This window comes from Fistularia commersonii, chromosome 27, assembly GCF_037954325.1.
Source record: "Fistularia commersonii isolate RoL2024-O1a breed Wild chromosome 27, RoL_Fcom_v1.0, whole genome shotgun sequence".
Classification (NCBI taxonomy): Eukaryota; Metazoa; Chordata; class Actinopteri; order Syngnathiformes; family Fistulariidae; genus Fistularia; species Fistularia commersonii.
Window position 1 is genome coordinate 6,752,936 of NC_141310.1, and position 69,677 is coordinate 6,822,612.

At 39.1% G+C, this 69,677-nt stretch overlaps 7 protein-coding genes across 11 annotated transcripts in view; 5 read left to right on the forward strand and 2 right to left on the reverse strand.

Moving 5' to 3' along the window:
- The window catches only part of itsn2b (intersectin 2b), a 36,008-nt gene extending 34,580 nt beyond the window's left edge, over window positions 1–1,428 (forward strand). For 2 of the 3 annotated variants that reach the window (XM_086175060.1, XM_086175061.1), the window contains exon 40: window positions 1–1,428. This exon is cut by the window's left edge and continues 664 nt beyond it. The gene's annotated coding sequence lies outside the window, so the exon portion shown is untranslated. The other variant, XM_086175062.1, reaches the window with a different exon arrangement.
- A 6,269-nt stretch (window positions 1,429–7,697) lies between these two features.
- Window positions 7,698–20,542, forward strand: eva1ab (eva-1 homolog A, regulator of programmed cell death b). Its single transcript, XM_086174968.1, has 4 exons — window positions 7,698–8,373; window positions 16,504–16,688; window positions 17,548–17,901; window positions 18,532–20,542. The coding sequence occupies exons 2-4, from the start codon at window positions 16,586–16,588 to the stop codon at window positions 18,642–18,644; spliced, it is 570 nt and encodes a 189-aa protein (XP_086031094.1). The 5' UTR covers window positions 7,698–8,373; window positions 16,504–16,585; the 3' UTR covers window positions 18,645–20,542.
- A 993-nt stretch (window positions 20,543–21,535) lies between these two features.
- xkr5b (XK related 5b) lies at window positions 21,536–31,551 on the forward strand. Its single transcript, XM_086175037.1, has 13 exons — window positions 21,536–21,786; window positions 23,483–23,572; window positions 23,807–23,912; window positions 24,015–24,181; window positions 25,838–25,971; window positions 26,156–26,234; window positions 26,333–26,502; window positions 26,670–26,781; window positions 27,165–27,332; window positions 27,410–27,600; window positions 27,714–27,866; window positions 28,159–28,342; window positions 28,459–31,551. The coding sequence occupies exons 1-13, from the start codon at window positions 21,678–21,680 to the stop codon at window positions 29,103–29,105; spliced, it is 2,310 nt and encodes a 769-aa protein (XP_086031163.1). The 5' UTR covers window positions 21,536–21,677; the 3' UTR covers window positions 29,106–31,551.
- Window positions 31,552–33,744: 2,193 nt separating this feature from the next.
- ctsba (cathepsin Ba) lies at window positions 33,745–40,695 on the forward strand. Of its 2 annotated transcripts, none has more exons than XR_015108867.1 (11): window positions 33,745–33,882; window positions 36,153–36,280; window positions 36,389–36,474; window positions 36,887–37,001; window positions 37,208–37,323; window positions 37,632–37,717; window positions 37,930–38,076; window positions 39,252–39,368; window positions 39,574–39,702; window positions 39,840–39,972; window positions 40,145–40,695. XR_015108867.1 is itself a non-coding variant. In XM_086174728.1 (11 exons), exons 2-10 carry the CDS (start codon window positions 36,158–36,160, stop codon window positions 39,911–39,913), a joined length of 993 nt encoding a protein of 330 aa, XP_086030854.1. In that variant the 5' UTR covers window positions 33,745–33,882; window positions 36,153–36,157; the 3' UTR covers window positions 39,914–39,921; window positions 40,145–40,695. The 2 variants fall into 2 exon arrangements, 1 of the variants encoding a protein (XP_086030854.1); XM_086174728.1 differs by having other exon boundaries at window positions 39,840–39,921.
- A 67-nt stretch (window positions 40,696–40,762) lies between these two features.
- Window positions 40,763–48,451, forward strand: adpgk2 (ADP-dependent glucokinase 2). 2 transcript variants are annotated; one of them, XR_015108866.1, is made up of 9 exons: window positions 40,763–41,660; window positions 42,568–42,727; window positions 43,935–44,125; window positions 44,677–44,773; window positions 44,919–45,055; window positions 45,210–45,346; window positions 45,880–46,444; window positions 47,659–47,741; window positions 47,838–48,451. XR_015108866.1 is itself a non-coding variant. In XM_086174727.1 (8 exons), exons 1-7 carry the CDS (start codon window positions 41,465–41,467, stop codon window positions 46,441–46,443), a joined length of 1,482 nt encoding a protein of 493 aa, XP_086030853.1. In that variant the 5' UTR covers window positions 40,763–41,464; the 3' UTR covers window position 46,444; window positions 47,659–48,451. The 2 variants fall into 2 exon arrangements, 1 of the variants encoding a protein (XP_086030853.1); XM_086174727.1 differs by having other exon boundaries at window positions 47,659–48,451.
- Window positions 48,452–49,126: 675 nt separating this feature from the next.
- drc8 (dynein regulatory complex subunit 8) lies at window positions 49,127–51,471 on the reverse strand. Its single transcript, XM_086174729.1, has 7 exons — window positions 51,395–51,471; window positions 51,123–51,207; window positions 50,408–50,480; window positions 49,976–50,052; window positions 49,666–49,708; window positions 49,438–49,504; window positions 49,127–49,357 (listed from the first exon to the last, which is right to left on the reverse strand). The coding sequence occupies exons 1-7, from the start codon at window positions 51,420–51,422 to the stop codon at window positions 49,215–49,217; spliced, it is 516 nt and encodes a 171-aa protein (XP_086030855.1). The 5' UTR covers window positions 51,423–51,471; the 3' UTR covers window positions 49,127–49,214.
- A 1,182-nt stretch (window positions 51,472–52,653) lies between these two features.
- cgref1 (cell growth regulator with EF-hand domain 1) lies at window positions 52,654–57,481 on the reverse strand. Its single transcript, XM_086175044.1, has 7 exons — window positions 57,079–57,481; window positions 56,167–56,272; window positions 55,902–55,964; window positions 54,837–54,910; window positions 54,512–54,636; window positions 54,317–54,418; window positions 52,654–53,403 (listed from the first exon to the last, which is right to left on the reverse strand). Exons 1-7 carry the CDS (start codon window positions 57,464–57,466, stop codon window positions 53,113–53,115), a joined length of 1,149 nt encoding a protein of 382 aa, XP_086031170.1. The 5' UTR covers window positions 57,467–57,481; the 3' UTR covers window positions 52,654–53,112.
- Between the last annotated feature and the right edge of the window lie 12,196 nt (window positions 57,482–69,677).

Consider the following 69,677-nt stretch of genomic DNA (forward strand, 5'->3'; position numbering starts at 1 on the left):
TCAGCCAAGGCCTTTTAACAAGCTGATTGGAGGCCAAACACATTTTTCTAAAACTGCCAGAAAAAACTTGTGTGTGTGTGTGTGTGTGTGTGTGTGTGTGTGTGTGTGTGTGTGCGCGCGCACGTGTGCATTTCTGACTGTAACAGGCCTTGCTTGCCTTGTCAGCTATCCTGCCTTGCCAGGGGCTTTGTCAAACTGTAGATCCAGATGTTGTGCAGCAACACGGACGGTCAGTGGCGCTGGTCTGGAGTCGGTTTAAGGCTGTAGAGAGAGGATCCCTTGTTGAGTCTGTTTCACTGTAATTGTACTGAGAGATTTATCTAGTGAGTGTAAGGGTGTAAATTTTGGATCGGTTCTTGGCCTGGTTGTAAATTTTGTTAGAAAACGTTTAAAATTTGTTTTGAAAGCTTTTTAATTTTCCTGCAATTAAAAAAAAAAACAAGGTTTATTTTCGGTGATTAATTTTTTTTCCGAATATCTCTCTCTGGTTGAAGCAGCCCAAATGATTTTTTTTTAGATGAAATGCTCTGCACGAAGTCAAAAATTAACATGTCTGGCATAGCATTATAGGTTTTGGAGGCGTTCGCGGCTGCTTATTCTGTAATTCTGTCTGCAATTTTCTTACATGGATTACATTTTTTCTTCTGCCGAGACAGTTCCTCTCTGGTCCTTACTTCACCAGAAGCTAGATGTGTCTTTATTATTAACATTTTCTAAATGCTGTAGGTTGATTTTTTTTTTTTTTTTTTTTTGTGTGTTTCCTCTGCCTCATTATTGCCTGAAAGTCTCGCCACAAGCATCTGCCCATGCTCTGCATATCATGGAAAATTCCTATTTATTATTTTTTTTATTTATGTATGCGTGTGTGTGCTCACCAAAGGTCTGAAACCAGGTATCCAACTCATCCCTAATGATAATTTGGTATTTTTTGGATAATATTGTTTTTGTTTAACAGTTGAGGACAAAATTGAAATGATGCCCTCTAACGAATGTTCATGGTGTTGTGAAAGGGCGCCTCCTGCACCGTTCTCTGGTTGTAACTGAGCTTTACTGTAATTAGGTTTTGCCATTTTTCTTAGACCTGCTGTTTCCGCTCCATTTTCTTCAATCATCAAATTTGTTTTTAATTCTTTTTAACTTTAACATTTGTTGTTCTTTTTTTATTCTATATGTGGAATATCTGCAAAGACAGAAGAGTACTTTCCTCTGAATAAGGATGTATTTTTTTTTGTGCCACCTTTTTTATTTTTTGCAGACATCTGTATTGACTCCTGCTGTGTTTCAGGTGCAATTTATCGGTCCTGTAACCGACTGCTTCTTGTTGTCCAATCAACCCGAGCCTGTTTACCTGCTGTTTGTACTCACCTGGGCCTTTGCGCAGCACTCCATCAGGGTTAAGTCATTAAAAACATGAAAAGTACATAAAAACTCTCTCTTATTAACCTGGATTTGAAGGTGGCAAACTAAACAAGGAAAACAGTGACTGATGGAAAGTTTACTTTTGAGCACAAACCACCACAAAGCAAAAATATTTCCTTCGATTCATGTTAATGCCAATAGACAACATCACCCTCTGCCTAATTGTTAAGTTGAAGAGCATGAGGCATGGCAATATAGGTTATCAGTCAAAGTAATAACATGATCAAACTTAACACGTGGTTAAAATAGGGTGACTTGAATGCCAGACAGGTTTTCACAGGGCATCTATCCGGCTGATTGGATGACCTTTGGAGTTTGTGTGGAGATGCCGTCTGCTTATTTTCTACTGACTGAGTCAGGAATGTGGAGACATCTTGAAATTCAATGTCAAAAATCTGCAACTTGTGTTTTACATTGTGGCTGCTTAATGGAGTGATGTCTATTCAATTGTAGTGTTAAATAGTACACAAATTTAGAAAAAAAAAATGAACATTTTCTACCTGGTCTACTATCAGAGGCTTGTAAAGTTGTTGGTTCCTCACTGAAAGAGTTTGTGAATTTTCTTTTTAAATGTCCAGTGAGGAAAAGTGTGACCCCTTCTTAATATCGCTGCAGCAGAACATTTTTGCCCGATTTTTTTTTTTTTTTTTTTTTTTAAATAATTAAATTGAGATCAATTCCATGCATGTTTCACGAGGGAAAAATAGGCATTTTTTGTCGGCATGCATTATAAATCCAAACAGAACAGGATATTCCTGTGTTTTCTGTTAGTTTGTAGGGTGTCGTGGCTGAGCGGCAGGGAAGTTCAGTGCCGAGTGTCAGTACGCATGAATAGACCTCATTAAGTCCTTCTTCACCCTCCGCTGGCTTCGGGTCTACAGGAGCAATAGCCATTACATAACGGTACTGACACTGGCTCTGAGAGGGGCTGACAGCGGCGTGCACGCAGCTGCACAGCTGCGCAACGTCGACAGGATCAGCCTAGCTCAACCCTCCGCTGCAGAGCAGCAGATTCTGAGTTAATGTAGCGGGAAGAACAAATTCTTCACTCAGGTCACATTTGTAGGTGAACCTTGTATTTGCAGAGGGAAGAATCACCTCAACCTTTTTAAGATGAGACAACTTGTAGTTATAAATTGGTTGCATTTAGTAAAGTGAACTATGGGAAGTTTCCAAATTAATAATCCTGTCATTACAGTGTATTACACTATCAGTTTCTTACCTGAGGCAGAAATGGCAGAAATGATGATGAACTTCTTCAGATTCTATGAACCCTGTCTGGGTTCATGCTGCAGCTTATCAGCATTCTTTCGTCTTAAGGGTAAAAGATACATACGTATATAGTATCTGCACCAAAAAATGCAGGAGCTATAATGATGTCTATTTGCAAAAATGTTTTCGTCCGAAATTTTTCCTTATGACTCAAAGTTCAGTGAAAATTCAACAGTGTAATAGATTCGACCCAATTCCTTGCTGTGGTGTGTCCCCGATCAGGTTAGGCTGATGGAATCAAGAAGAAAAACCTGTGTTGGATTAAAGAAAACACATAAAACATCTTAAAGGGTAAATATTTCATTTTTAATAAACTGACTGCTGAGTAGACGCATATTTTTGATTGCATTTTAGGATGGTTTTGCTCTAGAATTAATTTTTTATAGCTAGCCAATGAAATATATAAAAGTAACTGAATAGTTTACCAACAATGATACACACACACACACACACACACCTGGACACTCATTTTTACCAGGACACTGCTTTTGAGTTCCCCACTGGATGGAAAGCCTGACACTGACCATAACCAGTTCATATCTTACCCTAATCCAAATCAGGACCTTAGAAACGAAATTTTCGCTAAAAGAATATTTCCAGTGTTTAATTCGGAAATGAAACAAATGCAGTTTTCCTGATTAGACTTTTTGATGCCTGCCTCTGACTGTCTGCCTATCTTCCCAGTGATGTCACAGTTTCGCCGAAGGCCCTGGTGTATTTCTCTTCTTACGTATTCTCACAATTTTGCGTCACACACAATGGTTTGCGTTCCTCTCTGTGTGTTTGTTTCCACATGCAGCTTTCATATATGAATAAATCATATCTCCCATAGGATCGTCCTATATCAAGTCATAGTAAGCTGGAAAAGCGGAAGACCGAAATAGCAGGAGAAAATGGAAAGAGTGCACGTGGAACAGGTAGGGCATGTGAAATTAGGTATTAAATAAATTCCCACTAAGGCAGAGGAGGAAGTAGTTTTGGGGCAGATGGGAAAAATAGACTGAGGGGAATAAACACATATGGAGGGAGAAAGAATGGGGAGACAGAGTGACATGTGCACAGAGGATGAGTCTGAGAGGCCTGAGTCCCACTTGACTCAGTCATGGGAATGATTTGATTATTACCACATGAACAGCTGTCTTACGTAACACACGCTCACACACACATATACACACGCACACCTAAATAATAACGAGGGGTCTGTATTCTGGCCCAAAATCTACTCAGAGCAAAGCTGGCCTGCGGCAGGAGAGAGACAGCAAGCAAACCCCTGGGAAAACTCAAACAGGTTCTGCTGGGAATCCTCCTTTTTTTTTGTTTTTGTTTGTTGTTTAAACCCTATTATAACACATTCATTTAACAGCACAGAGAAATTGTATTTTGTTCAGCCGCCGAAGTCTGAGTGCAGGTCAAGGCCTCGCAGGATGGCTCTCCCTGCGTGACTCAGATATCCGATAGCCATTTAGCCAGGCAGACTAAGTGGCAGAGTGTTCTTTGGTGCTTTTGGGTTCTTGCTGAGATCTTGTTTGTTGTAGACCTGAGACTATTCTCTTTTTCAGCTGATATGCCAGTTGGCACTGAAAGGTTTCACTGTTGCCTGGGCAAGTCATCTCTGTTTCCTCGCTTTGTGCTGAGATTAACTTTGTTTCAATGAGCATACGCATCTATCTATCTATCTATCTATCTATCTATCTATCTATCTATCTATCTATCTATCTATCTATCTATCTATCTATCTATCTATCTATCTATCTATCTATCTATCTATCTATCTATCTATCTATCTATCTATCTATCTATCTATCTATCTATCTATCTATCTATCTATCTATCTATCTATCTATCTATCTATCTATCTATCTATCTATCTATCTATCTATCTATCTATCTATCTATCTATCTATCTATCAAGCTGTATATAATTCGGCCTTTTCCAAATTTATGGCAAATTTTGTACTTGAACAATTTCTTTGCCCTTCAGAAATGTTGATGAAAAGTACCAATCAAACAGTTATTTGATTAAATTACCTAAATAACCAATTTCCCACTCTCTTAATTATGTATGAATCTGAGAACATCTTTTTTTTTTATATGCGTAGAGGTGGATGAACACAGGAGGTAGGGAGAAAAACAATCAAGCAATAATTAACGGAGGACTTATTAATATTTGAAATACAAACAAACTGATAAGGGACAAGCTAAATTAATTTGCAGTCTTGAATACAAAACAATATACATGCAACATGGGAGAGGTGACCAATACAAAGGCACAATTCATTATCAAAATGAACAGGAGACCAAACAGAGACAGGAAATCACAAAACACCAGATAACGGTCCGTAAAAACAAAGGACTCAAATGCATAACATAACCTAGCATGGAGGAACAGATGCATAATAAAATGGATTAAATAAATGTATTAGAATAAATATAAAGTGAATAAGAAATGAAAAGTACACTATCAGAGTTAAAGTCCACTTCTAAGAAGCCCTGCTTCGACTTTGACTGCTTCTACCATGACAAAGCTGGCAGTAGTTCATCTTCCGCCGATGAACTTGACGTGAAGCCAGGCTGCCCTCAATGACCTAAAGGTGACCTCTGACATAAATAATGAAAGTAAATATCAGAGAGAACAAAGATGGCTCTGCGGTGCAGACGCAGATTGTATCTGAAATGTACGTCTCCTTCCCCTTGATGATTCAGAAAAGGCTTGTAAAATGTGAGGATCTTGAGTTGAGGAGCGAAGGATATGGTTCATTTTTCCTTCTAGAAATAATCATGATGAAATTTTTGCACCTTCATCGTTTGCTCTCGCGGGGTGAAAGAGGGACACTTTCTTTTGTTGTTGCTCCTTGAATCCAACACAGTGCATTTTTTGAATTTATATTTATTTTTGCAAGAAGCATGACTTTATGGTCGTTCTGCACATCCTGGGAGAATTTCTCGTGTGTAAACGTGTTTTGAGCTTCAAAAACCTGATGCAGCCACAAGCCGCAACCCTTTTGCCTCAAACTATTTTCATTATTTTCAAAAATTTCAACGCTTCAAATGTAACAAATGTTCATCTCTCAGTGTTTCTCTTGTACTTTATTTGGAAGAAAGGAACAAATTCCCATCAGGTAGAGCAAGGGTCTGCTGTGTTTGCTCCAAACCCCTCCTCAATCTATCTGGTTTGGTTGAATTTGCCAGGACAACAAATCCCCCACCCCCTCCGACTAAGCATTCGGGGTCAGTTGAGTATGCGAGCCTCTCCATCACGAGCAGGTATGCAGCCCAGGAGAGCATATTTGAGACATATTTCAGCTTTATTAGTTCCAGCTCTGCAGTCAGATACAGCTGAATGCAATGTCCCTTTGTAGGACTCGTGTCCCGAATTGTGTTTCTGTTCTGCTTCTCCCTCAAAATGATGTAGGTGACGTACCTCTGAGTCAATGTTTGAAGAAAAAAAAAAGATACGGTAATGTCTTTAACATATCAAGACACCATACTTTTTTTCTCCCACTTTTTTTTTTTCAGGTCAGATGATCAGAAGAGAATTATTATTCCAGCCCAGTCCTCCATCAGGGGCCCAGAGAACAATCAGGGACGGATGCTCTGTGATTTTCTTGGTCCAATAAAGATCAGCTCAGTGAAAAAAAAAAAAAAAGACTCAAATGTGCTGAGATCTCATATTGACTGAAGCAAATTCCGTAGTCCAATTCCTTTGAGTAAAATCAAAGGCTGTAAAAACACTAAATCTCTATTACACCCGAAAAGACACCTGCTCCCATTTGTTGAGTCAGTTATTGACAGGGGTTAATGGATATAAAGGGGGCAGCGCAGACCCACAGCCATTAGTAAAGTAATAGACAAGGATGGAAAATATTTGTTTCTGTACGTAATAAATAAACCTCTCCAGTAGTTTGACTTTTGCCCAATACAATTCTTCTGCTTTCATCCCGACCAATCATTGGAGGCAAAAACTGCTTGGTGGTCCGATGGGTTGCCGGAGTGCAGATATGAACCATTAAAACACACACACACACACACACACACACACACACAATGCATTACAAACTGCATCAGAGAATGAAAATTTGATATCCAAAGCATTTTTCTCCCCAAATATCTTGATTGACTCATAAAATACATTGATTTATGTCTTTCTTTTGCCTCAGGTTCATTTCAAACCGTATGAAAATTACTTGCTCTCTTTGTTGTTTAGAATGTTTGGAATGTTTAGAATATTATTTTGACTTCTCAGCCAAATATTTTATCTACAACAGGCCATTATGGTATGAAACATTGTGCTGACAATAATACCCCCTCCCAAATTCTCAAGTCTTGATCTTCCGGTTCTTTGCTTTTTTTTTCACAGGTCAGGAGCTGCGGCTCTGGAAAACTCTTTCAGCTCCTGAAATGCAGCTTTTCTGTCAGCACAGAAATAACCTGCCAACATGACAGGTTGCTGATAAAATTTTCATAAAGCTTATCTGATATTAACTTATTTTTAGATGGTGGTTGATTTAGGTCTAAAACAGCTCGCCTGCATCCATGCAAAAAAGACTGCACAAGCAACTCCTAATTTTTTCTTTTTTTTTTTTTCTTTTCTTTTTTTTAAACAGAACATCACCTGCAGCATCTGGTAATCGCCCGTCTGTGTGTGAACATGCAGGAAGGTGAATTCCCCCGCTGAACAAATTCTCCATTATCCCCATAATGCTTTGAGCCACTGCCACCATTCGCTGCTTTTGTCCTCTTCCTAACAAAAAGATTTATTGCACGTGGATTCCATTTCACATGATAAATTGTAAAATACAATCCAAAGGTTGTGTATTTGCACCGGCGTGGGAGGCTTGGACATGCAACCGCCTACTTTCCGTGTAAGAAATGCAAGTTTTCACATGTGCATCGTAAATATTCATCATATTTGCTTGTCTATCAGTGCATCTCCTACCTCAATCTGCTTCGGAAGACAACGGTGTGAATGCACTGAGTCTGTGTTTATCGTGCCCTTGTTAAAGTGTGTGTGAGGGAGAGCCACTGAGAGAAAGTGATTCAGACATTTGGCAGAGAGAGGAGGCAGATTTGGTCGACCTGTCTGGCTTTCTCATGTCACATTTGTGGCCCGTGGGCCCGACCTCTGCCTCCGCCTCAAAAACAACCTGGAGTATCTGTAATGGAAGATAAAAATACTGCTCTCCAGATATCAGTGGGACTGGCACGCGTCCTGTCGCTGCTACACTTGAGGAAACAGAAATGTTTATTTTTTCATGCATGTTTCTTCAAACTGCTGGGGGGACAGTGGGGAGGTGCGGTAGAACTGGACAATTTGATGGCCACAAGAGAACATCCAAGATTTACACTGATAATTACACTGTAAGAGTTATTTGTTTTATTTTTTCCCCTCTTGGAGGGAACGGCAAAGAGCAGAAAGAAGATAATAGGAGGGAGGGGAGGGGGAGGAGAGTATGGAGCACGAGAGGAGAGGAGAGGAGAGGAGAGGAGAGGAGAGGAGAGGAGAGGAGAGGAGAGGAGAGGACTACCGCGGAGCGATGTGGAGAGAGGAGAACCTGAGCAGAGCGGAGAGATGATGAGGGAGAGAAATTGGGGATGCGAGATTTGAGAGGAAAGAAGGTTTGAGGAAATATAAAGAACAAAAAAGAAGAAGAGAGGAGACGTCAAATGGGAATCAACAAAAATGTAAGTATCCCAGGGGGTTTGGAGTAAAGATGCTACTGTCGGTGGTTTGGTTTTTATCTTGATTCTGATGGAAAGTTTAACAGATTATGCCCCCCCCACCGACCCCCCCTTCTCCATCTCTCAGCCATATTGGCATGTCCTTGCTCTAATTCTCTCCATCCCTCAGGTTTCTAATTTTGTGTCTGTCTCTGCAGGTCATGTTAAATAGCAGAACAGATGAGGGAAAAGCCGCTGTCACATCATGTTAGCAGAGGCAGAGATATGCTCACTGTGTGATGTGCATGTGGAGGATTTGTGAAATGAGTGCCGGTGAACCAAAACACTAACAGACATCTCTTACTGTTACTGTGAGCATGTGTCATTTGATTTAAAAGAGAGGATGGGGAGTTGGATTTTTGCCAAAAAGGCACGTGGGCTGAGATTGCTGCCTACTCAACTTTTTTCCTTGTCTGGAATTGTTTTTTTACACTGTCGGCTCCTTTTAGTATTAACACGTGTTTAATATTCTGGGAAATATTCAGAGTGTCTCAGGAAACACTCACCTCTTGTGTTTGTACAGTGAAAATGAAGCTAAAGAAAGTACTGAGCACCAAACTGGAAACAAGATAAAAAGCTCTCCTGTCATTTTTCCAAAAAAAAAAAAAAAAACATTGACCAGCACATGGAAACATTAAAATAATAGTAATTTTTTTCTTTTAGTTTAAAAGTAAAAAAAAAATTGCATGTAGAGTTTCTAGGGTTTAGACCTTTGATTGTCTGAGATGGTAGACGGTTACAAATGTTTTGCACCTCAGCATCAAATGAGACCTAACCTGTTACCGGGCGAGCATATGGGAGCTGATTGGCTGATTTTCTTTCAAGCGGCTCCCTCTCTCTCTTCTTGTTGCGAGGCTAACCAGTTGTGGTCTGTCTAAAGCAAGAGTCCAGATTTCCTCCCTTTCACTGCAAAGACGTGTCTCAAACAGCAAACCTCCATGTGATGCTTTGGTCCCATTGGATGTTGGAAGGTAGCGATAGATCAGTGGAAGATGGGTAAGACCTGTAGTACATTCCAGTTGTGCTGGAAATGACAGGTTCCCAGTTGATAAAATGAAAGTTCCCCTTGATTTGGAATTCCAAGTCAGAGTCAAAATGATCCCATCAGGCCGGTGTGTCACAAACATCAATATTAAGTTATGGCTAGTGGTTTCCAGCACTTCTTTTTTATAGTTCTTTAAGAAACAAGTTTTCTATTTGATACTGCCCAACTGCTGTCTTTGAGCATGTTGGTTAATGGTATGTGTACGACTGTGTAATACATCCAGGATCCGTGATGTTTGACTTGTGAAACTGGAATACGCTTCGGTGCAATGGCACTCTCAGCTACAGCTACCGGGACACTGAAGTTTGGGATTTATAGAACTCTGTTGAATTGTGGCTTAATCAGTGAGCGCACATAAACATAAGAATGTTTATGCGTTCTTTTTACATCAGATTTATAAAGCTCCCCTGTCTGTTTATATCGGGCTTAATAAATCTCAATCGTTGTTTATCCTTTCATTGTTTCAGTGGAAAATGATTGACAGGGTAGTAGGAGTTAGCTGAGGTGACAACCTCTGTGGGGCGGGGTTGAGAAAGTGTCCGAGGGATGTGACAGGAAGACTCAATGTGGTTGGATCGCCAGATTGGATGCAAAAGAGTTAAAAAGAAAATCCTAAATTATCCTTGTAGACTGACAATGAAGAAGCACCAACTTTAGAATGTCAGATAACATTAACCTATAATGAAGAAAAGGGGACTCCCAACCCTTCTCCTGCAGTGCTTTCTGAGACGCGATCATGAGCTCTGTTTTATTACTGTTGGTTCTGGATGATGTCCGAGATTTTAAATGAAGCAGGAAGTTGATGAGGGACTGACTGGGGGGGGGGTTGGTTGGACTGTTGTTGGGATCAAGTTGTGTTTTCATTGATGGAAGATTTAACTAGATTGTTGCAGGCACTGACCAAAGGAGTTGGGTTCACAGAGATGTGAAGGGAAGGACCCTTTCCTGTTGAAAATCAACGATAGCGACAATGAAATAGCTGCACACGCAATGGTCAGAGAGGCAGTGAATGTCAGAGCACCCGGCCCAAACCCCCCTCGTTTTCTCTCACTAAATAAGCTGAATTTAAAATAAATAAACGGTCAAAGTGTTAACACGTCTGCCCCCTGATTTAAGTAATAAATTGAATCCCTCTGGGTGGAACTAATGCTGTACAAACAATTCTATAAATGTAATTTCAAAAGAGAAATACATTGTCTGTTAACCAGACGGATGGAGAAAAGGCCTGCATCAATGTCTCTCTTCCCTTTTTCTACTTACCGATTTCAAATTTCACACCTGCTCCTCTTGCGTCTTAGTCTCGTCAGCCTTGGGTGCGAGTGGGAATGCAGTGTCGAGGCAGAATGTTACATGTTACAGTGAAAAATAAAATGTCCAATTCTCATCGGTGTTTAAGTTAGTGTAGTTCAAGAGGTTGAGTCATGTAAATTGCAGGATTTCATAAATTTAAATCAGCTTTTGAAATTTATGGAAATACATTATTTATCACACATTCAGCGGGGAGTTGTGAGCAAGGGTTTGGCATCTTGACGTTGTCTTGTATCAGCTGTTTGTGCATCTAAATAATCTCATGCCATCATTGCATTAGCTGGCAGTGTTGCAGCCAAATTATAAACATTAGTGACCTTAAATATCATTGAGTGAGTCATGAAGGGCAGCAGTCCAAAGGCCTGTTGTCTTATTACATGTAATAACTTATCAATAGACAAGAAATCATTTGTGCTCTGCAAAATATGCCGCTCTCTGGCTGCAGGGCATGTTAAAGGGTTGGGTATAAACCCATGTTGGGTCTGTCACTATCATTGCACTACTTTACTATCATTGTGTGTACAAGTTTTTGCGGAGGGGAATGCCGAGATATGTATGCTTTTATCTTTTCAAGCACGTAACGTCTCAGCTGGCTGTCGCTCCTTCTTTTTTATACAACTGACGGCAAGTTGTGAAAAGCCTTCTGCAAGGCTCTGCACGATGGTGCACTGAGATGAGTTTCATGGGCAGCAGGAAAGAGGAGAGAGAGTGCAGGAGGTGGAAGAAATCAGAGAAATGGAAGGAGCGAGCAACTTACCGTGTGTGACCGTAAACAACCGTCATCAACAGTGTACGCAATGTGATGCTTCTTTGAGCTCAAGTTCATTTGAATTCGGATGAAGCGACAACTCGATGTCTCATTTATTACTGTCACATTTGTTGTTTGTGTTCCATTTTATGAATTTCAGAGTTCAGAATGTCACATCCTTGGAATTGACTATGCAAACTCCAATGCGTTGTTCTCTCATTTGACCAAGTCCACATGACAGATCAACATCTTTACAAACAGTAGCAGCCAGACTAATGTAAAAAAATGAAATCTGGGATAGCAAAGTGTGCTGTATATTAGGATGGAGTAGCGCTGCATGACTATCATCCCAGGTGCCCTTAAGTTTTAATGTTGGCTCATAAATGGCATAAATGGCTCATAAACCCAAACCCTGAGCAGCGGTTGCCTGTTCAAACAACCCTTTTACAAATTAATTTTGATCGATGGTCAGCGCGCTCTAAGTGTGAGAAAAGTCCTCCCCACACTTGTCTTTGTCAGCATCAACAAGTCCAGGCGTCTAGACTGACTTGGATTGCGGCAGTTGGATAATCTAATGAGGCGGCTGCAGGCAGGATGTCTCATGCTAACGTAATGATGTGGCGCTCTGCTGTGTGATGGTAAGAATACTGTTGAACTGATGTTTGTATTCAAACATAGATTCAAACACACACACACACACATGTGCACACACAATTCTTTTATCTTTATTTGATATGGAACTCATTACCGTACTGACACACAACAAATAAATTGATATAAGTCTCTGAAATAATGAAGTTAAGGAGCAAAGGACAATGAAATTTTTTTATACTTTACAAAGAGAAGCCTGAATGGTTAAATCCGAAAGGCAGAAGTGGAGCGGAAGAGAGAGAGAGAGAGGAGAAGGGCAGTCATGTCCTCCAGCGTTTACATGGAACATCACAAAATGACCCTGACAGTCAGGGAATTTGGAAAAGCTCTGAGGACACGTAGTATTGCTGTTGTGTTGCACCACAGTGTCATGGCTGGTTGTTTTTTTTTTTTTTTCTTTTTTTTTTTTTCCGCACTTACTATGCTGATGTATCACCTTTTTTTGACTGCTTGTTTATGTCTGTAATCTCACATACGCCCAAAGGGAGTTTTTTTTTTTTTTTTTTACCAATAGATAAAATCTGCATTTTACAACTACATGTTTACAGAAATGTGGATGAAAAAAATAAGGGCAGATTAGAGGAATGAGTCTGATGTAAAAATAAATAAATGAATTTAAAAAAGATGGTCAGCTCTTATACACCTTCTGTTTCACCGTATTTACAGCAGAAATCCTCTTCAGAAATTAGGCCATTTTGATCTGAGTGTATCATTCATTTTTCATCTGTTCCACTTTTAACTTCTGCCAACATTTACTGCTTCACAGCGCAACACACCTTTTAGCATTGTTTCACCCCTGTTCTGTTTTAAAGTCTTGAATTCTTCACGTCTCATTTTTAAATCATGGGCTGCTACTCGGGGAAATATACATTACATTGCACCTCAAGTGTCCATATGCAGGCTCCTTTTTAGTCATGTAGACACACAAAAAAAGAAAACATTGTAAGTAGAGGGTGCCAAACAGTATGAAGGGTTATTATTGTGCTATTACCATTTTCCAGTTTCTTAAGTTTTGTCTAAATTTGAAAATGCTTCAAATGGCCCATAGAAGAGATGCTGTTTGTGTTTTGTTTGAATAAGTGACGAGCATCAGGACACACATGTCCATAGGATATGTAAGTAACAACTATAGATATAAAACTGAATTTAAATGTTCATTGATTTTCATACTGCTTATCCACCAAAGGATGCTATGGCTGTTGTATTGTTGTTGTTTTTTGTTTTTTTTTATCAAAAATTGATCAAAAATGTGCCCTGCATAAAAAACAACATGTTATGAGACATGCTTCATCACATATGGAAAGAAGATCCTTATATTCTTGTAAATATCTGTTTTTGATCCTAAAATGCATAGAAACAGAGCACATGACACGTTCTCAAAACAAAGTAGAGAGAAAAGTTATATTTTGATATCAGGAATATTCAATTTCCCAAATGAGAATTTTGCATCTTAAAAATTAATGGATAGAAATAAGTGCTTTATCCATCCAGAACCAACCTAAGTAACCTCAAATGAAATCAAATGGAGCAGCTTCTCAGCCCTGGTTCTGATCTTGCAGTTGAACCAAATTAGCTTAATCAGAGACTGAATAAGTTGTATGAGAAAAAAAAAAGAATTGCAGTTTAGGGAAAAAAAACCAACTTCAAAATTCTCTCAAGTTCTGCTGATTCGGATTCAGAAGATTGTTTTGATGGTTTCTCAGCAGAATTTTTTTTTTGTTTCATTTCACATTTTGCAGTTGACCAAATCATTATATTTTAATACTCGATGTTTGTTACAAAAGCCAGTGCTCGCTGGGTCTCTGTTTGATCGTTTTTAAAAGTGGCTTGTATTACGTTTCTTCATGGAACTTGCTTTCAAATCAAAATCACATTAGACTTTTTCTTTCAAGTTCTATCTGCCTTTTCGGGACCTCGTTGACTCAGCGAATAAAATCAAAAAGAAGTGAGGAAAGAGAAGGCGCAACACTCAAGCCATGTCTCATTTTAAGATTATTTGACAGAACCTTTTTCTTCAAAGTGCTGTACAAGAAATGAACATCCAGCCGCAGAACAAGGAAAGACTCAAGATTGTATTATTGATTAGATTTAGTACCAAAGCACAAGGATACATTTCCAGAGCTCTGCACCTTCAGATAGTCTGAGCTTGTGGTGCATTCAGGGTCACCAACTTAACACAGAGCATTTACACAGAAGGAAAAACTCCAAGTGTGTGTGTGCAAGCCTGAGGAGCGAGCTACGTGTCTAGACAGTTTACAAGTATTTGTTCACTTCTCTACTCCGCATTTATCTTGACATGAAAATTACTGTTGCACAGTGTGCAAGGGTTGTGTATCATATCATAATAATAAGTATGAAACAGGTCCAGACTCCAGGATAATAATCCTGAAATTACTTCACACACGATTTTTTTTCCATTGACTAAAACACTAGATATAGGAGAGACATGTTTTCTATAATCTTCACAAGTGTCAACAACTCTGTGAATTACTTTCTCATAACTGTTATTTTATCTGGAATGTGTAGAAACTGTCGGCCGGTACTACCGAAGAGATATCCAAGAGCAATAAGTCTGTCACTTCAATATCAAAGACTGAATGAGAGCAAATTTATAGACTCATTTCCACTTTGCTGGATCTAGAAGATCTTTCTTTCTAACACTCAGAGGGAACGACTGCGATGCTGATCATAGTGCCATTTCCATTTTTCCAAAGAGCTATATTTGATTTTAAAACTATATAAAGGCTTAAAACCTTATTTAAGACATTTGAATAGGGAATGGAGCAACATCTCATCGATATTTGTCATCACCTCTGCAATACCTGTATCATTTTCTGGCTCCAATATCTGAATTGGTGTTTAACATGTTGTTCATGTTGTATATTCTAGAGCTTACTGAATACCTCGGAGACAAAGATTCTCTTTTTCCTGAATATTTGTCTCAAGCTTGTAACAGGAGGTGATTGTGAGACTTAAGTTGGATAAAATAAAAAGACAGACAGTCAACATATGAACTGGATCAATGGTTGCATTTAAACTCACACATATCAAAGTTAAAAACCAACAACACATGCATACAGACTGCAGACACAGCTCCCTCTCTGCTCAGTAATAGCCCTTTAATGCATGACCTCCTCTAATAATTACTCTCAGACAACATGAACATTTATTCGTCCCAAAATAATGTTCATGTTCTATTGGTTTGAATTTGTGTTCATGGTCTATCTCTCTCCATCTCTCTCTCTTTCCCTCTCCCTCTGTGTGTGTGTGTGTGTGTGTGTGTGTGTGTGTGTGTGTGTGTGTATGTGGTGTATTTTGGATGATATTTATGTATTGTACTTTCTGTGGACTCACATGAGGAATGTTTATTACAATTCTCCATTGAATGCATCATTTATATGACCTGACACGAAAATATAAAATTCATTTATTCAAAATCGTCTTCTAGATCAATCATCCCCTTCATTTCCCAGCTAAACTCAAGAGCAGTGCTGGTCAACTGTTGCCACCTGGTGGTTAAACATTTCTTGATACCTGAATGATGGGAAAATGTCTGTTGGACAAATGTAAATACTTTGAATGTAAACTGTATAATTTGTTATAATAACACCCACATCTTTTTCTGTTTACTACCTTTGTGGTGTAAACGTAGTGAACGATCACTGATGGTTTTCCTCTTCGCCCTATGTCATATTACCAAGATAGAATATTCAACTCTGCATCACAGTGTTAAAAACTTCTTTGATACACATTGTTGTTATTGGATGCCATATGGGAACTGTGTCGTTACCATTGTGATAGTAAGAAAGATCAATAATAATAAAGAAAATAATTAGAATTTGAATGTGAACTCCTATTCAACATCAAACTCATGAGTCCTCAACCGTGCCGCTTAATTAAATTAAACAACGATAATTCTGATGTCACTATAATTCATCTGTAACTTGTGGACATCTATTTAACAATGTCTAAAAACTGGCAGGAATTTGCACAAAATTAAACTTCTGAAAACAAGGGACGATGCTTAATACTAATTCTGTATTCTTATATTCCTGGTACATATTAGATGCAACAATTATTATCAGAACACACCCCTAAACAATGTAGGAACTTTTTTCTTCTGTCCTCTCCAAAGGATTTATAATGCATATAAGCATGTTCTGAAAATAAAACATCACAATTTAATGGATATACGCAGCAATAAAACCATATTTTGTTGGATATCTGAATAATTTGTTTTCTTCAATGTTGTCCCTCGTAATCTATCTCCCGACATGTCCCATTGTCTGTTTTCTCACTGTGTTTATCTCTGTCTTTTTTCTCTCACTTTCCCTTGATACAGCCTCCCACCCATCCCTCCTCTGACCCCAAATCGCCCAGCAGTTGAAAAAAAAAAAACAAACAGTTCATCTCAGTGTGAAATCATGACCTCCCCAACAACCGGGAGCCCGAACATGGAGGTGATGGTGGTTTCCCAGGAGATGGCATTACTTAGCAACTTACTGGCAGCTTACACATTCATTGCAGGTAGGTCATTTCAGAGATTCAGCAATTTCTGACTGCGTGTGTACATGTGTGTGTGTGTGTGTGTGTGTGAGTGCGTGTGTGAGTGCTCACAGGTGTTAAAATATGTCTGTATGTGTATTTTACCATTTTTCTTATCAATAAATGTTGCCATAATTTATTTTAAAAAAAATCACGAAAAAACACCTGAAAATTGACAGCAAAAAAATTAGTCTTTTTTCCATTTCTTCATTTTGGTCAATTCAAATTCAATACAGTGAATTATTATTCAAGCTCATTTTCATTTTTTTCTCAGTACACTTAAATTTGTTTCAAATAGGAAAAAAATGACTGAATACACCCAGAAATCTCCTTAAAAGGCTTCAAGATATCACTTAAGAGGAAGCAACTGTGAATCAGATTTTTTTAATTAATTCTAAAACAGCTAAAATCCAACTTAATGTGTGTGTCTGTATGTACATGCATGCAAATGTGTTCCACACTTGTATGCTTCAGCCATCTCTGGGATGACTGTGGTCAAAGAGTTTCTGCCCTGATACTTTTGGAAGTTCTAAAAGTTTGGAACTCTGCTATGTGAGCGGAGTGAGTGAACCACGAATCAATACAGCTGTCCAAACCTCCTCAAGGTTTATATAAGTAAAAGCCACAAAGTTACTCCTTTATTTTAAAGGCGATGAAAAATCAAGACAGGGTCTCCTGAAAGAAAGCAGACAAGAGAAGAGCGGAATGTGAAAACACGAGAGGTCAAGGATGGCAGAATGTGTTATAAAGACAAATCAAAGTCTCACACACTCCAAATATATTTTATGTTTTGTTGAAAACACCCCATCACTGTGTCTGTGTTATCTTCTTCCCCTCTCAGATCAACCCGAGAGAACGGCACTGGTATTTCTGAGCGGTGTTTGCGTCGGCCTTCTCATCACACTTTGCGCCATCGTCTTCCAAATACACTGTCGAGCGGACTGCCGCTACGGCAACAGTAACCATCCACATCACCGCCACAGGAATAGGCACCACCGACACCAGCACGGCTGTCAGCACCATCAACCCGCTGACAGTAATCCTGACAGCATGGCCGTGGTGACATCTGCAGACAGTGGGCCTGCCGGGGGGAACGAAACAGATGACTGGGATGAGACTGCTGACCTGTCGTCGCGGAGACGCAGGCGCTTTGAGAGAGCTCTGCTGAATGCCAGCATGTTCACATCTGCAGAGGGTATTTAACTTTCGTAAGCACATGCAAACACTCGTGACGTATAATCCTGCAGGTTTACGCTGACAAGAACCTCAGCTTTAAATAACTTTGAGACCTTTAAAATCTGCAAAGTCCCCCAAAAAATGTACAAAAACTGAAAATGAAAAAGTGAAATTGAAAGAAAAAAGAAAGTATGATAACAATGTAAAGAAATTCCAGCACACGTGTATCAAAACTTGCTAAATCAACAATAATACAACAAATGCTGACTGTCATTGCACAGATAGAGTAAGATTCTCCCAAAAACAAAACAAATATATCCATCCATCCATCTTCTACCAAGTAGCCTGCACTCAGGGTCGCGGGGGATGTTGATATCTAACCCAGCTGTCCCAGCAAGAAGCGGGGTTCAACCTGGACATGTTTGTCAATTCTAGTGCAGATTTAACAATATTGATTTTTTATTCTCCATTTCAAATTGGGAGCTTGAAGATCATCCTTAAACCTTTGAGTTCTTCCTTTGACCAAAAATCTCAGACACACTTTATGCAAGATAGATCCTCCCAGCAGGGGGGAGGAATTTGAAGTCAATGTGACGGGGCAGTCTATGAGGCTATTTTAACTGTTTTCTATTTCTGTGTGTGTCATCAGAGTTGGATCGAGCCCAAAGGCTAGAGGAACGGGAGAGGATTCTCAGAGAGATCTGGATGAACGGCCAACCTGACATCAGTACGGTCACCCAGAGTCTGAACCGATATTACTGACGAACAGAGAGAGGAAGAGACAGGGGGAGATTGTTCGATGTGGAAGATGTCAACGTGGAGAAATAAACGATGAAATGCAAAAGACTTGATGGGAATCGAAAGAACTGTCCACTCACTGGTTCAGGGTATTGACTGACAGGTTGCTCTGACCAGAGATCAAATTATCATTGACAGCTGCCAGGAGTGGCTGCTTAATTTTGGAACATGTGCATTCTTTTTGTATACAACAAACAAGAGAAGACTTACAGAATCCTGAACTCCTTAACCCATACTGACAAGACAGACCTTGTTTTTTTTTTTGTCCCGGAGGGGAATTTGCCTTGAAAATTACAATGTTTGTAGTACAAATAACAACAATTATTTATTCAACAATGGCACATGATCCTTTTCGGTCAGGACACAATTGACATTAATGTGACAACTGCAACCAACGCCAAGAGAAAAAACAGACATACTTTTCATCCCAAATGGAATCAAAAACTTTTATTTCAGTGTGTATATATATATATATATAAAGTAAATTTGCCAGTCAAGAAGTGGTCTGATCCTCAACTCTATGACTGGAAACTGGCTTATTGGAAACACTGTGTTGTTTCAAGCAGACAATCAATGCAGAAGATATAGAAAAGTATTGGAGTCTATTGCAAATGGAAAATAATTTCAGGTATGCTAAAAAAAACAGAAAAAAACAGCAGGAATAAATGTTTTGGAAATTATATGTGCACCTGAGTGGAAAGGCAAGATGACAGAGCAGCTGAAAGACGTAAATTCAACAGAGATTATCGTGAATAACAGACAGGAAGTCAAGACATTGGTTAATGTAACAATAATACCTATGGGGACTGGCAAGATAATTATAATAATATATGATTTTAGCAATTATATACATATCATAAAAATAATAATATATTGTAGTTAATAGGCTTAAGGGGCATGGAATTGAGATGAGAGTTGGTTTCATGGGAGTAAAATTTCAGGGTATGGGGTTTGAAACAAGGTCTTTGTCAGATGTTGCGATGATCCAGTGAATTTGGACCTGCAGTGGCAGGTTCGAACATTATTTTCAATGGATTCTTGACTTGTGAGCGAGGAGCTCCATGTCTCTTTTACTTGTAACCTAAGATGAGCTTACTGGGCGAAAAAAAAAAAAAGAAGAAAAGCTTTGAATTGTCAGAGATGAGAGCAGGAGAATATTTATGGATGAGGCAAAAAGCTGAGACCCTTTTCAACACATCATCAACGTTTTAAACAGTAGCTCCTGATCAGTAAGCCCTCAACACTGCTGTGGGCTTTGACACACTGTCACGACAGAGAAATCTATTCAAAGAATGAGCTGGTGAATAAAAAGGTATTTTCGCCTCTTGTTATTATATACAATAACATATCAAAATCGGATTTCATCCTATTTTTCCACAGTATCGTCAAATTCAGGTAATTCGTTTATCCAGTAGTGCGGTTCTCCTCCAGAAGAGGTCATCCAATGTTTATCAATTTCTTTTTAAAAAAGCCATTTGAGGCTGCACTAAATGGTGCTTTGGAAGGGCATGCAGATTGAACATGGATAGACATACACGTTGAAATAATGTTGCTTTTTTATCTAAGCCTCCAAGAAAAACCCACCAAAGGGAACTAAGAAGAAAGAAAAGAAAAAGTGACATGGGATCAGATGGCTGCATGCCAAGATGGACTAAAAAAATGGTGCTTTTACAGATCAAGCTTAAGATACCAAAACAATCCTGAAAGGAAGCCAATCACCGATGGGACATCTAGAATTAAACATCAAGGCTGTTGGTTCCATCCAAGCACCTAGAAGAGATGAGACACTTTCATTCCAGGATTTTATGAAACTTATTTTCTGTACACATGGCATTATCAAATAAAATCCATGATTACATTTGGGTATTCTTGGTTCTGTTGACTTTCCTCCTCTACCACCGGAGCCATTATATCCTGTGCTTTTTTTCTTTTATCGATGGCCTCATGATGGGATTAAGCATTTTGCCGCTAATGTGATTTTTTTTTCAATTTTCTTTTTTTTTTATGGAACATGTCATGACCCATTATTTGACATATCTGCATTGGAGAATACTTTTATTAATGGCTCGGGTAGCGATATCTTCACAGATGGAGAATCCCAGACCCATAATATGGTTGAGATGACCATTACCAGCAGTAAAAACCTCCACGAAAGGGTGTATTTTGACTGTTATGACTGAAATAGATCTTATATTGTCTGAAATGCCTGGAAATGGCTGGTGGTCAAACAACACAAGCCTCAAAGTTGTGGTCTAATCTACTGAGATGATTCCGATGAGGGTGAACTGCGCTTACAGATCACTAGACTGACCTGTTTCTAATATTCTTATTCAATTACCCTAATAATGACAGAAAATAAACTTGTCTAGAAATGATGGTTTTAAGCCTAATAAAAAGGGAACATGATGAAAGACACTCCAGTCTCCATCACTGGTATCATGTCACTGGAAAAAAATATGTTTGAAACCCACTCCAACGTACAGGGGTGAATTTAGGAGGGGTGAGGGTGACCTTTAAGGAACTGCTGCAATCATCATAAAGTATTTTTGTCACCTAAATAAGATCTGCTTCTTGATAGAAAACCCTGCCTCCATTATGTATAAATGAAAAGTACAGCCATTCTTGCAGCTCAGTAGGAGCAGTTACAATATAATTAATATAGTGCAGAATCTGAATTCGTTTATAAGACCGACGACTATATCACCGCGTGTGTTTGTGCGGGGGTGTGTGTGTGTGGACGGGGGGAAACTCAACATTATCTATGTTCAAGATTACAACCTGATCCTCAACCACCAGGTTCCCCGAGCGTCGGTGTCTCCGTCCGGTGCATCGCCGGTGTTATCACTTTAACGGGACGGGCGGGGACGCCGGGACAGCGAGCGGAGAGAACGGGGCTGCCGCAGCTGGAACCGACTATCAAGCCGGACCGGAACATCCTCGGCCCCGCGGGGGTCTCATTCTTAGTCCGAGTTTCGGAGCAGAACCGCGGGATCCACCATGAGGGACTACACCGCGACTCCGAGCCACGAAGGCGCCTGCATTCCCTGCTGCCAAGTTTGCGTGTTCGCCTTTACCGCATTTCTCATCATTGCAGAGAGGGCTGCGCGTGAGTCCTACCCGGGACACACACACACACACACACACACACACACACACACATGCACACACAGACTGATCGACGCGTGCACACACGAAAAATACCATATTGGTTGATATGCATGGTATATGCATGTGAACCTGTGCGCATTTTGGGGGGCCCTTAACTGGTGTGCTTGCATGCAATGCGCCTTGTGTGTGTATGTGTGTATGTGTGTGTGTGCGTGCGTGTAGACAGACGACGTTCGCTGTTAGTGCGCTATAACTCTTGGATTAACCCATGATGATTTATTTGCTGACACTTCTGGGTCCCGGTGTCATGAATAATAGAGTCGAGGCTGCTGCTGTCGGTGCGACTCTTGTCTGTATTTACACCCCAGTGTATTGGGAAGTCTCAGCAAAAAAAAGGAAAAAAAAAAATGCAGACTCATACCATAGTTGCTCCCCCCCACCCCCACCCCCCTAAAACTGCAGCATCTCTTCTTCCTGCAAAAAAATAACACAACACAGCCATGTTGACAAATTTAAGCGCCCTTTTTTTGGGGGGAAGCGCTTGAATGAATGGAGGAAGGGATGGGCGTACCCCAGTGTAGGGCCTAGTTTGTCCAAGCAGCCCGCCTGTTTGGCAGTTGGAAAGCTCAGATTTCATGTGTGGCGGGGGATGCAGAGCCCCAGTGTGGTGCGGAGCAGGGGAGGGGCTTTGCTGTTACAAACCTGGTTAAATCTGCAGTAAAGGTCGTATGACACAGAAAGTACACAAGCACAGATAGACAATCCTCCACTGTTCATGAGCTGGTGAGGAACCATTTATAAATAAATGATGTGCTCCAGATCTTGCATTTATTCATGCATCTTTTCTCTCCCTCTCGTGACTCATCACAACTTTTGCATGTCACCTCACTCTTCATCTGTGACCCATCAGTTGCTTGTGACTGCAAGTGTTTTCTATTTGCTGTTTAGAAAAGGTCTACAGGTTGTACTACTTTATGCCAATTTCTGTGTTTGTGTTTGTGATGATTATCAGGTTGTCATTTAACATCCTCTTTATTTTGTTGAATGGCAACCAGTAGGTTTTTAGAGTTTGTTGAAATATTGCGTATGTGAAATTCAGAATTACCTGATTGATTTTACCATTCAAATATTCACTACAACTCAAATGTAGTATTTGTGCTGCATTAAAATGTCAAATATACAGGCACTGCAGGTTTGACATCTATGGTTAAAACAGTTATGAACAGTTAGTGTGGACACATCCAGTTGTCTCGAGACACAATCCTTCATATTGTTGTATGGTGTTTCAACAAGAACATAGTCTGAAATGACAAAAATATACATTTCTGTATTGTCATTTGTTTTCAAGGCAAATATATAACAATGATAGAATAGTAATATTGCCGAGAATGACATATAGTTTATTATCAATGTAAGTCACTGGTTTATCTCGCTCTAACATTATGTCATATGGTATTCATATTGTTCATATTATCATAAATTACCTCAATAAAAGTAGATCAAAAGATATTTCCAATTTAATAGTTCAAAATGTTCAATAGTTTGAAATATGAGAGAGCTGTTTTGGTTAGTGGTGATCGTTTGCATGTATAGGTTAAGGAGTACTATTTAATACTATTTTTTTCATTATCAGGGGATGGACTGACATCTTTATGTGAAAGTGTCTTATACATGTGTGTTTTGCCCACTTCTAGTGATCTACTGCTTTGTGTACTACCTGTGGATTGGTCACAACTACTGCTATGCCCATCTTGCTGGTTTCACTGCACTGTTCATTCTACCAGGTAAGAGTGTCAGGTAGACATAGATAGATAGATGGATGGATGGATGGATGGATGGATGGATGGATGGATGGATGGATGGATGGATGGATGGATGGATGGATAGATAGATAGATAGATAGATAGATAGATAGATAGATAGATAGATAGATAGATAGATAGATAGATAGATAGATAGATAGATAGATAGATACTTATGCACATATGTAAAGATATGTGCCATTGTGTTCTCTTTAGGTTGGGGTCCTCAGTGGCTCAGCTATCTGTGGTACCTGTCTGATGGACGCATTCGCAGAAAATCTCTCACCTGGACTCACATATTGCATCTGGGTATCTTCAAAAGGTGGGCCAACTGAGTATGCTGAAGTACAGTAGAGCACATTGTAGCGTATTAGACGACTTATTTGCCAATGTTTCACTTTGCCTTTGTCGTTGTTCTGCACAGGCTGTGGGAGTGTATGCGACTTCCAGATGAGGATGTGTATGGTGAAATCATGCAACAGGCGGATGTTTCTGCCCTACGCCTGTTTGAGGCCTTGGTGGTGACTCTTCCAGAAACACTGCTGCAGACCTACGTGCTCATTTGTACCGATATAGGAATCAAGTCTCCAGGTAGAACAGAACATGAAAGTATCTCACTTTCAGCGTGATGGCACTCTCCCAGATGCATTTTCAATATTTTGTTACAAACAGAAAGTTCTATTTAGAAAGCTTAAGATGGAGTATGAGAAACAAGAAATGTCTGCAATACTTCCAACCATGTGGGTGTAGACTTGCAGCTGTATCTTTAGTTAGTTATGACTCATGGCACATTCAAAACTTAACCACAAGAAAGACACAATTTCCATTGTTCATTTAGTGGTTATTTCTCTATATGAAACTAAAATCACACCTAGATCAAATTTGTCTGAGGGCCCCTGATTGGGTGTGTGGCATACACTGGCAAACACAGTTAATTTTTATTTTTTGTTTGTGTGTTTTAAGCAACCATGTAAACAAAGGGAAAATAAATCAAAACCAAACATCAACAGTGATTATCTACAATAATACAAAATATATGTATACGCTTCTCACAAAAACGTAGAGATACTTGGCTTACGGGTGCAATTTCAGGATGAACTTAAAATGCACCAACGCCATCCCTCCAAACGCCATTGCGAAGCTTCAGGCGGGATGTTCTCAGACGAAAGTGGCCACTGCGCTTAGAATGCCACAGAGGGTCATCAACAGATAAATACAGAGACACTGGAAGAGTCACAGAAAGGCAATGGGCCACATCCCACACTGATGACCACTTCATTGTGAACAGCGCCCTTCAGAACAGGATGATGAATCCCAGTCAACTTCAGGCATGTTTAAGGGAGGCGAGAGGCACCCAAGCGTCACGTTGGACCAATCGAAACTGTTTACATCAGCGTGGTCTGCCTGCTGGACAACCCGCAGGGGTACCTGACCTGGAGTACTTGTTCTCTGATGAATGTTCCATTCACGTTTAGCAGAAATGATGGCTGCCAATGATGTAGGCGATGTCACGGGGGCGCTATGCATCAGACACTGTTGACAAGAGATGAGCCTTCGGTTGTGGTGTTATGGTGTGGGCAGGTGTGTGAACGGCTGCTGCACACTGTGGTAACTGGAATGGAGTGGCCTGCACTTTCTCCAGACCTGAATCCCATCGAAAACCGATGGAATCAGTTGAGTTGTTGTAAAGGCTCATAACTTGGTACCCCAAAACCTCAATGACCCGAGGGTTGCCCCTCAAGAAGAGTGGGATGCTATGCTTCAGAAGATAATGATGCGACCTGTGAACTATACGAGATGTTGTTCATCGATCTGAAATTGATGCTCGAGGGCACATAACATGTTATTGAGACCTTGAAAATTGTGGTATACCCACCATCGTCATTGGCTATTTTATCAAATAATGGTTTAAGATGAGGGAATCACCATTTCAGGCTTCAATAATGCCTTACTTTCATGACATAATATCACTGTGGTGTGAACTTTTTATGTTTTCGTTAAATTTAACCTGAGAGCCAAATATCCCTTACTGTTTGTGAGTAGTATATGTATTTATATCAATAATCTTTTGATATCATAACTACTCCAATCCTGTGTTCTATCAAATTTTGGTAGTATGAATCTATGATGGTAATGTTTTTTTTTACCATAGTGTATAAAAAAATGAATGTTCCTATAATCAGCATACAAGAATCAATTTTAAGATTTTTCTCAAATGTACTTCCTGCCTACTTCTCAACCCTCCAGCCTCCGTGTGTTTTGCGGTGTGTTTGGTGTCTCTGGCCTGGGCTTTGGTCCTCTACGCCCGTGCTTGTTCCCTCATCAGACCAGGACACCTACAAATGACACCTGCTGCTATTCTCTGTCGACTGCTGTGGAGGGTAAACATTTTCAAATAGCCTTCAAGGCTACCAGTGCGAACAATGTCACAAGAAAACCACTGTCAGCTTAACACATAAAACATATACCAAATATTGTTTTTGTATTTGTTGTTTGCACTGATGTGGCTGTCTTTTCACCTTTTTGTGTTTATCACGCAGTGAATAAATATTTCTCTGTCTGTAGGTCAGTATGCTGGGATCCCGATTTGCTGTCCTCATGCTTTTCACACGTGTTTTCAATCAATGGATTTTAGGAGTTATTGGTAAGTGTTTTGTAATACCCTGGTAACGATTAGCCTAATGCAAACAATTTTCCACAACGCATGGAATGGGTAATTGGTTGTGGTCATGTTTGTGACAGGTGTGCACTGGCTTTGTACAACTTTCTGGATGGTGTCCCAGCAGACGGACATCATACGTTCAACTAACCGATGGAGACTCTTCAACTTAGTTCTGGGAGCCATTCACATCTTCTTTTTCCTGAATGTGAAGTACGGCCAATCCAGATGTCGTATGGCTGGGTTCTATCTGGTATGTGTATGTCAGCCTGTTGGCACATTGTAATGTGTCTAATGAAATGAGTTAGGAAGACAATTACCATGGAAGATACATTATCTATGCTATTTGTAAGGTAATAAGATGGCTGAAATGAATGACGTTAAAGTGATTATTTAACCAGCATTTTGATTTTCCTACAGGGCATGTTCATAGAGAATGTCCTTCTTCTTCTGGCTTCCTCCTGGTTGTTTACTATGGTGTCCTGGGATACCGTGGGAGTCCCGGCTGCAGTGTTCTGTAGCTTTCTTATTGGTAAGACAGAAGTTAGAATAAAATATGGATGTCAATATAGTACTGAGATCATATAGGTACAGTATAGGTCTGTCTTTCAACTCACTGATGACGCAACAATGGCGGTCATATACGATGCTACCGATATGTTCTCAGATCCTGACGAAGTAAAAATATGTAACCAAGACGATAAATAACCTGGGCTCATCCTATTTAGTTCCTTCACTTCTGTTGCTGTGTAAATAAGATTAGTTTGAACTTTGTAATACACCATATCTCATTAAGAACACTATATTGATAGGATCTGATGGTTTGCAATTGTTATTCATGGACCTTCATGCACCTCTCCTGCATTTCAACTTATCCCTGATTTTTGATTTTCTTCTTCTTTCTGTGTTCCCCAGGGGTGATAGCGTTGGTGCTCTACTATCGATTCCTTCACCCTAAATCCTTCGAGATCTTTCAGAGTATTCGTCACAGGGGACTGAGCGGAGCCTGCATGGAGCGTGGGTCTACACTGTCACTGGAGGAGAAAGTTACGCCCACTTTCCATCGCCATGCAACACTTTCAGGTCTGTTTATCCATCTGCCCACTTTATCTATCTATCATTCGCCCTACCTTAATGAATGTGGCTATTGATCTGATCAGGAGGCGGGACACTCATGGATCTCCCTCTTCAATGGGAGGGGTGGAAGCATCATCACTGGCTCCTGATCCGTTTGGCTCTGAAAACTGGGGATGTAACTAGGATCTGGTCAGCATATGGAGAGGGGGGTCTGGCTGGACTGATGGGCTTATCTGAAGAAGTCCACTATGGTGATGAACATCGTGTACCTCAGGTTTTTAGTGTTTGTATTCCAATATTGACTAAGAATTGGGTGAAATGTTTCCCGAAAGAGACATTCAGCCAGTGTGTGTGCTTTTCTTCTTTTTTATTGCTGTCACTCGTCAGGTTCCATATGTCCCACCACAAGTTCCTCGGATCTCTCAACCAGTTCTTCTGCCTCCACCTCAGCCTCCACCCCAGCCTTCACCTCAGCCTTCACCTCAGCCTCAGCCACAGGCACCTCCACCTTCGGTGACCCAAGCTCCACGGCCTAAAAAGGTAAAACTTTGGAAACTCCTGATACAATAGTACATCAGAGAGACACTTAAGAGAGGAATGGATTGAAGGCTACTGTGAAATAATACCATTGTCGACGGGATTGTCTCATATTTTGCCCAACAACTATGTGTGCTTTACAGTTAATTAAAGAATGCATATAGAAAAAACAATTGGGTGAGTCTTGAGAAACATACTACTACCCAAGTGGCCATTGAGCTCAATCTGCTCAGCTGTCTTGAATGCAAATCTTTAACTTGTAGTCTGCAGTCTAATCTGTGTGTTACTCCCACAGGAGCAAGAGGTGGTCCCACCAATGAAGCCTGTGCACACTTGTGCCATAGCCAGACCTGTGAGAAAAGCTCCTCCGACAGCAATTCAGGATATCCGAATGTTTCCAGAGATCGTTCCTGTACAGGAGGTCATTCTGGAGGAGAACACAGAAGACGAAAGCAGCGCTGCACATTCGGAAGAAAGAGGTAATCAAAAATTCACCGCTCTATTAGAACTCCTTACATAACGAAAACAGGAAATGTATGTTATGTATTTATCACACATTTATGGGACTTAACTGAATGTGACTTTATTTTTGAAGGCGATGAGGATTTTCAGAGTGCTGCCTATGGCTCACCTACACTGTCCTCTCCTCGCCAATCGGGAAGCCTGCGCCACATCGACAGCAATGCTGCCTCCCTGACGGAGGCTTCCTCCTCTGTGGGGTCTCTAGACATCAAGACTCCCGGCTGGTCACCCGAACGACGATCCCCTCTTCTTATTAGTTCCCCAGAGAAGAAACCAGGTGTCCCAGGAGAGTCTAGCACCACCTTGTATTTCAGTGCAGATGCCCACTCTCCATCCAGTGGCAGCTACCTCGGCTGGGGTTCCGAGTTGTCGCCCATCTCTAGCTACAGAAGTCCCTACCGCATCAGAGAGGCTCGTTTTATCACTTCCACCCCACGCCTGGAGTCAAGAGCTGGGGCGGAGAGTCCAGGCCTTGCTCCGGTTGTTGTCATCCCTGCAACACCAGGCACAACACCAGGCACAACTCCTGGTGGGACCCCAAGTGCTTTGACCCCGGTACCCTCTACTCCCACCGCTCCCTCACCTGCTCTTTCGACTCCCGTTGCTGCAGCTTCTGACGCTTCTACACCCAGCACTCCCCCTATCCCGCTCACACCAGTCATTTCTCACGCTCGGAAACAGATGGTACAGTTTGTTGACAGCAGAGAGAGGGCGGTGTAAGTATTATCAAGTGAAAGCAGTGGAGAGGAATTTATGTCTTTGCAGTTTAGCAGTTAAAGCTATACATGACTTCATGCACTATTGTAAGTATCATGAATGGGAGTTAGGGTGGCTTTTCAGTGCTAAATTCATATATCTGTTTACCCTTATGTCTAGATACAAATCTTACACCTGCAGAAATTATGGGTGCTTGGGAAGCAGCATTGTAAATGTCTCACAACTCTTCAACGGTACGTTTCCAAATACCAGTACTCTGTCTCCTGTTCTTATGACCACAATTATCAGAGTTAAAAGGGGGGGGGTCTATGATAATTGTTGGTATGTATTGGTTTTCGTGAAGTGTGTTTGCGTGTATGTGTGTGGGTGTGAGAGTTGATACGAGTGTGGCCGTGTGGGTGTGTGGAAGGAGTCAAACATGGTTTCAAATTCAGTAAAATACAGTATAAATCACCAATCAGACAAATTAGACAAAATTAGTTATTCATCAAAAGGCTGCATTTACTAAGTGATATGTGTATCAATTACAGGGAAGCTTATCTTTCCTTAACTTAATCAAACTCCTACCTTTGTTCATTTTTTATAACCACAAACACTTTTTATTTTTTTAAATAGATAAATTGGGTATTTGGGTAGCGCAGTCAATTGGAGAGTGAGAATCTAAAAAGCGCTGAAGTAGCTATTCTTACGATGATGACACTGGCATTCTGTATTGTAATGAAATCACAAGGCATAAACAATGTTTTTAATAATGTACAAGTTGGATCTCAGTGAAAAACAGTTTACAATCATCTTCAAATGCTTTCGACTCCAAGTATTCAGAGTGAATGTTGTATTGAATGTATGTTCATGATATTTTTACAAATCACTACAGGAATTTGTGTCATTTAGACACATTACTGCCATACACTCACTTTTCATCTGAGCAGTAAAATCAAAGTAAGTTGGTATGTCTGTCTTCACATTCATGAAACTATCAGACAGATAAATGACCAAAGGTTTGAGGGATTGTTAGCCACCATAGTGGTCATAACGTAATGACTGTTAACAGATCGAAATGTAAAGGCCTATCAAGCAACTGAGAACGTTCAAGGTTCTGTTATCCTTATTCTTTTAATATGTTGATGTTTTTCTAGTTTGGAAATCACCAAATGGTTTGGTATTTCAAGTTAAGTAGTTATTTTCACCAAAAGAGAAGATAATATTATTTGACAGTCACACTTTTTTTTTCTATGACTGTTTGCATAATGACAAAGTACCATGCATTATATAACTAGTAGTAGGATGTTGACTTAACTTTCAATGGAATCAAACCTGTATGTGCAGGTAGGGAGGTTGGTTTGATAGCTACATTCAAGCCCATTTTTCATTAAATTTATCTTTCATTTATTACTTAAATAATACATACAAAATATGCATTCATTTCTTATAGCATGTCATATCATTTTGTCTACTAACTGGATGAAAAAAAAAAAACAGTAGAATATCTCTGTAATGCAGGTAGTCAGGAATTGCTAATGGGCTCAAGGCATTGTTGGCATTGAGGGAAATTCTGAATTCAGTTAGATCTTAATAGTTTTCTCAAGGCTAGTCTTATGTCATATTGTGAACTTTATTTATTTTAATAAGTCTCAGAGTAGTCTATAATGCAACACATATTGTACATTCTGGGTTTTAAGAACACAAATAAGGGAAAAAACATTTCTTTTGCAGAAGCAGCTCATTAAACTGTCAAAGTGTTATCCATGCACTGCTGATAGATGTCCGATTGTATGCATGCCGATAAGAAAGAAAGAAGATTGTATCTATTTATGTCTACAAAAAGCACCTACCTTTAAAACACACGCACATATAATGGTAGATAATGCACATGCTTGAATGTATGTGTATGCAATGGCAATAACTTAGCAATGATATGTATATTAGTGCACTAAAAATATACATTTACGTGCTCTAGTGTGTACTAATGCCATGGCTTGGTAATCATAAAACAGCACTTTCCCATCTAGAGAGACTCTAGAGACTGTAGATGCCATGCTTGCCTCATTCTAGGTGTATCTGGTGTGTATATTAATCTTTTCCTGTGTTTCTTTTTTTCTGTGTTTCCAGCCAATTCTGTTTGTTTGTTTGTTTTACACACATATATGTGTGTATTTGTTTTTTGATTAAGTTACATGCACTGATATAAGTGTGGACTAATACTGCAGTATTTTAAGGGTTTTTGATGAATTTTCACGTAAAATTGTTTAAGGACTGTACACTTTTCACTGACAAACCTGAAATTTGTTTGCCGATTGAGTGTAACACTACCATGTCACTGGAACGGCATCCATTTATCAACATGCATCACCTCATCTCTGACTATATCCACAGAAGAGCTCTGGCAGATGGTACTAAGACATTAACTGTGCTATTGATGTGACAAAATAAAGTCATTCATTATGATGAAGAAGCTTCTGCGGTGTGAAAACTTGTGTTAACTGACTGTGACATTGCAGTTGCGTTATGTGTTTTGATCCTCAGCAAATTGAGTCGAGCCACGGATACAGTTGAAATACAGCACCAACTCTTCTACAAAGCAATGTTGCAATTAGCTTCTTGCTTACAATGGAACATCAAAAGAGGTAAAGATGAATCATTATCTTTACTGGTACTGGATTTTGAGCAAATCATTTATAGGTTATTCTAACAAATGTAAATTCATTGCAATTTGTGACATTTACCTCCTTTTTAAAGTAGTGATCCTTGGCCAGCCACAGCCTATCCAGTTATGGCTAAGTGGAATTCAAAGTACATGTTTTTCCTAATACATTAAATCTGAAAGTATTGTTAAACATTTTATACAGAATATTAGTGCCACAAAATTGCTTTGAAAGTCAAAATCAAGTTGGAAACCCGAGTCACCGTGAGTCTAAAGTTATCAGAATCATGACTCCACAAAACACTTTGCTAAACAGAAAGGCCCTTCTGACTTAGTGAAGTGAAACAAACTCTCAAAGTTTTAAGTTGTGTCTCTTTTTCCCTTGTCACATATCTTGTCCACCTCAATGATCAACGTTTGCAGAGCTCTCATGTAAAAAGCATCTAAGCATATCTTTGCAACATTGCAGATTAACTTCTGTGCATGCCTTGGAGCAGAACAAGCTACTGGACCACTATCTCACACATTTCAGACAACTGGCAAATGCTTCATTGAGTGTCATGTTCTTATATTTAAGAAACTAGTCATCTGATGATGTCAAATTACTCACACAACACTTTGAGTTACCAGCATTTCAGCTTGGTAGTTCAAACAGTTTGAAAATGAAATGTAAAAATGTATGTTAAAAAAAATTGATGACCTAATCACGAGATCAGGTGAGCTTAAAAACCGACATATTTGCAGTGAGGCGCGGGTATTACTGAAGTGCTTGCTAAAATTCTGATGACACAATCTACAGTCATCATTATTTTGAATGTCAGATGTTCCAATAAAGGGAAGAGAAAGCAACCAGAAGATCCACATGTGGGAAAAAACTGGAATCAGCATCGGTAAATAAGTTAAATGAATCAAAGTTACATTGCGCAAACTTAAAAAAACAATAATTAAAAATTTTTAAAAAACAACTTGAATGACAAAACATGGCACCACTGTGTTATGTGTCACAGAGTTTATAAACAAGGTTGCTGTTTTTTGCCATAGAGTAAGATTTTTTTTTTTTTTAGGCGTGATAGAAGTATTGTTTTGTTTTGACACGACAGTTTACTTCCAGACCAAGTTACTGAGTTCCGGTTCCTCAGCGGCAAAACTGTGTCCAACACTTTTTTTTTTCGATTCTTTATCAAATTTAGAATATTATTTTTGTTTTGACATCCAGGGAATAAGTTTTCTGTACCATTTTTAGATGTTTTTTTTTTCCTTGCTGACTTTTTTATTTTTTTATTTTTTTTATCAAACATAAATAGTATAAACAGATATACATATGAACAAATAAACATGGCAAAGTAGACTCGATTGTCAATGAATCAACCAAGGATGAGGAAGCAGAGGACATAAAGACATTTGTACTGAATGTAATCACTTAACTGTACAAGTTAAAAGTTTGGGAGAAATGTTTAATGCTAGACAAAAAAGAAAGTAAAATTAAATAAATGAATAAATATATAGATAAATAAAATAAAAAAAAAAACATAAATTACTTGCAAGGGGAATATAATATGTATTCAACTTGGTGGTTCACAAAGAATCTAATATATCAAACTGTATATTTTTTGGTTTTGGGATTTTTCCATAAGTCATACGGATTTTTTATATAATTCAAAATCGTTTATAAATAATGTAAAATTAGGAGAACACTTTTGCATTCTGTTTTTGTGAATGAAGAAATTGGCCAGGCCTAAAATAACATTGACACATGGTTCATCTCTTTTGTTGCTTAAAAGTAAACCAAACGTTATATCATCTCTTGAGAAAGAAACTGGTGACGATGGAAATTTGTCTTTCACCCATTTATGAGTTTAAGCCCAAAAGCCCGGTACTTTTTCGCATGAGAAAAATATATGGTGTGTTGTTTCAATGTTGTCTGTGTTTAACACAACATGTATGTTTCCCCAAGAAGTCTGCTGAAATCACGTGATTCGGTCACATGAACGAAAATCATGTGACCGAAGCACGTGATTTTAGTACGTAAATGCACTGGGAGTGTCGTTGTACAATTAGTGTTTACCCCACTGAGCAGGGGGATACAGACAGTGTCGACGATCTTTGTTTCGTTCTCACAAAGAGAAGAGTAACTAGCAGGTAATTTGAAAAACTTTGTTTCTTTTCATAAAGGTCGCCTATCTGACGTCAGACTAAGGGTTGAAGTGCATGGTTATCGGCTAGCTTTTTAGCGCAAGATTTGTCGGCTTGCGCATTCAACAAATTAGTCACTTCGAATATTTTGTGTCAATTACTATGTTGTTGTGCTTTTCTTATGTTTGCGAAAGTTAAACAGGATCACCTTTTCTTGTGTTCACTGTATAATTTTTGGCTGTTTATTTGAGGGTCTCAAGTCACTTCGTCACGGTTGCCATGATTTAAAGCAGGTGTCGGTGTTTGGGTCTCGGACCTGAATCGCTGACCCGAATTTACCTGATGTGCTCCAAGCGACAACCAATCGGTTCACTGCACTGGATGTTAAGGAATCTGAAACTCATGTTTGCACACTTATAGTATAGAGGAAATAAAAAAAAAATCGGTGTTGATGACTCACCTTCCAACTGAACTAAAGTGAGGTGTTGAGACTTGCCTCGCTTCAGAATAAAGGTCATTTTATAGACATTCATATGAGCATAACTCATTTTCTATTTAATCTGTAAACCGCTCATCACTGTAAATCAAACTTAAGGAAACCCAAGTAAAGCAAGATGTTCTGTTTGCAGGCACCCTAAAAGAAACCAAACAGCAGATCATCTCAGCTAAAATTTTAAAGGCATGACCTTTTAAAATAAACTCTGCACAATACATAGAGAGTTCTGTAAACTTCAAGAAAGAGATTCTTCTTCGTCGTCTTCTCCTTTCGGCTTTTCTCTTCAGGGGATGCCACAGCGAATCTCCATCTAACCCTATTCAAGAAAGAGATATGATAAAAAATTTAAAAAAAAAAGGTGTTAAATGAAAAATACATGCAACCACATCCACACTGAAAATAAAAAACAAAAATGTGCTATTGGATTTTGGGATACTCTATGCTTGTTGTATGCAATAGTTAAAGGTGAAGAGAGGGGCGACAGAGCCCAAGATGAGGAAATTATATTGTCAGTTGACAAATTTTTCAAAAGCGGCAACTGCTGATGAGATTCGCAATGAAAACAGGGGTTAAATAAGAAGGGCATCTGAAAATTTAAGTTTCAGTCTCACAGGAAGTGATTGCTAACTCTTTTAGCTACAGGGTTTGTGACGGCTCCTATAATTGGGACAAAGTAAAATCAGGTTGAAGCCTAAGAAATTACTCAAGTGTTTTATGAATATCAGTGTGATGTGACTATGATTAAAAATAGCTGACAGTTATTACGAAGGTGTCAAAGGTCCTCTCGAGTTTACCCTAATCTTGTTCAAAGTACCAGGAAGTAAACCTGAATGGTTTTTCATTACTTTTCAGGTTACTCTGTCTTCGTACTTGTTTGTGACTTTTAAGCTAAAGATTCCTTAAAACCTAGTAATTTTTTAGATTAACAGTGTGCCTTTTCTGTGGTAATCAAAGTACTGCAGGGTGAGTCAACAAGTCACCGTAGGTTCTGGCTTGAGGCTCAATAGGTTTTATGGTAAGTGATTGGTGTGCATGTGTGTGGGAGGGGAGATTACAAACTTCCTCAAATCAAAAATAGGTCTCAAAACTAAATATCCATCACAGTTTATCTGTCACAGCTGTTAGCTTCGACATCAGTGTGATGCAGTATGAATTAGATGCAGCAGCTGTTCTGTATTGGGGCTGTGGGGGGACTTTTGTCACTTCCTTATGTATACTTTTTGCTAATTCATTCTATTAGCCTCAGTCATGTGATATCAGCCGGCTTTACTGGATGTCATGTTTTTCATCTCAGCGAAATGCGAGAGTTTAGTAGATTCTCTTCTGCTTTTTCTTGCTTTTTTGGTGATTTCCCTCTTCACAGAAACACTGTATTGTTGCATTTTTTTCCCAAATGGTTAGCCATTCAGTAAAGTTATCAACCATGTGTAGCTTGAAGCTTATTCACTGTGTTTATTTGCAAAGTTTGAATACCAAGGAATTTTGATAAAGACCGTTGACTCTTAACTATTGGAAGTGGCGTGACTGTACAGTAGAGGTTTTCTGTGCCCCTTGTGAACTTTGAGTTTACGTGGTCCACTTGTGGTTGGATTAGATAAGTTGCGAAGATTTAACCGATTAGTTTCAGGAGGGTACTTGGGTTGATGGGGTGGGGCTCTAAACAATCTGATAGTTTTCAATTTATCTACAAGAATGTTTAGTCAGTTTATTTTATTTATGCCAAAAAACATTAAATATGGTGTGAAATTAAGAACAAACCTGCTCTGTACAAATCTTTCAGGCAATATGAGGCATATAGCCTTCCTCTTTTTGGCTGTCAGCTTCTGGGCGTGCCTGGCCAGACCTCCCCTTCAACCTCTAACCAGTGAGATGGTCAACTTCATCAATAAGATAAACACTACCTGGAAGGTTAATTTTTTTTTTTTCCACATTTTCCAAATTCCATAATTTTCTTTACAAATCACAACACTCGTCTATTGCATTTTGAATATGGTAACTCTCCACTCTGTTATGCAGGCTGGCCACAATTTTCCCAATGTGGACTACAGTTATATCAGGAAACTCTGTGGTACGATGCTTAAGGGACCAAAACTACCTTTCTTGTGAGTATTGAATTGGTTTGGAGTTGGTTAGGATAAAATCTTTGGGTGTATTAGAAAAATGAGGAGTCATTTTTGAATCGCTGGTGTGCACAGTAAGTTTTCAGTTTCAAAAATTATAAAGATGTCTGTCAAACAAGTATAAGACCAAATGAAACAAGTCATTCACCTATAATCTACTCCACCTATCCTATAATCAGTGATTATGGTGGGCTAGAGTTCTCAAATTTTATCTACCGCATGGTTTTGGGCTCTTGAGAGAAGCCCAAAGGAAACTCATCCAGACATGGGGAGAACATACCTACTACACAGAAAGGCCCCCTGTCAGAATTGAACCAGTAACCTTATTTCTATCAGGCTGAAGGGTGAACCACTGTGCCTGATTCTTCTTATCACAATTTATGTTCCTCTACAGGGTTCAGTACACTGGAGATGTGAAACTGCCAGAAAATTTTGATGCCAGAGAGCAGTGGCCCAACTGTCCCACACTGAAGGAGATCAGAGACCAGGGTTCCTGTGGATCTTGCTGGGTGAGGGCAAAGGCAGACTGTCTGATGATGACTTTTAGAATGAATACTGAAATACTCTGTTTATCATTCTTCTAAAAGAGGGATGTCAATTTAAGCTTGATAGTAAGATTTTATTTTTTGATAAGAAAAGTTGATGATGCATCATTAAATTTGAGGTTTTTAATTGTAACCCAAGTCTTGTCTGTTTTGGTTTTTCTGTTTCTCAGGCATTTGGTGCCTCAGAGGCCATATCTGACCGTGTGTGTATCCACAGTAATGCTGAAATCAGCGTGGAGATCTCAGCAGAGGATCTGTTGAGCTGCTGTGAAAGTTGTGGCATGGGGTAAGACATGGGGCAATTGAGGGTTTTGAATTTGATTCAGCAATCGCTGGAACCAAGGAATGCCCTGGTTGCCCAACTCCAGGCAAACGCTTTCTAAGACTACCACAACACCGAAAATTATGATCATTGCAATTATTACCTTTTTTCATTATTTTTTTTTTTTGAAGATAAATTCAATACTTGGTTACGATTAAGTTTTATTTAATTTGATAAAGCTTGTACTGTAACAAGTTTTCATGTGGAATGGTCTAACTAGTATATAATCAGCATCAGCTTAATGGTAAAAATTTGATTTCTTTCATTTTTAGATGTAATGGTGGCTATCCTTCAGCTGCTTGGGAATTCTGGACCAAAAAGGGTCTGGTCTCTGGAGGCCTATATGACTCCCATATTGGTAAATGATGCAGTAGAAATCAGTTTTTCACTTACACTTGTCTGTCTCTCTTATGATATAATCAACTTATTGGCAGAAAATGATTTTCCCTGCATTTTGTGTTCCTCCCATTTTTATAGTGATAGTGTGTAACATTGGATTAATCTCTATGTTGACCAAGTTCGGTGAAATGAATGAAAGGCCGATGCAAGTCTCACTAACTGCATCCACAGGTTGCCGGCCCTACACCATCCCCCCTTGTGAGCATCATGTGAATGGTAGCCGACCTTCCTGCACAGGAGAGGAGGGAGATACACCCCAGTGCATTTTAGAGTGTGAGGCAGGGTACACGCCAAGCTACCGTGAGGACAAGCATTATGGTAAGGAACTCAGGGGAAAAGACTCAATTTCATACAGTATAGTTGAAAAAAGGAGAATGAAATGCTGCCTTGTTTTTTGCCCTATGACCCAATTTCTTATTTTGATATTCTCCATTATTCTTGGTTAAAATGCTTACTTATGTTTTTTCTTTTGGATCATAGTAATGGTATGACTGATGAAACTGATTTTTGAAACAGGAGATAGTCTTCAAGTATGAATTCTTGCTGAAATTTGCAAATGGGTATGGGCAAGAGGGGTGATATCTTATTTACACATGTTTTTTTTATTGATTGAAAATTTGAAGATTGTTTATTGAAATACTTGTTACCCAGCCAATATACAGTGGGGAGAACAAGTATTTGATACACTGCTGATTTGTCAGCTTTTCCAACTTGCAAAACATGTAGAGGTCTGTATTCTTTATCATATGTACTCTTCTACTGTGAGTGACGGGATCTAAAACAAAAATGCAGAAAAACACAAGTTGTATGATTTTTTTTTCAGTAATTAATTCGCATTCTATTGCATGACATAAGTATTTGATACATCAGAAAAACAGAACTTAATATTTGGTACAGAAACCGTCGTTGGCAATTACAGAGATCAGATGTTTCCTGTAGTTCTTGACCAGGTTTGCACACACTGCAGCATGGATTTTTGCCCACTCCTCCATACAGATCTTCTCTAGATCCTCCAGGTTTTGGGCAGTTGCTGGACTTTCAGCTCCCTCCAAAGATTGAAAAAAAAAGCAAGATAAAAATTACAGACCTCGACATGCTTTGCAAGTCATATATCCCAGCTTGCACCATGCGCTACTTCTTTTACGGGAGAAAATCAAGTCGGCGGCTGCTTCCCGTAGTTGCGAGACCTCTTGCGGCTCAATATTGATCCGTATAGAAGGCACACTGGATTATAAGGTGCACTGTCGGTTTTTGAGGAGATTAAAGGCTTTTAGGTGCACCATATAGTGCAGAAAATAATACGGTACTTGTTCTCCCCACTGTATCTATTACTGGCATCACTGGATCAGTAAGAGGTGAGCATTTACACGGTAGTTGAGACATCATGCCATTTGCTAAATGTTTTTTTTTTATTCATTTGATGTAATGAAGCAAAGCTTGATTATGGACACAATGGCATAAGCACATGCAATTAATTTTAAAATGTGTTACAGGTAAAACTTCATACAGTGTTCTGTCAGATGTGGAGCAGATCCAGTATGAGATATTCAAAAATGGTCCAGTAGAAGGAGCTTTTATTGTCTATGAAGACTTTGTGCTCTACAAGTCAGGTAAGAACATAATTTACACTCCAGTCAGTGACACTCAACAATTTACACTCAGACACTCACAACCTGCGTAGACTCAGTGATTCTTTACAAAAGGCAAAAGAAAACATTCCTTCTGGGTACTTGAGCCCTAACCTTTGCAACAGTGGTTTTTGTCTTTTGCTTAGCTTTGACATTTTTGCCCACCCCCACCCTTTTTTGTTTACAGGTGTGTATCAGCATGTTTCCGGTCATGCTTTGGGCGGACACGCTATCAAAATGCTCGGCTGGGGTGAGGAGGATGGTGTTCCCTACTGGCTCTGTGCTAACTCCTGGAACACTGACTGGGGTGATAATGGTGAGCACATACATTTTAATATTCAATACATACATTCCTCCAACAAATGACAAAAAGAAAGCTCTTGTTTACCAAATGTACTGAACTGCTTTCCCAAATCTCTTTATAATTACTGTGTGACTGTCTGTGGTTTTCAGGATTCTTTAAAATCCTGCGTGGATCAAATCACTGTGAAATCGAGTCTGAGGTTGTGGCAGGAATTCCCAAGTAAAACCTATGGTACGAACGCATGATGTGACTATAAACAGCCGGCCTGAATCAACCTGTGAGGTACACAAACTAGTTGCTAAGTGTAATAATCAAAATAAGATTTTAACAATTGCTTTGCTCAGAGTTGTAATTGTACCCAAGCCTCACACAATTTCAGCAGAATATTTATCTCTGATACTCTACATTTAATACTTTGAACTGACCTTGAATTTTTTTTTCTTGTTTTTTGCAGGTTTTGCGCATCGGTGTTCATTTTCTAATCACTACAGGGCAGAAAAATCACTTTTTCTGGGCTGGAATTTCTTAATTTGGAATGTCAAAATGCCCCGTTATGTTTTTAACAGCTGACCTTTTAGTTTAATCAACATATTTAAGTATAACAGCATCCAGTGTCTGTGCCTGAACACAAGAAAGAATGTAGTACTTTGTGCGGTCACTACTTCTTCACTTCATTAGCCTGTCAATTAACAGTTTGCACAGGAGAGACATTCACCTTGAATTTTTAAGTTTGAAATAGCACCCTTTCAATTTTTGCACTATTTGAAACAGACACATCTGACCTATACCAACAGTGCAGTTCCCTGAATGTATGTCTTATATTCTTGCCATTTTTATTTCTTAGTGCCACCAATGCCTCTCAAGCTTGTTCATTTGTACTCAGGCTGTATTTTAGTGGTTTTTAAGATTTAATAAGTATCTAAGCATTTTAATATGATTGAGAATTCATATGTGTGGGTCGGCCTCTGGTGACAGTTGTTCTACAATAAACTGAATTGGTTATAACCAGTGTATGGTGTTCATTTGATCTTGTTTTAATTGAACAAAATTAAACACCACATATGACATGATTGGCCAAACACAGTCCAATGTAGTTGAACGAGTTGTCTTATTTTGTTTGCCTTATTGGTTTGCACACTGCAATTAATTAAGATGAGAGATGATGAGATGAGAACAACTTTATTAATCCCGAAGGAAATTGTGCCAGAGTTTCAAGTAAAAACATAACAGTAATAGACAATAGTGGAAAGGAGGAAGAATAAGAAATATAATGAAATATAAATTGTCTTAGCTGTTAGCAGTAACTACAAAGGGTCAAAAGGTCAAACTTTTTTTAGTCTATGTAAACCAAACATCCAGAGAATCAATTCTACCATGTTTAATATATACATGTCACTTAGCACCTGCACCTCCAGCTTTGGAATTAAACTAGAATACTTATGCATACATTGCAGGGTACTCTGCCCATATCGGGTGATCATGTGAATTAGCTTGACATAATCGGACAACCAACCTCATGCGAAAATAATTAAATAGGATTTAATGTGCCTTCAATTGTCCCACAGAAGGATAATTTCAATACGTAAATCAATGAATCCCGAGTCATCGAGGGACGTTTGTTAGTAAAATGTGCAGTTAAGCCAAACTCCACTCCAATTACGGTACATCCGGGAAATCCCTAGACTTAAAAGCGAACAACCCTCCCAGTAGAGCTTGGGGCAGTTGCAAAGTGCTGAATTCATAGCGAGCCATTCGCCTAACTCGTCAGGGAGAGATGGAAGGGGGAGGAAGGGTCTCATGGATCAAATATGGGCCTGTCGTGTCCTTGTTTGTGGTTCTGTTGGCCATCTGGTTCCGCTCGCCGGATGATGCAGTTCTGGACGAACGGCTGGACACCGTGCTGTCGTCTCTTCTCCGGGCTGAGCGTAAAGTTGGGATGAATAACGTCGCTAGACCAAGAGTGGCCGTCGGTGAGTGCGGTTTGAGCTAGCTAATGTTAGCTAGCCCTTTCTGATCCAAATGACTTCGACGTAAGTCTCTGCTTTTCGGGTTGCCACATATTATTCAACGTAAACCCAATTCACTATTTCTACCATTTTCAAATAGCTGCTCATAAATTAATAGAATAGCAAAAACCATTACATTTCTGGACCAGCGTAACGTAAGTATCCAGGAAATCGGAGCAGCGAGTAGCATTACTGCAGTCCTAAGTGTACTTTGATACAAACGTTCATAACCAAATGCTGCAAACTGTAAATGTTTCTGTCATTGTAACACGTCTAGCGATAAATTGATATTGAAATGTGCAAGTTATTGCAGAAAATGCTTTAACAAGAGAAGCTCTGATAATGTTTCCCATAGCAAAAGCTGCTTTTTGAAACCCTTCCGCATATTTTTCCTGTATAAAATAGTTAGACGTTTCAGGTAGTTTGTGTTCGAGTTCAAATAATAAATCTAGTTCTATGCATGAAATTATGGCCCCTAACTATTACTGTGGATTTTGGCCACGTGTACCCTCAAGCGCAAAATAGACACACCTCCCTGGTTTAAATCTAAACGATTTGGTTCATGGGGACAGTCGGTGTCAGCGTTCGTCACTTGCAGTGCACACTAACATATTTCTGTTTGATTTAGCATCACTATCCTGTCATTTTGAACCTAAGCACAAACATTGAGTAGAACTTAGCACCATATCTGCCCAACCTTTAACCAGCTGAAAAACAATCAGGTCTATGACAGTGCAATCCCTCGTCCCCAGCCAGACTCGACGTCCCGTGTCAATTAATTATTAACACGTTTTGGATTAAACTCACTTATTTTACCTCCTGATCCTTATTTTCTTTAATCTTTTCTATCTTCTTGCTTGTGTCACTGCAGGTTTGGGAGGTTGTGTGGACCTGATAGTAGATGGCGTATCATTGCTCAATAAGATTGGCCTTCCCCCTGCAGACAAGCCGCAACATCATGAGTTTCTAGAAAATGCTGAGCAGCTGTCTCAGAACTTTGCCTATTTCTTTGCACCCGGTGCCGCTGCAGAGTAAGTTGTGTTTGAGTGATAAGGGAACTAGTCATTAAACGGAAAAAATGTGAGAAATTAACTAAAATCTTGGTAATCAACCAAAGAAATAGATGCAAATATAAAGTTGTGTTTTGTACACTTTTTGGATTCTAAGAATGTGAGCCTCCACTGTGGTCTCCACCAAACCAACACCTTAGCTATCAACTTGATTAATATTAGCCACTTTTTCATTAAAAAAATCTTGATGCCAATGTTTTCTTCTTGTTAACATTAAAATGTGGTAATTTAAATCTTTTGCTTAGTGTTGGACAAACTGAAAGAAACTGAAAGAAAATCCAACAAATTGTAATGTTCTTACAATATGCTGATACTTAATGGACAAGACACTTATTCGTTCTAGAAAGTTGCTACTGGAAATAGTGTCGTTATTGCCTGGACTTAGTTGCATAATTGTAATAATTTCCTTAATGCGTATGATGCCATGATACAAGATTTGATTTCAGATACATTTTATTAGTTTTATTATTGGTCTTGCATGCAGGATTGGTTGCACAATGAAATTGTATTCTCAAGGTATTTTATTTATGAGTCTGACAACTTAAAATTCATAGGGACCACTTCATATCTCCTGTCAATTTTTATCTTCCTATCATTTAAGTTAATATATACAATGGAGCCAACCTCCCCTGACACCATTTGGATCCTTGCATTTTGAAACTCTCTGGTTTATATTATGTATGACAAGCCAGCAGCAATTATGAAACCAGTTTTGTCCTGCGCCCTCAGGGGATTGGGCTCCCGACTGACTGCCTGCTCACAAGCTCTTTCCAAACAAAAGTAACATTAACCATTAAGCTGCATGGTTTGTAAGAACTAGATTGTAGGCTCGAGTGACACTGCAGGGACAGAAAAGGCAGGGGGATGTTTTTGAGGGATAACCATACCAATTGAAAAGCCGATTAGAATTTCTCACCCATGTAAAAACAGTTTAATAACCATCTTTGTCATTCTTGTCAACTACGTTTGATTAGTCTCTTTACTGGACTTTTCCTGGTCTGAGTCCACCTGTGCCTGAAAGTGTTTGCCGGCAAGCTGTCTCTGGTTAATATTTATCGTGCCCATGTTCAAATATAGACTCAGTTCATTTGAATATGAATTTGAGATTTGAATATCTTCCAAGTAAATTATTTCCTAGTCGTTTCAGTTTTTTTTCCATTTCTTACAGACGATTCATGCTGAATGAAACACTATTCAGTGAGCTGGTCGAAGCATCTCGTGATTTACCTGGAAACAGATGGGCAGTGGGTGGAAATGCCCCAGTTATGGCGGGCCGCATGGCAGTTGAAGGTTGTGATGTATTACTAGGGGGAAGCTTTAGCCCTGACTTCACTGATGTCCTTTCCCAGCACATCACAGGTATGAACACACACTGATGCATCATCACATTTGCTCTTAAACTATCATACTCCAAATCAGTAGGAGCGGTGTTTGTTTATGTTGAGCTGTGCATCTGGAAATGCTTGGGGGGAGACCTTGTTTACCAGTTAATTAGCATCTCATTGTGGTCAGACTTTAGTTTATTTACAGCTTGATTATTTTCTAACATACTACTTCTGAAATGCACTATGTACAGCTCTTTATTGCAGCCATTGCTTTCTTCACACTCGAGGCACATGTAACAAGATTATTAATTCTGCTGCCAAGATTTCTTGAAATGTATGCTCTTATGTCACAGCTTGAAAAACAGCAACAAAATTACATGACAGAATTGACCATACTGAGCATTTGCAGGATGAAGAAATTCCTTTTTTTTTAATCAACATTGTACCTTTAAAAAGTGTGTAATTCCATTTATTTTTCCAGTCCATTGCATTTCCATTTGTATGGCCTTTTCAGCCAAGTGCAATATTTGTTTTCCTCTCACCTGCCCTTCATCCCTCCTCCACCGTCTACATATATGTCTCCAGTGGCAGGCAACATAGTAGAGGAGCCGGACATTCATCTCATCCTGGAGTATCCAACTGGTGCCAGCTGGGGGGGCTATTCCTCACGTCGAGCCAACAGGTGTGTGGTCATTGATTGTGTGCTTTGAATAGTGTTGACAAACCTACTTGTTGGATTTTTTTTTAAATATTGATCAAACATTTGGGTCTGTATACATCCATACTGTATATAGGCCTGAGGTGTTGTCTTGAAATGTGGTCTACAGGTATATCATCCACAGCGATGACCACAACCCCTACTTGGCATCCATGGAAGAATTTGCAAAGAAACTCAAAGAGTTTGATCCTGATCTGTTGGTGGTGGGTGGGCTCCAAATGATGGACAATTTCCCATTCCAGTCAGGTAACTACCTTTCATGGGTTGCCAGTTAGCAAAGTAAAGTATTGTCTTTGTTGCATCTTACAGCAGGAATTCCATGGTTATGAAAATAATCTTTTTTATGTGTGTGACCACATTGTCTGGCTTTGTTTCTAATTGGCTGTACTCAATCTTCCAGGTGAACGTGCTGCCCTTCTCTCCCGCCTGGCAGAACTACTATCCTCTTCCACCCCCTCTATTGGAACCCATTTTGAGATGGCCAGTTTTGTGGAAGAAAGTATTATGGAGGACCTGCTTCACTATGTCATCCCTCATGTATGTATGAGCCTCTAGATTGATGTGCTCGGTCAAGAATACTTTTCTATTGTCAAGCTGTTTTTGAGAAAACATGAACTATATCATTGTTTATCAGATTGGGAAACTAATTAGCTGACTGGGATCACAAGATTGCAGACATGCAGTGGCAGAAATGAGAACAGGCTAAACGTGTTAACTTACAACTTCACTAGAAACATTATAAGTACAAATGGGGTTTTAAATAATTTTGCCTGCGTGTGTGTGGTAAAGAGTTTCAATTAATGGTCAGTTAATTTTTCATTACATTATTTGAAGACTCCATATTACCTTCTTATCCAAAAAACAGGGTTTGCTTAGCTATATTGAAAAGCTAATGGTATTCCAAATGTCTTAATGTTTAATGTAAAAAGATTCATGAGAAATTAATTTTATTGTGAGGAATAAGACCAATAAGAGGATGCATTTTTCTCCCTCATCAATCTATCAGTAGATTGTAATGGATGTGTCCGGGCAGCTGCTTTTTTATGATGTGACTCATTCTGGTATTCCAGGCGGACTCTTTAGGGATGAACGAACAGGAACTTCCCAACCTGCTCAGTCTGCTCAAGGGCTCCAACATCACAGTTTTGTCAGACCCCAACCCTCGTGTGGCTACAGTCCTTGACCAGATGCGGGAGGTCTATCGCATTGTTAACCAGCGCTACAAAGAGGCCAGTGCCGAAAGTGACATTGACAGAGAGAAAGTTCAGGCCAAGCCCCTTACCAGGCTCCACGTGCACACTTTGGCCTTCCAGGCCATGATAGTGACCCGTGGCTCCCAATGGAAAAACACCATGTCAGCCATTGCTAAGGCCTCTCTCACAGCTAACCGCCATGTCTGTGGCTCCAATGACATTGATCCCAGCAAGGCAAGGCTAATTATGGATGACTCCTTCTCTGTTAGCCGACGGGAAGGCAGCCAGCGTATCCCTCTACAGGAGTCCAGGCCTGTAAGCTGCTGGAATGAGGAAGACTATGAAATCTGTGTTGCACCAGTGCTGGTGTGCACTGAGGTTTACCAAACTGCTGGAGGAGGGGATAACATCTCAGCTGCTGGTCTTGTACTGCAGATCTAGGGTAAATGGTCTTTCTGTCGTGCTAACTTGTTGGCAAACAATGTGAATCTTGAACCTGGTGTAGGTGGCGGTTGTTGAAAACACGAACAGGTACTGACTGACACTTAACTGGCTAATGCTGTGACTTAGAACCAAGGTCAGCTATATAGAAAGCTGATCACGATTATTTGTCAGATGATGGGATTAACATATTTCATTTGGCTTGATCTGAAATTATTTTTATTCTTTTTTTCTTTATTGTTGTTAGAATGGTTTGTGCCCTCAGCAATTACAGGATTGTTAATTCATCAACTTAATTTTCAAATAAATCTTTCAGTTAAGTTTTTTATTAAACCATGATTCTGTAGCCCCTTAGATAACAGGAATATATATTTACAGTCTTTGCTAGACTGCAGCGCTCTTCTACACTTAATCAGTTTGTTTTCGAACCGGTATTTTGTGCCTTTATGTAGGCCATGTTTTCATCGTCCTATTTGCCCCATTCTTGTCTCCCATCATCTGACCTAAAGTGGTTTCAGTTGCCAGCCACCTGAGTCTCTTAGACCTCACAAGTCTTGGCTTTCAGTCAGTTTCAGAGAGGGATGTGGTTTAAATGAGACCAGAGACCTGGTTGAATTTTATAGTTTGTTTACATGTCTAGCTGAAAACCTGCTGCAGGATTATTTGTTTCATGTAAATATTTTGTTTTAAATATATGTTGTCACCTATTTGAAATCTACAGTTCCAGCCTATTTTTGAGTTTTTGACATCCCCACTTTGATGCAAATATACTTCGGGGGAGTCAACCTGAATAATCCTGTTGCAGTTCTTGGCCTCTCATAAGCTACTGCATCCTTCTCCCATCTCTTTTTGAAAGGCAAAGACAGACTTAACATAGTGAGGTTTTTATCTTCTGGTCTTTCGAAAATGCTTGAAAAAAGAATACGTTGCTTTGGATGCTTCTTTTTTAAATTCATTTCATTCCTGTGTGTTAGTGGCGGTGCAATGATACAAAATGAAGACCACTATAGGAACCTGGGTTTGATGTCAAATATCATCCTCTCTACCTCCATAACCTTCTTTCATTTTTCTAGTTTTTTTCAATTACTTGCCATACTTACTCTCACTTTGCTCTGCGAGGACCAAATAACCAGTTAGAATTGATCAAGAAATCACACGTCAAATGTGAGTTTGCACCACACCAGACATTATGTACTGTCTTCATCTCAACCACAGGAATACAGAGCATTATTTGTTCCTTTTGGCACATTGACTGGCGTCTGACAGAAGGGCACTGGCACCCGGGTGCACACACACATGTATGTATACATGTTAAATCCACTATACAGTGTTTATAACGGGGATCAGATAGAGTTTTGCAGTTTTGACGATTTTCACATTGTCTGTCTTTCCAGGGTCGGAATCACTTCAAGTGGAAATTTTTACATGCACAAGGGGACAGCTATGCAAATAACACCTATTACTGAATTAAACATTCCGTACAGCATTAAGTATATTTCTCCTCAATACACCTCATTCAAAAGTGACAGTTATTTGTTACTTTTTTAATTTTATGTTTTCTTTACCCAAACATAGCCTGATTGCCTTGAGAGGTGTTAACCCTTGTTTAAGTTTGAGTGGAAATGTAAGGGAATCCCTTTCTTTCTATGTCAAGGTTGTTTTGACCTGATGCTGATCTAGTCAGTTGTGCTGGGGATAAATGAACCTTATTCTACCTGTCTGATTCTCGGTGTTTATTAAAAATTAAACCTAAAATACAGACTTTTCTATTGATGTAGGATTCCGGGTTTTATCTTCCAGTGTCCGAAGTGATTGGAATCCAAGAGTAAAGGGGTTTGTTTTTACTGTGAAATGTTTTTTTAAAGCAGAACTTTGGCGTGCATTCATGCTTGTCTTTGTTCTTATGACTTGAACTGAACTGTTTTGGATAAGTCATGCTTCCGTGCTGTGTCATGAATGGTTACATTGAAATGCAAGCTCATCTGATTAAACCTCACTATGAAATGCAGCAATAATGGCTTTGTTTACTTTGTCATACTGGGTGCAATCAATAGATAAATATTTCTCAAGGAATTATGGGATGGGAAGAGGTGAGCAGTCAATTTTGACTATACATTGTGACAATTGATTCATCACACTTAGGAAAGTAAAAGTACAGAGGAATTATCAGCCAAATGTACAAGTACTAGAGCCATTATGTAAAATGTTCCTTTATTAATTTGGAAGTGTTTTAATGTTAGATTTAAAAAAAAAAATAGGTGAAGCTAATGCCAGTTAAAGGGTACAGTTCTTGTACCGCAGTATTTTATATAGGAAACCATATTATACTTGTTTAATACACTTTTCTTTAACTCTTCTCACACTAAGCACATCAGAATTTTTCCGAGGACGGAATAGGCTTTTAAAAAGATTTTAATAAATTGTACATTTTTATCTAAAGCAGTCAAATGTAAAAAATCATCCGTTTCACCTAAAATGTTCAGAGGGGATACAAAGAAAAACTTAAAGGTTCTTCAGTAAACTAATTGAGGAAAATAAGCGACTTTTTGTCACTAGTCTGAGGATGAATTAAAAAAAAAACCTTGACTGTTGCTGTGACACATCTTAAGTTTAAAGGAGTAAATCATATTCTAATAAGTTTTGGTGAAGACATGGGCCAGATCATATAACTGAACCAAACTCTATCAACTGATATTGTCTTTCTTCTCTGTACTTATTCATATGATCACTCAATTGTCACACAGCTCCTCTTATGCAGAGATGGTGGTCTGTCAAGCATAATTGTTAGAGAATAATGGCATGTCAGTGTCCATGGTCAGCTGGCTGATTAAATCTTTGCATTGAATTTTGTTGTTCTCATGGTCTGCGAGGGCTGTCAGCATCTCATCCATCTCCTCCTGGGTGAAGGGCTCCCCTGGGTTGAAAACAACTATCCTTACAACACAATCTACTAGAATTGTTGTGTAAGAGAAAAAAATTCATTACTAACTTTACCTTCCTGTGTCATATAGCTTGTGAGCTCCTCAAGCTCCAGGAATCCCTTCTTTTCTTTGTCCAATGCCTGACAACACCATATGGGCAACAGTAACTGATCCTATCTCCTGTTAATATTTTAAGAGGATCTGCCATTTAAAGCTAAAACTCTTGGGAGAGTGTGACATGATTGCTCAAAACTTTGAAACTGACAAAGAAGAACTGGGGATGAACAGCTGTCACTCTCACCTCAAAGGCTTGAAGTAGACGGTCCTCAGGGATGGGAGGGAACCTATGGAATCACACCAGTACAAACATGGTACATGGTATAAGGGTGCTCTATACATCTATATAAGTAATTTCATATTTGTTGAATGTAATATGTACTATATAAGTAATGCCATGTTTCTTATGTAAGTTATGTCAACGTACCATATTTTAAAACACAAATAAATTTAATGATTCTAGATTTTGCTTTTCTATGTTTACTGCTATGATCCAGCTATGTACATGCACATCCGAGATTGAGACAATAAATATATTTGTAGAATGCTCCTACTTGTTTTCTTGCAGTGCTTTGGTCATGGCTGGAAGGAATCTATCCAAATGGATGAAGCCTGTGTGATCCTCCTCCACCTGGTTTAAAAGACACAATTTAAAACTCAGGTTTTCTGAGGAAAAAAAAAAAAACATCTTTTTTCTCTCACATAAGCCCCCAACATGTCAACATGTTGTGTCGATAAACAGCGAAAGGAACTTTTTGATATATCAAATTGCATTTTATCACCTTTATAAAATACCGATCAAGAACTAATATACACTTACATTTGTATTCTGTGTAATTTCAGTGTATTTTGTCTTTGAGTGAGCAGTGAAAATCCAAATTGCAAATGAAGATGAGATGGCATCCTCAGATTATACATTGGAGTAAGTGTTATATTCATCACAAGCATAATGAAAAATATGAACAAATAAATGATAAAACACTGACCTCAGCAATGAAGTCATGTAAGTCTGCCTGACTAGGAAAACAACCCAGGGAATAGATGATAGTGCTGATCTCTCTGGAAAATAAACCACAACCGCAGTATTTAGCAACATGTTTAGACTTATCTGAGGATGACCACCCTCCTCAATTAACCCTAAAGAAAAATGGTTTCTTATGCAGAAAAGACATCTACAAAAAGCCTTATTTGGTGGGCTCACAAAGATGTTTGAGAGGAGTAGTAAATTGGTTCTCACTGTGATTTCAGAATTATCCCACCAATAGGCAAATGTTAATAATCAGCAATAAAAACGGACCCGGTTACCAGGCCACAAGAAAGTGAAGAAACTAAACTATATGTACATTACTGTGACTACTCAGTGTTTGACATTTGTCCTTAAAATTCAAAAAACATGGTGACTGATACCTTTGTGGATTCAGGAATTGTTGGGTTTTTCTTTTTTTGTCCTCCTGTAGTAAGTTGTGCATAGCTTTTAGAATTTGCTGATACAATTCTTAAAAACACAGATCAAACCTGACATTTGGCTTCTAAAATACGATGGTTCACATTTGTATGGCTTTTTTTTTTGCCTTTGCGATCAAATTGGTTTTGTGTTTCGATATTTCTCTATTGTTTGTGGCAAATAAAAATGAGAATGAGGGATGGTTGACTATTTATCAAGCAGTAACCTTGGATTCAAAGTCAAAGGCAGCATCTCACCGGACATCCACCGTGTTGTTGCTCTCATAGTCAAAGGACTCGAAAGCTGCTCGGATCTTCTTCTGGATGTCGGACACTGCGCTCTCTCCCGGCCAAAAGAGGAAGCACATTGTCAGAAAGGAACGCGTTAACTCGCGGTAATTACTCCAGACAGAAGTTTAAACCACACTTCCACAGCTTAACTCTGTTTTCAACAGTTTCCGTATGTGGCCGCTTCATAGTGAAAACAGCACTCAGTACCGAGTAAGCATTTAAGCTGCTAGTTAACCAACCTGCTGCGCTCTCCTTGTCGTCCGCCATGCTGCTTGTTTCCAGGTCGCCTAGCAACCTAACGCCATACTCAGGGAGGAAAAATACGTTTTTTTTATTTTATTTTTTTAGTTTTTGGCCGTGATCAAACATTTAGCAGGTTAGACAAAATTTTTTGCTTGATTCATTAACTCAGAAACCTAACTTCATTATTTTGATTAAAAAAAACACCGGAAATGGTTTGTGACGTGATAAAAATTAATTGTCCGATGTCACAAACCGTGAAAGGGAAACTAGTGGGAAGCCGGAACTAATAATATCACGTGATCACGATGCAAAGGTGAGGTCACGTTGGGAGGAAAGGGGACGCGGTGCTGTCACAGAGCAGGGTTGCCATGGTACTGGTGCTACAGCAGGAGGGGGCAGCTGATGTCACACAGGAGAAGTTGTGACGTCTCATTCAAGTGAAGTCAAAGTGCAGGAGAATGCACTAGTGTGAGAGACGGACTATGAACCTAACCTCGTTTTATTGATAAAAATACCTTAATTATGAATGCTATGATCTGTGTCATGCGGCAGTCCACATTCAAATCATTATGAGAAGAGTCATGGATTACAGACACTTTTTTTTTTCAAAAAAGAGAATTTTAAATGAATACCAAATAACTTGAAAAACTTGAACATTTAAAAATATCCAAACTGCAGTGGTTCTTCCAAGCTTTTGTTAAGGGTAATAAAACCATAATTGGGATAAGTCAGTAATGGTTTGCTCATGTTATAAGCTTCTCTGATTGACAAACAGTCCTGTTTAAATGATGCCCAGGACTGTCAGAGAAGCAGAAGAACAAAGAAAACAAAGAAACAAAGAAATGGCTATTGAACTGGGGCGTGAAAAGGGAAATTAAGAAAGTAGAATTAAGGACCTTCACGTTTCCAATAAAGGGTAATGGCTGAATTAGACATCAAACACCACCTTACAATGTTTTGATATTCTAAATGTTATTAGGCTACAGATGAGGGAAAAAGTAGGAGCAGAAGCCAGATCTGCCACTTCATGCCTTCCAGTCCATTCGATCCCATTGAAACCCACATTTAAATGCAATGCTTATTGGAATGTATGTCAAACGAGTCAGCAGAGTATAAGGTAACTTTTGATCCAAATAATTTGATACAGTTCAAAAAATGAACAAAGCTTCTTAATGATTCCTGTGTGACTAAGCTCAACAGTCTAAATCAAGCAGTTTCAATCGAAACAGGTAGAAAGAACCGACAAGATAAACAATTTGATCAGTAAAATAATTTTTAATTTAGATTTGTGAAGAGAAAGCTAGTGGTCATGTAACTGATTCCCTTCAAAAACACATTATCCTCAAAATAAAAAGTGGTCTCTTCAGGTTTGGTTGAAAACGAGACAATAGAATGAACACAAAACATACATGCTTAACATCAATTGTATGTCTCATCTTTTAAATTGTAAGTGCTTGCACATTTAATTATGGCTTCTGTTTTGCTCAAGGGAGATTATTGCATTTCGAATAGAAGACATCCTTTTTTTAGACTTCTGAAATAATTTCATTGAAAAGTCAAGCCATCAGATACCAGGCAAAGAAGGGAGTTCCAGGACAATGACAGGAATCATTTGAAGAGACTAATTATTCTTGCATGAACCATCTCCAGTCAGATAAAACAGCGTGCTTATGGTGATGTGGAACAAAGTCCTTTCAGGAGACAGTCTGTGTGTTTATATCTCCGGCTGCCTGTGATGCACAGAGACTTCCTGCTCATGCCTCTGTTCTGCTGCAGGGGCTACCAGGACATGTTGTACATCATTCTGCTCTTCTATTTGCTTAATGGTATCATCTTCTATTCTTACATCCTCATGAGGCTGTTGTTCATCTTGAAGCTGAATTTCTTCTTGATGCTCCTGTTTATCTGCTGCTATTCCTGCTTCCTCCTGGTCATGACTAGGGTTTGACAACTTCTCCACTTCTATCTCCTGAACGTGATGAGGTTCTTCATCATTTCCAGAGTCCTTGAAATTAGGACATGTAAGGTCACATTACTGCAGTCTACTAAAATGAAGCTGATATCGGAGGGTGCTCCTCAGTTCACCAGAAAGAAATACTAACTAAAATACACTATCTCGTAAAAGAAAAGAAATCATGAAACAGGAAAAAAACATCAGAATTCAAAAACATCAGAAAAAAAATCTGAATTAACTTTCATTTTAGCTGGTTATTAAGTTGACACATCAAAACAAACTTAGTGTGTATCTATTTTAAATATAATAATAATAATAATAATGATATTTTCCAATTATTGTCACTTTCATTGGAGAAATCTATTGTCACTGTATGGACCAGGACATGTATGAGGATATCTCCTTAGTAATTCATTCATTCAATCATTCATCTGATCAACCTTTTGTCCTACAGTCAGGATTTGTTTACGGGAAGTTTGTGCTTCATATGGTTCTCTGTTTGTGCCAATGAACAGGATTGTTCATTAGAACATCAAATTCCGAGACAATGCAATACAAATAGAAAATATTCTATTCTATGTCTTCTACTCTATTTATCCCAAAATAGAAAGCAGCCATCTGTGCAGCTGAACCATCCAAAAATCAGAAACTCACAGCAAAATCATCTACAGGGAAGAAAAATCTTGTAATATGTTACAAACTCTTCCCTCAGTCTTACACTCCATTACCAAAAGGTTGTAAGGACGAATTCAAACATTTCTCAAAATACCTCAACAGATAATTAGCCATTTCCACTATCAATACTATTTGCTGGTAAGAATGCGGCAACTTACTGCATAATTCCAATATATGAATAAGTATGACATGAAAAAAGTTATATATAGATATGTGTGTGTGTGTGTGTGTGTGTGTGTGTGTGTGATGCAAATGAGAATGTGAGAATTTATGTGTACATATGTAATACCTGTGTAAGGGGTAATGGAGGAGAGAGCAACTCTAGAGGAGCCAACAGACCATCATGGTTCAGATCCTGAGTCTGGAGTAAAAAATCTACCATGGAAACCACCTGGATTCAGAAAGTAACTTGTGAGAAAACATAGAGAAGAATGGACCAAAAATGGACCAAAATGCAGGCACACTGCATGTCTAACATACACACCAGCTCATGGGCATGTGCACCAGATGTTTGATGGGAATTATACTCAGAAAGTAGCTTCATCATCTCCAAACCGTCCAAAAGTCCACTGCGATCATAGTCATAAAGACGCAGCAGGAAGAATACCTCTAAAAAAGAGAAAGAAGGATTAGCACCAAACACAGTGACTGTCTGAAATAACAATTGAGGACACACAAAGATATTGTTAGACATGCAAGTCAGTAGTTGTTTGTGAGGGGAGAGTTACATAAACTTAAAAATATATTTTGGTTAAACTGGCGACTTGGAATGCAGACAGGTGCAAATTCAGCATGTTGGACGGACTGACCTTGTTCCCAGGTGTTAATCGCCGGTCCTACTTCAGTATCTCTCACACTGGACTGAATATAACTCTGCAGCAACCTGGGACAAACACAACCTTGGCATAACACGCCAGTCCAGCTGTCTCGATTGTTTCAAAAGCAAATCTGTGAGACCGAATAGTCAGAGGCGTTCAACTCTGTCAGTATTGAGTCAAATCTTAGCCTCTATTTGCACAAACTTTCTTAACGTAACAAAAGACACATACTTGCCGCAATTTGCTTTATACCTTTAACTATCTCGCACAGCCTGCGTGCAAAATACAGATGAAGTATTACACAGTCACTACACATAAAAAATATGTCAAATGTTGTAAAAAAATGTATACACGTGCTGCACCTATTGTAGATCAGTGGTAGATAAATCATAAATGTTATATATGTATGAACCTGATCTAATTAATCTTCATCAAGTACAATTATTTGATATTTTCAAAATGAAGCAGTATTATTGAACCTAATCTGATCAAGATACTAAGCTGGTGACATCATTAGCACAACACAGCAGTCAAAGTCTAGAAAATGAGCAGACAGAGGTTGCTTAACCTGTTGACATGTGAATAATAAGACTCAGTGCTATAACAAACTCACTCTTTCCAAATGGGCTCATTGGCATCAATTCAGAATACATAGAGGTTAGTTTATGTTAGGGCTCATGTCATCAAGTACGTTTGTGATCAATTATTTAATTTAATAACCAAATGTCTGAATAAGACTACTTTAATGAAGAGCAATGCAAAATATTTGAGGAGCAAAAAATAAAAAAACATTTTATGAATAAAATTATCTTCTGGTTTCCGTTTTAAAATTTAAATAATTTCTGTTTTAATCCGTTTTTAAATGATACGATCCAAGAAAATGAATAAGAAAATGTTCTGATAGGAGAACAGGGGAAGGTTTAAACATTGATCTAAAACATGGCGTGCATATTTCATGACCTCAGTAATTGCTTGGTTGATGCCTTCCTTCCTTTTCTATTCTAGAAAACTATTAAGGACAAAAGTAATGGCTCTGCAGCAAATGTTGTCACTCACCTTCGCTCCTCCTCTCCAGACCCAAAAGGATTTGCTAGATTCGTGGACAATGGTTCCCCTGTGCTGTATTTGCAAACAGATTTCATGATTTCCAATGTGACAGACAAGAGACTCTTGGGACATATTTCATTTGTTATGTTTGGAAAAAAAAAAGCATCAGATATTTCATATTACAAGTGATATGTGTGGAAAAGTGTTCAAGCCTTAAACAGTGATAAAGGAAATGAGTGACAAAACAAAAGGGTGATAAAAAGGGTGTAGTTACCCTTGTGCCCCCGTCAGACCTGGTGCAGCCCAGGACCAGTGCATGAGCAGGAACAGGGACAAGACAAAGGGGAATAGCCTGCCCAGGTGAGCCTCCATCAACATGTCTGCACGCACACCACACAGTCATTTGATAGATTTACATTCGTATACTGAACAATAACTGGCACACAACACCGATTTAGTGCTGTACATGATGTAAACTGCCTGCTAGTCCCTGTAATTTTGTTCAAAATATGAACCCATGGATTATGAATCGTGTTGCAAAGCCTGTCCTGCAACATGTTGAAAATGCATGGCATTTTTGTTTGCCTTCATTTGCTTTATTGTTACTAAAAATACACTTATTGAATATTTTGCGGTTATTTTACATGTATCTGGATTAGATTTTGTTCAATACAAACAAATATCTTGATAATTATGAATAGATAATTCCATCATAGATAAAATATACACAGAATCTGAATCTGGAGAGGAAAAAAAATGTTTTTTTGTGGAGCATCGCAGTTATGTGTTGCTTGAAAGCACAAACTGCCTCATGAAGTCTATTTTACAATTATTATTGATTCAATAATCGACCTGGATCGATTACAAAAGTGCCACTATTTATATCCGGATCCCGCTCACCCACCCACGGGAGTCACGTGACAGCGATCCGTTCAAGCGCGCGGGCGCCGGGATCAAGCTGCGTTACTGAGGGTCCCGTGGATTTATGACTCGGCGAACCGAACCGTCCACGGAACGGTACGGGAAATCAAGAGACAGATTCCGACAAGACACGGACACGCAGGAAGGAGACACTTTCTTCACTTGCGCGGCAGCTTGTGGACGTCATTTAGCGGTAGATGTATTTACATGGCTGTTGAGTTGGAGGAAATTGAGCGAGGTTCCGTGGGGAGCCCGGATGTCCTACCTGTTTGCATGGCGGGCGTGGGGTCAGTGGAAAAAGGTCCCGTCGAGGCGGGGTGGCGTGGGTCGGCTCCCTCTGCTCCGCCCTGCGCGCCTTCGCTCTGCACTGCGCCAGCGAGGTGATGCGCGTGCACGCGGCTGCCACGGAGACCGGGTGTTGTGGTCAATGACGGCGTCCACGTGGAGCCGTGGAACCGTGGAGCTGCCGCACCAGTGAGTCTGCGCGGGGACGAGTTTTTGCCTCCGGGTTTTCCGAGCCGCCACGTCCCCGGCGCCGAGTGCCGGCTTCCGGAAGCGGAGAGCTTTAACGGATCACACGTGACCCAGACGGAGACCGAGGCGCCGCACACCGGCCGGTCCGGATGTTTTCTACCGTCCAGAATGAAGAACATCGTCCCATCTTCAGTTCCAATTTATTTTCTTGATTTGCTTTTAGTTACTTATCCTTTATTCATTTTTTTACTTTTTTTACTATTCATTTTTTTCTATTAATTTTCCATTTATTTATGTATGATTTGTTTTCATTTACTTATCCTTTCTTCATTTATTTGTTTTCACTTCATTTTTGTTGTTATTAATTTTCTATTTATTTATGTATGATTTGTTTTATTTACTTATCCTTTATTCATTTATTCGTTTTTACTTCATTTTTTTGTCATTTATTTTCCATTTATTTATGTATGATTTGTTTTCATTTACTTATCCTTTATTCATTCCTCTGTTTTTACTTCATTTTTTTTGTTATTAAATTTCCTTAAATTATGTAAGAAGAAACCTGCAATTTCCACCAAGAAATAATCATTTTACTTTATTTTGAATTGCAGGGAATGAAAAGACATGTAGTCCACAGGAGGTTTTTCTAATAAACCACACGCAAATGGAAGAGGAAAAAAATTTGGAGATAAATGATCAAACCTCTGTCAGAAGTTACCTGAGCAGTCCACCCGATGTGTCCCGGTGTTTTACTTTGGTCAAAGAAAAAGATACGAGCTTCAGCGTCATTCTAAAACGATACGTGTATTTTTAGAATTTTTTCTTTTGTTGGCTTTACATGGATCAATTTTTAATGTTGCCTTGTTGACATTGAGGTAAAAACACTTCTGAAAGGACAAAAACACAACAGCAAATGAATATGTATCCTGTTGGAGGCATTACATTTAGAGATACTGAAATCCTTTGTATTTTTTGCAACATAATAATAATTTGCTATGATATTCTTGATTTACTTGTTGAGAGTCTAACTCATGCAGTCTGTGTTTTATTATGGATAAGGAGACAACTAACAAGCATAATGAAAAAATATACATAGAATTCTCAGTTTTCACAGGGTAGGACTGAGGACGTAGATGCGACTATGAAAGGGACATGAACACACACACACACAATTAACAGGTCACATTAATATGCTCAATATTATGACACACATGTGCAGCAAAGTGGTCCCAATTATCTTCTCTAAGCTCCCAGAGGAGTCTTATTTGCCTGTAAATGATGGAAACTCATTTGACCCCAAATGTCCCAAGATATTTACATTCATCCTGAAGAACTGGCTTTGTGTGAACACACCCGCATGCGAGTGGAGATCACAGAGGGGAATGTCTGGAAGACAAACACTGGTTTTATCAAAACATTTTCTACACGCACCCATTTTTTTTAAAGCTGCATTTAAATGCACTGTTTTTTTTTTTCTTCAGTCAACAAAACTCAAACTGGGATTTATTTCAAAAGCAGCGTTTAACTTGACAAGAATCTCCCACATTTCAGCTGATACGGAAATCACTCTGCCTCAGGCGTCTCCCTGCCTGCACAGGGAAAGCTGGGAGGATGTGACGTAGATCCTTGTCTAACTGAACCCAGATTTTTCTATTTTAAAATGAAATGCATGCACTCTTCAGACCCGGTCAAAGAACGTTCAGTCTCTGCTTGGCCTTTTTGAGGATGTGCTGATGTGACATTTCACAGTGTCAGAGATGAAACGTGTCAAGGTTGTTTCCCCCATGTATCACATTCTCCAATCGCCGCACTCTTAGCTACATTTAGTGTAAAACGGAAGAATTGTGTGCCTTAAGAGTGACCATTTGGATAAGATTATTTGATGTATTTGGCGAGAACCCCGGGACACACAACACTTTGGAGAATCAGTATAGTTTAAATGTAAACTTAAGTGTAAGTGGAGGTGCAATTTAGAAAGCTCTTTAAATTACTCACATAAAATCATTAGGGGGCAGCACAGTACTACAAAATTGGGTTCTCCGCACACATGGTAAAGAACAAGGAATTGCTAATTGCTTCATCCATGAAGAAAATACATTTAATCGCAACACACAACAGTGATCACATGGGAAATCTGTCATTGGGAAACAGTGTAAATGCTGAGCTGTGCAAGAAGTAACATATAACACTTAATGAGCCATGAACACAATCACTGCAGACTCAATTCATCACTTCACCCATTATTCTCACTCGGCTCTTCATTTATTTATATTAAGTCTTTTTGGGTCTCTCAGCCCCTAAAGTAATGGCAAACTTACGGTCAGGTTGCTAAAAAAAGAAAAAAGACATTGTGTGGCCAGCACACACACACTACACACTACACACTGCAAACTTAATGGCTTTTACTGGCTGACGAAGCATCTGCAGTTTAGATGACTAAAAACAATATATGTCTATAGAAAAGCAAAGCCATCTGCATTTTTCTAATACTGATTTTTGACATTTCACCAAATGAATCTTACAGAAGGCACGGTGGTTGATCAGTTTCTCAGAGATGGAGCAGAATTGACCAAAAACCTTTTATTGGTGAGGAAACAAATTTGTATACAGTCAAGGAAAAGCTGCAGATAGCTTCAAAATGGAAAGAGCAATCATGTCACGTAAAAAGGAAATAAATTCATCCAAAGCAAATACAGACCAATATCTGCTCAGAGAGCTCTCCAATAGATTGTAGACAACTCTTCAGGATCAGGAAATCACTGTTTAGAAAAATACCTTGTTAATTACCCTGAAGGCATTTTAGACAGGTTTATCCATTTGAGACATGGCTTTAAATCAGCATTAACTTAAAAGACTGTATTCTGAGCCAGAAGTTGTTTATTTCTGCTTTCCATTCTTAGAAAGGACATTTTTCACGTTACATTAAATTAGTTGACATTTGTGTTGATTATGCTGCCATCTACTGACGAATTGGATTATCATCACATCCCACATGTTCGCCTGGATGCTGCACATTTTAAAGAGCCTAACCTGGATTGACCTTGAAAGGGGGATGATCAACATGAAGAGGTGAAGATCTTTTGATAATAGTTTTCAAAAAGTATTCAAATAGTCTATCTCACTTTTGAGAGACATTCAATAACACTTAAAAAGAGGGGCATGTGATTTGTTCTTTTCAACAACTAACGTGGGGAATCACCTGTCTTTCGAGGGGAGCGGTGGAGTGAAATGATCTATTTTGTAAATGTGTGTATTTAAGGTAACCCCTAGAAGAGGCTGCAACCACTTTTGTTTTTTATTTAACATTTCTAATCCAACATAACACATCTACTCCTCCAGCAGCTGGTGTTTTTATGGAAATTCAAGTATGTTTTCTTACTGACCTGGATTTGTTATGTTGTGTTTTTCTATCTTGCGGTTTGTTCCTTTTTTGCTCAGCGTCTGGGACCACAAGGAAATAAGCCATCGGGCTTCATTGTGTTGTTATCCTCGGTCATTCTCTATGCATTTTTTGACCAAAGTGTGGTCCTATCTGTTTAATCACCAACTGAACTAAAGCAAATTAAATTTAGGAAAGCACAACAACAGAGATGCTTGAAATAAGAACTGATTGAGTCGTCGTAAACATTTTTTTTCCCACGCTGACACAGTTTGTTTGGCCAAGAGTGTCACTGACCATCACCAAAGGGCCATCAGTTTGGGACACTAAGTATCCTTCCTAGTTGTGTTTTTGTAGTTGAAGGACAGTATCACCGTGTGTTGCCTTAGAGCCCCTGTCTACCTATGTTTGGGGAGAAATCAGAATAACTTTCATTATATCAGGTTTTGAACCATCAGAATTTGTGTCATGTGGATTCTATTAAATGGTGTTTTGTGTGTTTTTTGGCATATAATTCTTGTGATCGTACACTATAACAGGAGGTGATAAATATTCTAGAAGTAATCATAAGCTGTTCTATTGCAGCTTGATCTCTTGACCAATAGATCAATTGTCGTTTCTCAGTGTGATTCTTTTGCTAATGCGTGGCAGTGCAGAGTAATAATGAACTTCTTATCCTCAAAGATTGTTTCACTTCAAATGCCCAACACTGGCCTACATTCTGGACATTATCATTCTGTGTCAGGCTCAAGCTGCTATGGTCGGTTTGCGTTGTCAGATCTGGTTCTAGTTTCTGATGGTCTGCTCCTCCCTTATGACTCTTGAGCTTGTGTTGTCATCGATTTGTTCTCTCAGTGCATCTGTTCTATGCCTCTCCTCTCCTCTTCAGGAGTCTCTTCATGTGTACTGTTCCTCCTTATGTTTTCATGAGAGGATTTTCACAAAGTTGGATTTCAGATTGTGTTTATCCTATTGAATTTTTCTACATTTACTTGTCTTTTTAGTTGTTTATTTTATCTCCAAGTTGGTACTTGTTTTCACGATATAACCATCACAACACCATTCAATTGTGTTTGTATTCAAAATGACTCTGTTATCATTAAATTGTTGAATTTTTCCACTTGCCAAAGTTGTCCTCATTACTGATATGTGTAGTTGCTTTTGTAATTTGTGCACAATGTTCTGTAATCACGAAGCATAATTCCATATAATTCTATCCAGAAGTCATTTCCAATCTGATAAATGACACTGCATAGATTTATGTAGATGCTCACTCTGAACTTCTAATAGTTGAGGAAAGTAAAACAAACAAAAAAATCTAACAGCACAGTCTGTAGAAAGCAGACATAAACCATAAAAAACACAATTTAATAAGAAGATCACAAGCAACAAAATTGTAATAGTTATAAAGCAGCGGTAATACGGCAAATTATAAATGCTCAGACCTATTTCTGGCTTTCCTTTGTTTTGTTATTTGCCACCATTTTTGCAGATTAACTGTTAACTCGGTCACGACTCAAACACTGAGTACACAGGATGAGTTGTATGTGTGTGTGTGTCTATGCTTTATGTCTTTATGAGATTGAGAACTTCTGTACCTGTGATTCCGCTTGCCCAGAAAACTTTTTCTGACATTAGTTTTGTCTTCTAATAGAGATGGAAAAAGAGAAGGGGTGCATGCATGATTCTAATGGGATGAAATGCATGTATGAGGAAATGTTGACGTATACTGTCTGTATACCAATAATTAATCTCTTCTGCTAAAGGGAGTTTGATGAGAGATATTTCTTCCTCTGAAGTATGAGGATCTCGGCCGGGAGCTCACCAATGTGGGACACCACAGCACATCACAAGAAGCCTCACCGCTGTCAAAGGCTTCACTTTCTGTCTCAAATGAAGGCTCTTCCATGGATCTACTGAAATGATTTCCAGTTCCTTTTTGAAATGTTTGCCACAGCGGCTGCATTCATCCCCAGAGCCGCTGACATCTGTTTTCCCAGGTGGTGGATACCATAAGAGGTTTCCTACTTATTTCTTGTATATCAAAGATAAACCACAAGTTTTGGAGTGAAGACTGTTCAAAACACATTCTGCTCAACAATGTATGAAATTATTATTATCCATGTGAGAGGTTTTTGTGGAAACCGCTGCAGCCTGATAGCAAATTGCAGGCATCCGAAATGAGCCAATAACCACGCAGTGTTTTGATGTCAAACTGATATAAAGTATATTCAAAAATATTATTAAACTACTCCAAAAATGGTTTGGAAATCAATAGTTTGATAGAAAGAGATTGATATCGATACAGATACTGATACCAATACTAATACCGATACTGATATTGATTTTGCCATTGATATTGCAGAAGACATCAATATGGATAAGATATTCACTCAGTTTTAAACATGACAGAAAAATGCTAAAATGTTCTTTCTTCATCACTTAAGACATTATGGGATCTGAACGTCACTTTCAACACCATCCCATCATCCTTTCTTCCCCCACATCGGAAAGTTCTATTGTTGCATCTGACTCATTGTGTTGACTAAAAGGTGAACCATCGTAATTTCTCAATTGTTTTTTTTACCTTAATACTCTATATTTACACACTGTTTTCTCTTGTGGGTTCTGCTTTTATCAGAATCCTGTCAGCACGGACGGCAACATGACATTTCTCCTGTCCAGTCCTCATCCGCTCTACTCTCCTTCCTGTTCACAATCCTTCTCTTCCGACCTAACATTTCATTACGGCGCTTCCCCGTCAGCCTCGACGCTGGCTTTATTTTGAGCTGGATTTTGTTTGGTAAGGCAGAAAAATGGGAGGGAAGCAAGTGAAGAAGGTTCAGAGGACGGGAGATGAGACACATGGACATAAAAAGGAGAGGAACAGCTGGAGGAAGAAGTGAAATGGAAAAACAAGTGAAAGTAAAAGACAGATGAACCCATGAATCCAAACAAAGCCATACCGTGATGTGGCGGCAGCTGGCCAACGACTGAGCAAGTGAGAAACAATATTGCTTTTTCTAAAATGACAAATGATCTTTCCCGACGGAATTGCTTTCGTTCATGAAATCCTTCCAGAAAGCGCTGCTGTGCTACCACGATAAACAATTAGCATGGCTGAAGCAATTCAGTGTAATGATACTAATGGGATATTTCAAGAATAGCAATTGTTATCCTATCAGTCATACCCATTTTAAATGTCTTTGTTCAGGTTATCTAAACATAACAACGCATAAAAAAATACAGCGTGCCATACGGACAATGGTGCTGGATTATTATTAATGGTTTGATAAGTAGCACTTCATTTAAAAAAATATGGCCAGTCTTCAATCCATCTGTAACATCCCTCCAAGTATGCCCAAAGCTTTCTTAACCAAGGTTTTTTGTTTATTTTGACGCGGATGAGGCAAATGACCAAGATCTGTACAATGATATCAGTTTAAATTTCAAAAGCAGGTGAGACGTACAAAACATTCTCCATGAAACCTTGACTCAAGTATTTATAAACAGGAAATACGAAAGAACTGAAACTCCATCACTCATTTTACCTTTGGAATTGGTTTCCATGAATGACAAAAATAGTTCCTATTTTTACGATACATACTCCAAACTAATTTGAGTCAAAATTCTTTTGACAGCTTCTTGATATTGTAATTCAGAGTTTAAAAAGTGATTATTTTCCCACGAATTAATTTGGGTGGGAAAAGACCAATTGAGGCAAAGATAGAGCATTGAATTATAAATGAAAATGTTGCTCGTATCGAACAAACTCACAAACGCTGGGCCCTTGTTCGTTGGTATTCCATGTTCCAGATCCGTCCTGTGACAGCAGAGAACCGTTTTGTAAGAGTTTTCTTCCTTATTGAAATTTGACAGTCAACTGCTGTTTACTTCACATGGTATTTTCACTTCCCAGCACCATGTCACGCAACTACATGGCTCTGTTTTGTTTTTAGCATAGCCCAAGTTCATCCACGTGCATACTTACACATGCACATGCTTTGGCAGACACCCATCTATTCCCATTGAGTCCCATTGGGAAGCCTCAGTTATATAACAAGGATTAGATTTCTCTATTTCGTGGCCCCCACAGTCAAAACCGTGCAGCTATTTTTAACTCTGGACCCCAATTTAACACCAACACATGCTTATCCTTTTTAATGGTGACATTAACAGTCATGTGAACGTGTCACTTCATTGGATTCATCTGAAGTTACAGCTTCGCCACAAAATGGCATGTTTTTTTCTTCCCCAGAAGCTTTGGAGCAAATATAAGCCAGTCAGTTTCTCTGTTTTCAATTCTTGTTATTGATGAGTTATATCAACCCGATGAATATTTAGTGAATATTTAGACAGATTTTTGGAATGAGGGACATTCGTTCAGGTTTGAAATTCCGGAGGAGTCTATCATTTAATTTGGGAAGTTGACAGGGATGAGATATTGGGCAAACTCGATATATAACTAAATAACGTTGGACAAACGAAATAACATGACAATAAGTAGTAAATATTATTTACAGAGTTCATGCAGCTTAGTATAATTTGGGATGACAAAATATGATTTACACTCAGTCAGTGCCAGATCATTTATGGAAATGTTTCATTTGTGTCCATTTTTGTGTTCATCCACAAACAATTGTGCAACATGAAATGTCACTTACATAAATGGATGTGGATGTGGGCACTTTTTTTAAAGTCTATATAACATTAAGAATTCACAACAAATTTATAGGAAACATCCGTAAGATAGGCTTGTGTCATTGTGAAAGAATGAAGTTTAGTTTACCCCAAAGGTTTCTGCCAGAAAGGCTTTGGGAAGTCAGGCAATGAACTTTAGGAGCAGACGAAAATGAAATATAAATAGTGACAAAGTCCACTTAGGAAGCAGTTTGTGGTGGATGAAAGGGTCAAAGGGTTTCCACCCAGGATGCTGGGTCTCAAATCTAAATTGTGAAACTCAAATCAATATTTTTAGACTTACTTGACTTGTTATGCTCCGTGGTTGGGTTTCTGTAAGAAAGACTTTCCGGTAGGAACCTTTCAGGGCAAACATCTCCCATGTGCCAAAACCTCAACTGTGAAATTTCCTGTGAAGTCAAACAGATTTCTGTTGAACACAATAAACACAGATCCACTTGAGTGCACAGTCTGTGCTGTGACTCATTAGATGTATATTCTTTCAATGCAAGGAATACCCCTCAAACACACACAAGTGCATGCACACATGCACACACACACAAAGTTTGTTTGAAATAGTTGCTGTCACATTCCACAAGCTAATTCTTGTTGGTTTCAGGTCATTACAACTTGAGAACCAGGACACACAAATTCTGTCACAGGGACTTCAGACACACACACACACACACACACACACACACACACACACACACACGCACACACACACACACACACACACACACACACACACATATACACACACACAGAGGACATTTCTCTAGTACACTGGCAACACATACGGTACTTTTTTTGCTCTGTAACCTTAACCCACACACTCAAGCTTGTGCGTGTGCGCACACACACACAGACTCACACACACACACACACACACACACATACACCCATATATACACAGACTCACGCAGAGAGGATATTTTCGTCTCATGGGCGTCTAATTGTAGCTTTGTGTCGCGCCAGGACTTCGTGTCCCAGCATCCAAGCATCAAATCTCCACAGGTATCTGAGGGGGCAATGTATCCTGTCATGGCCAATCACCTGCACAGCTCTGCTGCTTTCTTGCTGTGAACATGGCTGCTTGGATACATCCCATATACAGCGCCGTCCACACATCGTCTAGTATACATGATTACCATACAGTCCTTCAACATTCAATATAAACACACATTCTGATCAATAACAACACTATATACACAATTAGACCCATATAGATGCACTTAATGTTTTTTGTAATGGAAAGCTTTTGTAATTAAACGGGCCACATTGCCATGGTAACGTGAGATAACAGCAAACGGGATCACACTTTTCCAGATAAGGTTGAAGTTAATGTTTTGTTTTGTTACCTGACCCAGACCATTAGGTGATTTTCTCCGTTATCGGGAAAAAACTGCCTCACCGGCCCTGTAATAAATAAATGAGAGCACAACACATATGAATACACAAAAGTGGAGAATAAATATCATTTTTTTCTTTAGAAAAATTCCTTACTAATACTAGACACGTATGGACAATGCTTCAAATGGTTAACAAATGTGTGCAAACACAGCTGCAAACAATTACAAAACATCACCAATTAATATTGTTTTATGAAAGGTCCGCTATTGTAAGGGGTGGATTTCGGGACTATCACGTAAAACCAATATCTCCAGAATATCCTCTTTTTATCTTTCCTCCATGCTGTTTTTCCTTCACTCCTCAGACAGACTGGAAAACATGGGTAATTGATGGGAAAACAAGCTTGAATGGAAAATTCTATATTTGGTCTCGGTGGTGTAAATTGACTGTGACCAAGAATTGCAATTAATGATTATGAAACACCAACTGACTGCTATCATTAAGCAATCACTTTCTAAATTAACCGCTGAAGGGCACACAGCTCGCCATACACCGGCACGCAAGACCCATCTGAAATAATACTCCCTACATTTCAGCAATATTATTTCTTTCCGAGGAGCAGCTCATTCAGACAGGCGAAGAAAAGCAATGAGGAAATGCTCTTAGATTTATTTAATTCGGTCTAAAAACACGACTCTCATCAAGCAGACATGGGGTACAGAGGTTCGCCGTGTCATTACTTCATTGATGAAGCAGACGTAGTAGATGGGCCAGAGTGCACCAGAGTCCATCTTGAGGAAAAATTGTTACAAACGAACATAAAGTTTGAACCCAGGCATGTTAAAAAAGTGAGTCAGCTGAGGTTGGGGAGGGTCTTGATGCCTGAGGCGACTTTCATCGAGCCTATTTGTCTCAGACAAAGCAAATTAATAACCATCACTGAAAATATACAAGAACCTCCAGATTCTCTATCCCTGACCCGGAGGGCGGTTTCAGGATCTCAGCCTCGTGGCCAGTTCCCTACCTGCCATCCCATCAATTAATGTGTTTTACTTAACAGTTTCCACTATGAAATTATTTGAATTTAATGAAGGACTAGGCAACCGGTCAGGCTAATTCTTTTGCGACGAAGCAGCACAACTTTTGACCAGAAGGAATTCACCACGTGAAGGAACTGGTTGCTGTCCTGAAATCGCCATCTCCGGATTAAACCTGCTAATCATTTCATATCATTAGCAAAGGCTGCAGAGGCATATTATTACTTCTATTAACATCTGTCCATCCATTTTCTACCCTGCTTACACTGTACTTGGAGCCGTAGCTCGACTGGTCGCAGATGAGCGATGGTTCTCCATGGGTGGGTCGCCTTTCCATCACAGGGCCAAAGCAAAGGAACATTTGGATAAGTTCTAATCTTGAATTAACCAGACTTGCATGTTTGAAAGATGAAAGATGCAAACGCCACACAGAAAGGCCTTAACCGTCCAACAAGTTCCAACCCGGTACCTTCTTCCTGTGCAATTTGCCTCAATGCTGGATTGTCCCCGAGTTTATGGAAGGGACTGATCCAAGAAGAAGTCAGGGTGAATTTATCAAACTGGTAGAAGAACTTGAAAAGAACACCGTTGTTCTGCAGCTGAGATTCACCGTGAGGAAAGTCAAAGAACAGAATCTACTACATTCTGCATTTGTGGACAACACACCATTCCATGAAAGAGGCTGGGTTGAGGCCCCGAGGCCTTGAATCTGACTTGTTTTAGACGTTGGAGTCACGGGGACACACACTATTAATTTGTTATAAGCGGTGGCGAGACAGAGGACCGGGAGACAAATGAGAGCAACTAAGAACTGCCTGTTTTCTATAACATTCAATCAATACTTGTGATTAACTCCACACTCTGGACATCATAAATAATAAGTGCGGTGAGGCTTGCTGTTTTTAATTATTATTATAGCAAAAGATGAGAAACAATTAAATGAACTGAACGAATGTAGACATTTGACCTTTATTTTTATCACATTAATCCTCACCCACATGTCAAATGTTTTCATACAAAATCTCAATCTCTGTAATGAAATACTTCTCCTCTCTTCCTCCCCTCTCACAGCTAACACCTCCCACATGTAACATTCAAGACTGCAAAACTAAGCTGTTTTTCCAGTGAAATATATACAAATCTCTTCACAGAAATAGAAATTCCAGCTGGAATTTTTCCAGAATTAAATCCCACCTTAGTTCTTTTTCTCCAGAACGATGTCCCCGAAGACATCTCTGAGTCCCCTGAGAGCAAATGGCAGGTATTTCTTTCAAACCTCCTCCTCCTCCACTCTTATCCTGCCTGGATGACTCCCACCTCTCTCCCTCCAGGGGTTGGTAAACTTTTGAGGTCCAGGCTCTGAAAATAGTGCTTGCACATGTACACACACACACACACACACTCATGCACTATACATATAACAAATAAAACAATTATAATTGGCTTCTAAAATTTTTAATTATTTGCAAAACCAGGCTATTTACTGCATAATTTCCATTTGAATTCACCGCCTTCGCTCATCATCAGAGTTATGCTGAATTGTTTCAACCCCACCATCACCGGCCCCTGGGAGGGGTTTCACGACACAATCCTGTAGATTTCGCTTTAAATTCCACATGTTCCGATGTGTGACATTGTATTGCCGCACACACGGTTCACATAGAAGTTGAGATGAGGCGACTGACTCACTTCTCATATTTTCTTTTACCTAAATACAACAGTTAACAGGTCTCAGTTAACAGTTTTTTATCAGTTAACAGGTCTGAGTGAAATTTCAATCACCAAGAGATATAATTCTGCAAAGCTGATGTATAAATTAGCACCTTTGGGATGTCATTTTGAGGGTTTGGAGAAGTTAAGCGAAAAAAAAAATGTATATGTCAGAAAAGTCTTATTTCATTTTCATAATCAATTCTCTTTAATCGCCAAATGCACAATGTA

What these genes read in the sequence shown, in the direction of transcription:
- xkr5b (XM_086175037.1), top strand. Translation starts at nt 21,678, where the DNA reads ATGAGGGACTACACCGCGACTCCGAGCCACGAAGGCGCCTGCATTCCC. An exon ending in TGCACTGTTCATTCTACCAG is followed by an intron (nt 23,573 to 23,806) that starts GTAAGAGTGTCA and finishes TGTTCTCTTTAG; the next exon opens with GTTGGGGTCCTCAGTGGCTC. An exon ending in TGCACATTCGGAAGAAAGAG is followed by an intron (nt 28,343 to 28,458) that starts GTAATCAAAAAT and finishes TTATTTTTGAAG; the next exon opens with GCGATGAGGATTTTCAGAGT.
- cgref1 (XM_086175044.1), bottom strand. Translation starts at nt 57,466, where the DNA reads ATGTTCTTCATTCTGGACGGTAGAAAACATCCGGACCGGCCGGTGTGC. An exon ending in TCTGGAGAGGAGGAGCGAAG is followed by an intron (nt 54,911 to 55,901) that starts GTGAGTGACAAC and finishes TGTTTGTCCCAG; the next exon opens with GTTGCTGCAGAGTTATATTC. An exon ending in CTCCATTACCCCTTACACAG is followed by an intron (nt 53,404 to 54,316) that starts GTATTACATATG and finishes CCTAATTTCAAG; the next exon opens with GACTCTGGAAATGATGAAGA.
- ctsba (XM_086174728.1), top strand. Translation starts at nt 36,158, where the DNA reads ATGAGGCATATAGCCTTCCTCTTTTTGGCTGTCAGCTTCTGGGCGTGC. An exon ending in AGATAAACACTACCTGGAAG is followed by an intron (nt 36,281 to 36,388) that starts GTTAATTTTTTT and finishes TCTGTTATGCAG; the next exon opens with GCTGGCCACAATTTTCCCAA. An exon ending in CACTGACTGGGGTGATAATG is followed by an intron (nt 39,703 to 39,839) that starts GTGAGCACATAC and finishes TGTGGTTTTCAG; the next exon opens with GATTCTTTAAAATCCTGCGT.
- drc8 (XM_086174729.1), bottom strand. Translation starts at nt 51,422, where the DNA reads ATGGCGGACGACAAGGAGAGCGCAGCAG. An exon ending in CGACAAGGAGAGCGCAGCAG is followed by an intron (nt 51,208 to 51,394) that starts GTTGGTTAACTA and finishes TTTGGCCGGGAG; the next exon opens with AGAGCGCAGTGTCCGACATC. An exon ending in AAAGCACTGCAAGAAAACAA is followed by an intron (nt 49,709 to 49,975) that starts GTAGGAGCATTC and finishes GTGATTCCATAG; the next exon opens with GTTCCCTCCCATCCCTGAGG.
- adpgk2 (XM_086174727.1), top strand. Translation starts at nt 41,465, where the DNA reads ATGGAAGGGGGAGGAAGGGTCTCATGGATCAAATATGGGCCTGTCGTG. An exon ending in TCCTCACGTCGAGCCAACAG is followed by an intron (nt 44,774 to 44,918) that starts GTGTGTGGTCAT and finishes TGTGGTCTACAG; the next exon opens with GTATATCATCCACAGCGATG. An exon ending in TTCACTATGTCATCCCTCAT is followed by an intron (nt 45,347 to 45,879) that starts GTATGTATGAGC and finishes CTGGTATTCCAG; the next exon opens with GCGGACTCTTTAGGGATGAA.
- eva1ab (XM_086174968.1), top strand. Translation starts at nt 16,586, where the DNA reads ATGACCTCCCCAACAACCGGGAGCCCGAACATGGAGGTGATGGTGGTT. An exon ending in AGCTTACACATTCATTGCAG is followed by an intron (nt 16,689 to 17,547) that starts GTAGGTCATTTC and finishes TTCCCCTCTCAG; the next exon opens with ATCAACCCGAGAGAACGGCA. An exon ending in CATGTTCACATCTGCAGAGG is followed by an intron (nt 17,902 to 18,531) that starts GTATTTAACTTT and finishes GTGTGTCATCAG; the next exon opens with AGTTGGATCGAGCCCAAAGG.